This window comes from Pelobates fuscus, chromosome 1 (assembly GCF_036172605.1).
Source record: "Pelobates fuscus isolate aPelFus1 chromosome 1, aPelFus1.pri, whole genome shotgun sequence".
In the NCBI taxonomy this organism is placed as follows: Eukaryota; Metazoa; Chordata; class Amphibia; order Anura; family Pelobatidae; genus Pelobates; species Pelobates fuscus.
In genome coordinates, this window is record NC_086317.1 from 51,073,732 (window position 1) to 51,145,820 (window position 72,089).

Genomic DNA, 72,089 nt, shown 5'->3' on the forward strand with positions numbered 1-72,089 from the left:
TTTTTTCTATTTATTGTATTTTATACTCTTTTGCTACAAATGACTACACAAAAATATTTTTTTCTTATTTTTGTTTTCTTAAGTGCACAATGTACCCTTTCCGCTTCTTCCTTTTTTTTCTTTTATAGTCCCCCAGCTGTTTTTCTCCATTAATCCTCTTAGCATCATTGAACGAACATTGTACCAAAACAAATAGTGGCGATTCAATATGGCCAAATCCTGCTTACCCATGGACATGCAGTGGACAACTTAAATATTCACACTATTTGCTTTCAGCAAAATGGTGGACTTATGGAGTTGGGAATTTCTCTGTGTGTTGTCATAATGCTTGAAATTTTTTTAAAGGAAACAGCATATCTACTACAATAAACTGTGTGGTTATGGTATTCTGAGTGTCCCTCCAATTACTAAAGAGCCCATTTTATTGGAAAACCAAAGTAACTAATATCCACAGCATTAAATCAAAGACAATTTGTTAGAAATAACATTCAATTCATTTATTCAATTTGTGCTGTTTTCTAAAAGGTTGCTGTTTTATAGTTATTTTATATTTGCTACAAATTATATTGCATAAAGTTCAAGAAAGTATTTTCTATTTTAATATTCTGTGTGGTATCTGTTTTACATCTTGAATTTAAATTCAGACTTTGTTTAGGTCTGGGAATGATTGAACTTTTATGAGCTAATTTTAAATCGAGCTGCATAAAATAACTGTTAAGCACTTGACCAATTTTATTTCAAATGCAGTTCATATAATATTTTAAATTTAGCCGAGCACATGAACATTTTATACTCTTTGAAATTTTAAAGTAATCAAAGATCTGGTCATGTGTTATATAGAGTGATTTAAAATTATCTTGTGCCTTATAGGATAATACTGCAATTCCATGCACAAGTAAGTCAGATTAACACAATTTCTGGAATAGAAAAATTTATATTGTCTGCATAGAATTTTTTTGTGTTGTATTGTGTTGAAGCAGAATTACTTTCATTTTAGTTACAGTGGGAAATAATTGCAATAAAAGTGTTCAGTTTACACACTTTAAATCTTAGGTACCTAAAAGAATGAGTGACTCCACTACCAAAGGAAATGCACTTGATTCCTTTCTTAACTGATACCAAAAATAGAAAACATAGAATACATATAGAGTCTATGCCTCCATTCTTCTTTAGTGTCAGGTTGAACATCTGTGTGTGTGTGTGTGTATGTGTATGTTAGGGTGTGCATCTGTGTGTGCGTGTTTGTGTATGTCAGGGTGCTATATGTTGGTTTGTGTATCTGTGTGTCTCTGTGTGGCAGTGTGTATATGAATTTGTGTGTATGTATCTGTGTGTTTATATGTGTGTATATGTGTGTTAATGTGTATGTATCTTGTGTAAGTATGTATTTATTTATGTATGTAGTATGTGCATACATCCAAGCAAACACCAATACAACATGCATGTACACTCCTGCAACCTAACACAAATATTACACGCAAACAACCTGCATTTAAAAGCCAGCACTCCATACAAATATAATGCTGCATTTAAACCCAAACACTACACACAAGTACACCACTGGGTTCTAATGGCACCAATACAAATAAACCCCTACATGCACACATATACTCTATACCAGGGCTTCCCAAACTTTTTTGGGCCGAGACCCACTTTTGAATATGGTAATTTTTTTAAGATCTTGCTTTTAATGCATATTTTAAAAATGAATAAACTTGGTGTAGCGGCAATCCGCTTTAGATGCATAAAATTGGCACGTCATGGCAATCAGTTTTAGATGCCAAAAATTGGTATATCATGGCAGCCTTAGAGGCATAAAATTGGCACACCATGGCAATTAGCTTTAGTAGCATAAACTAGGCACACCATGACAATCATTTTTAGATGCGTAAACTTGCCACATCATGGAAACTTTAGATGCATACAATTGGCAAACCATGGCAATCAGTTTTAGAGGCATAAAATTGGCACACCATGGCAATCAGCTTTAGAGGCATAACATTGACACACCATGTCAATCAGCCCGACACACCACCAATAGATATGGTGATCTCCAAAATGAAAGATAATGATGGGGTTCTACCAAAACATTTGCTTATGTATGGGAACCCTGGGAGACATACTCTGAGGCTTAGCATTAAGAAAACTTTGACCACTGTCAATAGAGAGATCATCCCTAACTGACTCAACTACTCTAAACAACCAAAACAACCTGGCTTGTACTGACCAACACCCACATTCCTACTTTTTATTTTACTATCTTGCCCTATTCTCTCTCTTATTCTTCTTTTATAGACCTCTTCTTCTGGCATGTCTGTTAACACAATCTCTACTGATGTGTCCAAGGGAACCCCACTATTGCCCAAATAAATAGGCATGCTCCATGACACGTACACCTGGTTCAACCATTCTAATATCACCCTCTTACAAATGTAATGTGTATCATTATGTATGTTCACCTCTAACTGTCAGAAGCTACTACCAATGTGTTTTTTCTTGGTTTTTGTTATTGTGACAGCTGCTGTCTATGACTGAATAAATAATGAAAAAAAAAAAGGATGGGCAAATGGTAGATCCCCAGCTGGCATAGCATCATTGGAATTGTATGGCAGATGGAGATCTACCTTTTGGCCACTTTTGCACTAGTGGGGGCCCAAAACATTTCTTGCACCAGGTACCTCTCTACATTAGTTCTGCCACTGCATGGAGACTCATAATGTAAAAGCTGTAAAGTACAATAGAATAGACACATAACAAAAGTTCCAAAAAGTCCTCAGTCACAAATGTATGGTATCTAAAAGGTTAAAGCTTTTATTGGCTCAGTTATAGTCTATAGCTGTTTTGTCCTGTGCACATAGACATTGCAATGGTTAATACATACATGTATGTGACTGTAGTCAGGTATGTACGTGCCTGCTTGATAAAGACCCTGAGGTTGGGTTGAAACATTGCCAGTTCCACACAGGTGGAATAAATCTCTTTGCCATTTATTGTGTTGTTGCGACTCTATATTGTTTTTTTTTTTTTTTATAATGTTTATGAGTTAATTGGAAGGAGACCTTGCACCCATCCTATCTGATTGCACCCAAATTTTAAATGGAGTGCTGGCCCATCCTATCTGCTTTATGACCTTATTTATGACTTTATGATATAGAGATAGATTTTATATATATATATATATATATATATATATATATATATATATATATATATATATATATACAGAAAATTGGATATTCCTGCACTCCAACTATATATATATAAATATTGCCTGGTGCCCAGTCACAATGCAATATACAGAAATAGAAAAATAATACCGGCACTCTAGGTCTTCCAAAAGTCGTTGGTTTATTGTAAGTCAATCCAGAGTGTCAACGTTTCAGCTCCCGTTTGGAGCTTTCATCAGGACACAAACGGGAGCTGAAACTTTGACCCTCTGGATTGACTTACAATATATACACACACACACACACACACACACACTATATATTTATACAGTACAGTACGTACAGTACATGATGATGGATAGATGTTGTTACTAGCAGTCATGCTTGCAATAATTGATGTTCATTCATGTCTATGGTGAATAGAAGCTTGGAAAGCTCACGGTTTTGAGAAGATATCCCGTCTTGTCATTAGATACAAGATTACATTACTATTTATCTACTACAACAGCATACTGTGATTTTCTTGTTTTAAAGACGTGATATGCTTGGCTAAATGTACAATTTTCTATTTCTCTCAAACTTTTAGTTTCTGTTTCACTTCCATTTCACACTCAAAATGTAGAATGACAACGAATGCTGTTTGAACATTTCTACTTTTGAACAAATAAAAATAGGAATAAAATCCTGATCTATTAGCCTAGATGGGGTGATGTATTTTAGTTTATGTATATATAAAAACATGTGAAGATTGTATACAATTCTTTTTATTTGATTGTCAACACTTGAGAATTCAAAGCTAAAAAATGAAATTGTCAACGAGACTGACCAAAGGAATTTTGATAGTCTAACTTTTCTTTAAGCTGCAAAAATAGTTTGATTGTAATGCACCTTAGACTAAATCTATTCATCGTTATCGCATTAACATTTTTCCCCTAATTAATTTTACAAGAAGCATTTTAAATTAAATACTGCATAATGAATGCCTTACAGTCATCATATAAATAAACAAACCTGTGCATGATATGTCAATGAATTAATAATGATGAAGTGTTTTTTTTTTGAAGTGTTTTTTGAAGTGTTTTTTTTAGGCGATACAAAAGGGGCTAGAGCAAACTGTATGTATACTAAGTGGTGCTAGTAAGAAACAACGTTTGATGATACTGGAAGCAGTAAAGGGAACTCGTTCATGTTTTAATAAGCAAAAGCCTACCAAAAAAGCAATACTGCAAAATTAAGGTTATTAGCGAACATTCTACTATGTTTATTATTCTATCATTTGGATAGCCATTTGGCTAGCACATCATATAGATACAATTATCTGCAGTGTAATAAAAGTGTCCAGGTCTTCATGGAAGACTGCCACATGTTATATTATTTTGTATGTTGCATTTGTCTTTTTTTTATAAATTAATGGAATACAATCATATCTATGTATGCTAAAACAATCATCTAACAGCTAATAACTTTTTCTCATGACTGTGTTTGTGTACGTTTGAAAACAACCTGTGTCTATATCTGATTGGATACATGCATATTTTGGTCTTGTATGGATAATATTCATTTGCTATGTATAGAAACATAGAAACATAGAAACATAGAATGTGACGGCAGATAAGAACCATTCGGCCCATCTAGTCTGCCCAATTTTCTAAATACTTTCATTAGTCTCTGGCCTTATCTTGTAGTTAGGATAGCCTTATGCCTATCCCACGCATGCTTAAACTCCTTTACTGTGTTAACCTCTACCACTTCAACTGGAAGGCTATTCCATGCATCCACTACCCTCTCAGTAAAGTAATACTTCCTGATATTATTTTTAAACCTTTGTCCCTCTAATTTAAGTTTGTTAATAAACTTGGGACTTGCTCTTTAAAGGCACACTGCATTTTATCTTATTGAATTAGTTATAGTGCCTGATATGCTCTGGCACTGTCCCTTCATTTACGAACCATTTTCAAGCAGTTTAACACTCAAAAAAAGATCTCTAGACACCCACAGCCCGGCTCCTATTAGAAATATGCCGATGGCAGCAATTGCACATAGCAATGGGCACTGTGAGAGCATAAGATTGGTCAACTGACACTCTCAGCCAATTACCACTGCTCATTTCCTCTCAGGCTAATGCTTCCTCATTAGCTGAAACAGCACAGAGGGGATTGGCTGCTGGGGATTCTAATTTAGCATTAAAACATTACAATGATTTAACGCCATACGGAAGGACAGTGTCAGGGGACTCAAGACACTATAGCCATTTCAATGAGGTGACGCACTTACGCCGACTACAGTGTCCCTTTAATTCGGAATCAATAAAGTTTAGTATTGTTTTTTAATTCCAACAGAGCTGTTATCTTTCTTTTGCAGAAGCAGAATGGGAATTTCTGAGTATTACATGATATTTCTTTTAAACGAAATTGAAATACAAATGATAGCATTTATTCTTCTAGATTTTGTTGAGACTGTTTTGATTTGGTACTGAACATCCAGCATCCTGGACTAATGTAAAAGTATCCACATTTTAATGAAGTTACAAAAAAATAAAGTAAGGGAACATAGAACAATTCAGCAACTTGCAAAATTACATTAAACGTTATCACAAAACTGGATGATGTGTCACCTTATGCATATACCTTAAAAAGCCCCCTGTATAATTTTCAGATGAATTACTATATGATAACTGTTAATATTTTATTGACCGTGAATAATTCTTAGAATAACGCTCGCACCAAAATATTAGATTAGTTGGACAGCCAAAGCAATAAGCAATACTGGAGAGGAAAGAAAATTAAACATATAAATCGTTTTTAAAGGTCCGGTATTATATTTTAAAATGACAAAATATGCAGGCATCCGTTTTCTGTTATTTGGATTTTAATTGAAAGTGTCACTTCGTGCATAAAATGTTTCTAATATTTCAATGGACAAACTCTTTTTTTTTACCAGTACGTTGCCTAGCAGCTCGTACCGTCATAAAAGTATTTTATAATGTAAAATGTGCCTTAAGTAATTACTTAACATTTAATATTTTGTTGTATGAGACATGATTTATTATTAAAGGATGTGTAAGCAATTAATCTGCCTTCGAAATTTGACTTGTATGTTACAAGTAATAGTACATTGTGATGTTCCATGCAGCTCTATTCCTACACTCTATGGATATAGCCTCATAAAATGTATTTTCATTTGAGTGTTTATTGAGCAATTTGCAATATATCTATTAATAACAGTAATTAACCGATCCCTTTATTCTCTACCAGATTGAAAAAGGTTATCCTGCGGTATTTCCCTATATTTGTTTCAACCATTCTTAAATTATCACAAGAGAATTCCTGTCTTGGTCTCATTTGACCACAAAACCTTTTCCTCATATGTTTGTAGAGTCTGTCTCGTGCTTTTTAGTAAACTCCAGACCCCAGAAGTGCTTTCGTATGGCTAGTTGTGAGTAATGGCTCCATACCTTCCCATCCAGACCAGTTTGAACCAATGCTCATGAAATTGTTACTTGGAGCGCATTTACTCCAACATTAGCCTCTGACCTCTGTAGCTCATTTAAAGTGCCTCTTCTTGGCTTGCTAGCTGAGATTTTGAGGACGACCACATCTGGGTGATGTGCTCCAGCTTCTACTACTGAATAATAATCCAAAAGTGCTAAATGGAACTTTCAAACACTTAGATATTATTTTGTACCTTTTTTTCTAACTGATTTAGTGTGAGTTCTATATTTCCTACTGCTATAGAATGCTTTCGTTCATTGTAACAGCTTTCCTTCAGATCTTCAGGCTGGCTCACACTCCTTATCCAGAATAGGACGTTTTATTATTTAAACTTCTTAGTGGCGGAGGCATTACCTAGATGCACAAAGAAAAAAAAAAACACAACCAGGACCAAGTATTTTGGTTGTCACATACACTTTTTTTTCCTCACATACAATCCTTTCACATATACATTTTCCCATATGTACTCAGTTGTGCATATATGTATATGTGCACAACTGAGCCCCACCTATATTGTATATAGTGCCACATTACCATGACTTTGCCCATACCATAAGGCTCTCACATTGCAGCTGTGTTGCCTCTTTGGATGTGCACACACAAGTACACGGTGCACACATATACACACTCACTGACACACATATGCATATATAGACTCTGATACATATACACACAACAATACATGCACACACATACATACAGTCAGAGACACAGTGATATATAGACACACTCACATACACACTTACTGACATACAGTCACAGTGTATGTCTGATTGTGGGTATTTCTGACTGAGTGTGCTTGGCAGTATGTGTCGGTATCTGTGTGTGCATGCTTGGCATTGTGTAACTGTGTATGTGCCTTTGAGTGTGCATCTATAGTGAGGATCCTTGTGTGTTTGTGAGGATATAACTGTGTGTATGTGCATCACTTTGTGTGTCTGGAATGTATATCTGTGTCGATGTTCGTGTGTCTGTGTATCTCTATGTCGAGGAGCATGTGTAACTGTGTTTGGCAGTATATGGGTGAAGGGGTGCTGCTTACAGTGTGATGTGTGTATGGCTTGTAGTCTTCATATATGTGCTGTGTTTATGGCAGAGCTGTGTTGTGTGTAAGGGGTAACTGAGTATGTATGAGGGTTACTGTATGTTTAAAAGGGTGACAGCGTGAGTATGAGGGTGACTGTGTCAAGGTGAATGTGGAGAGTTGATCTGTCTATGAGCACAGACCATTGGCAAAGCTCCGTTCTGTTCTGTGACTGGGACAGAGCAGTGGCAGGACTCTACACTCTCTAAAAGTGCAGAACGACGCTTATTGTAAACAAAATTAGTTTGTAAAAAAGCAAATTTAATTTGCAATATTAAAAATTGTAATGACCTGAATCTTGATTATGAGTGCATACCGTGGGAATTGTGCGTACATGGTTCTCATAGTTAACGAGGTAAACAGGCAGTCTAGTGCCAGTCTGGGCACCAACACAACTTACATGTATAAAAACGTGCATTTCTAATCACTGAAAGAAATAGGTTACAGCAGCAGCAAAATGCCATGCTAAATGATGTTCCTGTAAGATAAAACTGGGAAGATTAGCTGTAAATGGCACAAAATTGCAAATATCAAATCTCTGTATGTTGGAAAATTCTGCCTGCCAATGGAAATATCAATTCTTTCCCTGTTAGGCAGGTGCCTGGGAATTACTTAGTTTGTTCCTTGACTACTGGAGGAAGTAGTCTTATCAATATTTCTATATTTTCACCTAGCGATGATTAATTGCTTTATGGTCTGGGTCACAGCAACATAAATTGCAATTTAATTCATGGATATGTTCTGTCTTGTCTTTATTTGGGAGTTTATTGGTCATCTTACAGCATTGAGTTCGCAAAAAAACCAAAACATTTACCTTAAAGGGTTTCTGTAATCCAAAACCAGAGGTTTAATAAAACACTCTTTTTGGTCAAATTAACCCTTACTTGCTCAGTCCCCCCGAAAAGTAATAATAACCTTACTTCACTGAGAACCAGTTTCGCAAACAACCGGATTCTCCGCCACTGACGTCAGGGCAGGGAGGCGTGAAGGAGGGTGGGCTGAGGAAAGATCTTTGGCAGTACAGTGGTGGGGGCTGTGCCGTCATTGGTTGTCTTTCACCAGCATGTTATCTGTTCTGATGACAGACACCAAATATGCACAGAATTAACATTAGCCAGAACATTCTTGTCCTGGCTAATGATGCTGGACTTACAGCTCTGGCAGCTTTAACTCTGTAAATGTAGAAAAACTGAAATGTTGTATGTAAAGACTCTAACCACCATGACTGAAGTCGTCATGGTGCTTTAAGTAACCCTTTCAGGAAGAGGTAGAATAAAGTCTAGTGTGATGCTAGAATGACTAATGCTGTGAAGTTAGTTTGGGCCAAAATCCCATTGAAATGTTTACAGTATAATACTGATTCCAGACTGCAAATTATTCATTCTGATTGGGGTTGCAAACTCACAGATCAGATTCAAATGATGCCTTTGGAAATGTTGTTAAACATACACACTTATCAACTTGTATTTTTTTTTAAGAAGCCCATGACAGGTTAAATTATATAAGCCTGCCACTACATCAATGCACTCAATTTGATTGTAACCCAATGTTCCTTTGATACCGTTTATTAGATTGATCCCAGACCTCCATCTCTTTAGACAATGTGCACAGGATCGAGAAACATGGTACATTCGACAGTGAGGGGACCTCCTGAATGAAGTTTGATCAAACTTTTCATTTAATAAACAAAATGCAGTCTGACAGTAGTATATACACAGACACAAATATTTATTTCAACACATTTACTAGTAAGTCTCCAGTCATTTAAAATCCCACCGTTTTAATGTGCTACGTATAAGATAGAAAACTCCCGCCCAATCCCTTAGCAGAGTGACCTTGTCAGACAGTGCTAGAAAGATTGAGCCATTATCAAGTTTTTACATGAATGTTCTGCATATGGACAGCCATCTTATCCAACAGGTCCACATCCTTACTCACCCTCTCTTGATCACAGATATCTAGCTATACATACCTATACTTCTCCAGGGCTGCACCGTTCCTGTGGAACTCACTTCCCTTCTCCATTAGACTTTACCCAAGCTCCATTGCTTCACAAAATCATTGAAAACTCACTTCTTCAGGAAAGCGTATCAATTCCACCCTGATTCCTCTACTGCAACCGGCAACACAAAAAAGCAACAACAAAAAAACATTCAGTGAATAGTTTTCTAGCAACCTAGTTTTCTACCCGTACCCTTACCTTTTATGTCACTGTTCCCCACTCCCTCTAGCATGTAAGGTCATTGAGCAGGGCCCCCAATCCCTCTGTTCCTGTGTGTCCAACTCATTTGGTTACAATTACGTTAGTCCAACCATTGTACAGCTCTACTGAATTTGTTGGTGCTTTGTAATTAATAATAATATACATATGACAGATACATATTTGTACATACACATGTTCACAAATACATCACGGTTCACAGCATCCATCCGTGTTAGCATCCTTGGAAATATTGTTGAAACAAAACCAATTTGAAAGAAAAATAGAACAGACAAATACAATTTTCTCTGGATAACAGTGCCGGCTCTGAAATAAATTCTACACTCGGTTATTTCCCTATGTTAAAGAAAAATATTTCCCAACTAGAGCAAATGTTGCAGAAAATCACAACTAAAATTGGAATTTCCCAAGCAACTGACAGTTCATAAGGAATTACTGCTAATGCAGGAGATTGGATTTCTGGCTGTAAAAATAAAGCATTGCAGAATGCTAAACGTACAAAGCCTGCGCCGAGCTTCACTTGAGAATATGACTTTTCAAACTGTCAGGGATATTTTTTCTTTCTAGCTAGTCCCATAGGACGCAGAGCATAGAATTGGTAACTTTACTGGCACTGCATCTCGAAACAAAACTGGCAGATGTTCTGCTATTTGACAAGGCTAGACGGGGTGAACTCTCTAGTAGTACATTGTGATTTCTAAAGAGGAATTTTCAACTTATTTAAATTAAAAATACCAAATCTTGTGTAATGCTGCTAAAAATAAAAAATAAAAAATAAAATAAAATCCATGATTTGAACAATACGCACATGCTATCCGTAAGATATACATTGAATTTCACAGATTTCCTACTTCATATCGGTGGAATTACATAAATAACTTATCATCCTGTATCATCATTCATGCAACTTCTACAATATTTAGTAATACATCAATTAATTTCAAAGTGTTTTTGCTTCCCAGGTTAACCACATGACTGTATTTAGCAGGTACAGTTATATATTTAAAATATATAGAATCACAGCTCTGACAAATTTTCGGCACCTGCCAGATGTATATGTAACTTCATGTATAATAGCAGGAAAACAATTACAATGGTTTGAGTTAAACAGCGTGCTAACAACAAACGACATTGATCACAGTTAACTCTTTAAAATGCTTAGATTTGTGCCTGAACCACATAGCAATCCCATCAAGCCCAACTTTCACAAACCCCCAAAGATGACACTGATACTAAATTAAGGGGAAGGGCTTGGCCACAGCTCTATTTAACCAACATTATACTTAGCAATCCCTTACCTTCTGGCTGTAAGACTCTGACCCAAAGCAGGTCTCATATAACACAGAGTTCGGTTCCTGTCAAATACCCATTGGTCTAGCTTTCCGATCGCCGTCCAGGGCAAACTCCACAGCTGTGACACAGAAACATAGAATGTGACGGCAGATAAGAACCATTTGACCCATCTAGTCTGCCTAATTTCTTAAATACTTTATTAGTCCCTTATCTTATATCTAGGATAGCCTTATGCTATCCCACGCATGCTTAACCCCTTAAGGACCAAACTTCTGGAATAAAAGGGAATCATGACATGTCACACATGTCATGTGTCCTTAAGGGGTTAAATGACCACTATAGGCACCCAGACCACTTCAGCTTAATGAAGTGGTCTGGGTGCCAGGTCCATCTAGGGTTAACCCTGCAGCTGTAAACATAGCAGTTTCAGAGCTGACGTCGGAAGAGGGAGGAGATTTCCCCAGTGCCGAGGGAGCCCGGCGCTGGAGAAAGGTAAGTGCTTAACCACTTAACCCCTCTTGAGCCCGGCGGGAGGGGGACCCTGAGGGTGGGGGGGACCCAAAGACCCTACAGTGCCAGGAAAATTAGTTTGTTTTCCTGGCACTATAGTGGTCCTTTAAACTCCCTCACTGTGTTAACCTCTACTACTTCAGGTGGAAGGCTATTCTATGCTTCCACTACCCTCTCAGTAAAGTAATAACAGTAACAATAACAGAAACATGAAACATAAAAACCAACAGGAAAAAGCAAATGAAGCAAGAAACCAAAAGGAGTTGAGAAAACAGAAGGAGCTAGCAAGCCAAGAAAATAAAATATGGGAAGGCAGGAAAAGTTGCTTGCAGCGTGCTGCCCAGGATCAAGAGGAAGTGGCAACAATTTATACATTTTATGAAAAACATTGTATCCCTCTTTCCTCCAATCCATAACTGCTTTGTAGGACGGTCCCAGACAGGCAAGCAAGCCAGTCATGCCCATCAAATGGTGCACTGGATTTTCTTGCTATCCTTGCCATGGGATGTCCTGCCTTAGGTGTGAGCAAGGTTAAATGTCTGTTGACACAGAGGAGATCTGAACATCAATCAAAACCTGGGGCCTCTACTGGTAGCGCAGCCATAGACTATGGTCCATCGCTAAAATCTGTGAGCGCTATACACTATATGTATATATGTACACTATATAGCGCTATACAGAAAACATGAAAAACATCCCGCTTACATTTTTTGCACCACTTTTTTTTTTTAAATAAACACTTTGATAAATCTATCCCAATGTTTGTGTTTCTTTTCCTAAAATGTAATGTGTGTCCTGGTTGTGGCAGGACTGAACTAAAAAATCAGTGCAATCTTTTTCATTATTACATGCATAAATATACATCTAGAGAGGAGAGCATGCAAGCAAACTGGCTGACAGGCAGACAGAGAGGCAGGAAGACAGATTGACAGATATTTCACACTAAATCATGCACATTTGTTTGATGCAGAGGGTAAATAATAAATGAACTGGAGAGGGTTAAATATTTGGATTTAGAAAGGAAGATGGTCTTGTTACGTGTTAATAGTTAAAATATTGTGTTAGTGCGATTCTTTAATCAAAAACACACATCCTAAGCTCTTATAATGCAGAGTTGGGTTTCAATATGCATTCAGTTTATTAATAGAAAAGGCCAGTTTGTACTGTGCTTTGTTTACATGCTATGTCATAGATTTCGAAGATGGTTTAAATAGCTATGGATTTATTTAATATGATTTTCTTTCCTGCGTGTATTTATCAAGACTATTGTCTACATTAATAATGCAAATTTTAATTACATGTTAGAGACTTGAAGTTAACCCTCTGACCCACATTATGTTCGAAGCTTCTCGTGAAGTAGATAATAGTGTTTAAATTATATTTCTATGAGGAAGCCAGATTTCGAATGGGTTGCTTACGGTTATTCGGATAAAGCTTTTTGCTGTATTGGTGATTCACTCAAGAAAATTAATGTTATATATGGAGAGAGAGAGAGAGAGAGAGAGAGAGAGAGAGAGAGAGAGTGTGTGTGTGTGTGTGTGTGTGTGTGTGTATGTGCAACCTGAATATTATGTTAATTTGATTTCAACAATTCAAAGAAGAGCAAGAAATATTTCTCCGAGATTCTGCTCCGTGTTGACATGATACAGTTTCTGCAGATTTGTTAGCTGTACCTCCCAGAGAGACACAGCAGAGACATTTAATGTCATTTTTTTCAAAGAAGTAACTTGTGTCTGCAAGTTTGAAAAAGAACATTTTTTAAAATAAAATGTGAAATATCTGAAGATATACCATCTATCATGGTTATGCTGACACAATGACAAACATCCCAACTGCCCTTATGTAGGCAGTGTTTTAGGCTTAAATCCATCTGTCCCTCTTTTTATCAAAATGTCTCTCTTTTCTAGGAGTTCCATAATGCTGGTGGGTCTGAGTGTATAACAGAGCTACACAGCAATAATACTCACAGTAATGTGCCTTTAAACTACAATAGATGTGTTTAGAAATAAGTCTGTTTAATAAGATACATTATTATTCACGTTCTAAATTACATTTTAGTAGCATACATTCTTATTAGTGAGTAACCAACATTTTCTCAGCACAGTCCTGCCCTTGGCCACACCTCCACTCACACCCTCCACTAAATTAAAGCACCCCTCATTGTCCATTTTAAATATTGGGAGGTAAGCAAGGAGAGCAGGTGTTGGCCTGACTAACTTCTGGGAAACAGGTGAAGGAATCTTGGGTCAAAAAATAGACACACTGGCGGGAACATCCACCCTAAAACCCACTTATCTCACAGGCTAAGCACTTGAGTAAGACAACTGTTCATCTATACCTCTGCTATAGACTGGATTACGGGCCTCTGGATCTGCAAAGGACAAGGTAAGGCACCCTGGATGTCACAAGGATCGAAGAGACAGGAATGGCAGGAACTCGAAAGATATAACTGGGTTATAGATATCAGAGAATGAATACCCAAGCCAGCTTAGCATGTGAATAAAATTACCAATGCAATGTAGAAGGAAAAGAGGTTGATTTATAAAGGGTATTAAATAGGCAACCGGGACCATGAAAATCCATCTCTCTACCCAGCAAGCAAAAGCTGAAACAGCACCAGAGTAGGTGAGTGGTCATTGATGGTATTGCGCCACACTGAAGCGGCAAGAGAGATAAACAATATTGTATGACTGATCACAGCAACAGGTTAATAAGCAATTAAAATACGTTTACCAAAACAAAAAGCATATTCGGTAAAGGCATAAAGTGTTTCAGTTGTTTGCTAATTGTTATTTTAAACGCATTTCTCAGTGTCTGGAAAAAAAAGTCAGGAAATGTATATTTAGGATATATGTTTCATTTTCCCTTTTCACTTAACTGCAATTACTCTTTATTTTTGTGTGATGTGTTATTTATTAAAATAGTTAGTATAATTTAAAAACGGAGAATGATAAATGTTAAAGTGTTATAACATAGTCTTGCAACATAAGATATAAATGAAAGCTAAGAGCAATATATATATATATATATATATATATATATATATATATATATATATATATAAACATTTTACAGCAAGCTGAATCTAAAATAAATAGCAGTGATTTCTGCAAATGTATACACATGGCTACGAAAAAAATGACACATCGGCTTCAACCAGATCTGATATTTTCACAGAAGGAAGCTGGTAATGCATGCTGTGGACGTGTTTTTGGAAAGAAACGCTGACCTTAAAAAAAAATAAGATGAGAAAGAAAAAAATCGACCAGTTTTATGTTGCTGCAAATATTCTTTTGTTTTAAAATTATTAAATTCATCTATAATCTAAAAAAATATATATATACACAAATCCTGAAAAAAATAATACATTACCTTCAAGGAAAACAAAAGAAAATTTATATCATCAGAGCCCTCTTGCAAATATCAAGTGGCTTAAAAAATGTATTACGGTTCTATAAATAAAATATAACCTCCCATGTATACATATATGCAAACCCATGAAATATGTAACACATAAAAAGTGTATTAGTATTCAGTACATTCTAAAGGTATTTTACTTACTGTAAAATTAAATTATGAGATTGGGGCTTCTGAATAGTATAGCAAGAATGCAAGGGATTTTAATTATATCATTCTAAATCAATTGGAAGGCTACTAAATGTTTACCCCCTAGAACTCCCTAACACTAGCCATATCCCCTACACTGTTATAACACTTACACTCATCCTAGTCTAAAAAATGTATATAATATTACAGACAAAAAAAAGTTGAAGTGTGTTTTTGTCAGGGTGGTAGTCCGGTGCCCGGAACCCAGACACAGTGTCCAGGCGGTGGAGCAGGACCGGGACCCAGTATGCCTGATGTTAAGTGGGAGTCTTCAGCGTGGAGGTGGATTAGCAGGGTCTGGTGCAGGGTAACCGCACGCCCCCCTGGTGTTGAGCACCAGCGTTTGTGCAGCCACATACCTAGACCCTGAATCAGCTTCAGCGGATACCAGGAACTAGGAGCTTGGAAATAAAGCAGACCTCCCAGGAGCTGAATGGGAAGATTTTAGAAGATTTTAGAAGAAAGAAAACATCGAATGGTAAGTTGTTTTTATCTCATTTTTTTTACAGGTTTTTAGTTAAAGGTCCCCCCCTCATTATTTTTAGGGTGAGGGGGGTAGGTAGGGAGATATTTTTTTTTGGGGGGGGGGAGGGGTGACTATGGTCCCCTCCCTTTGTATTTAGGCCCCCACCCACCGCTCAGGGGTGGGGGCCAGGGGGACAATAGGTCCCCCCCTTATTGTTATTTTTAGGGCCCCCACCCACTGCTCAGGGGTGGGGGCTGGGGGGGACAGTAGGTCCCCCCCTTATTGTTAATTTTAGGGCCCCCACCCTCCGCTCAGGGGTGGGGGCTGGGGGGGACAGTAGGTCCCCCCTTATTGTTAATTTGCTATTAATGACTGTGAGGTACAGAGTCAAAGTTTACTCAATGATGACGAATAGGTGGCGGACCGAACATCGCATATGTTCGCCATCCGTGGCGAACGCGAACAAGCTATTTTCGCCTGGAACTATTCGCCAGCGAACCGTTCGGGACATCACTACTCACAACAGCATAAATATGTAAAACAGGTGTTGTCTCAAGCACACTTGAAATACCTGAACTGGTTAGGCTAAGTAAAAAAAATGGTACACAACGTTAAGAGAAGAGATCATCACCCTTCACAAACAAGGAACAGGATAAAAAGATATTGAAGGCACTGAATGTTCCTGGAGACACCATTGGAAGCATAGTTTGCAAGTTCAAAGTTGAAGGAACAGTGGTTACACTGCCTGGACAGGGCAGAAAAAATAAACGACTGAAGGAGTGTCAGGATCGGGACAGGGATCCAACACGCAGAGTACAAAGAGTGGAAAGGTACGTATACCGGGCCTTAGAATGGCCGGACTAACGTACCGAGAGTAATAAAGAATAGTCAGAGACAAGCCGAGGTCGAGGGAACGAGAAGACAGATAAGCGAGAGACAAGCCGGGTCAAGGGATAACAGAGAAGCAGGATAGTACAACGAGCCGAGTCAAAACCAATAGAGCAAACTAGAATACCAGAGCACTGAGTGACTAGACAGGCTAGAACCACGACAGGGCAATGAGCTGAAGTAAGGAGTAAGCTTAAATACCCTGGCTCTGGATGGAAATCACGCCTCTGACAAGTGCCGATTGGATATCGGACACTTGAGTGACAGATTGCTCGTGATAGCGTCATGACGTCACGTATTGAGCGTCCTGCTAGAAAAGGACGTGGATTCCTCGCGGCCGGTGTTTAAGTGACTGGATGAACCGCGAGGAACGGAGGAAACAGCTCGCCTGGACGGATAAACCACCAAGTCTCTACCTCCCTTAGAGGTAGAGGCCTCAGGTACCCTGACAGTACCCCCCCTCTCAGATACGCCCACCGGGCGGAATGAACCAGGGCGAGATGGGAAGCGGAGGTGAAATGCTCTGCGAAGGCGAGAAGCATGAACGTCCTCCTGAGGTACCCAACTCCTCTCCTCAGGACCATATCCCCTCCAGTTGACCAGATATTGCAATTTTCCCCTTGAAATTCTGGAGTCAATGATGGAGCTGACCTCGTACTCCTCCCGACCCTCCACCTGAACAGGACGAGGCGAGGAGACCTTAGAGGAGAATTTGTTGCAAATGAGAGGTTTCAACAAGGAGACATGAAAAGAGTTAGGAATGCGTAAGGCAGGTGGCAGAGCAAGGCGATACGCAACCGGATTGATACGAGTGAGAACCCTGTAAGGACCTATGTAGCGAGGAGCAAATTTCATAGATGGAACTTTTAGGCGAATATTCTTAGTACTCAACCATACCCTATCCCCAGGAACAAAAACAGGAGCCGCTCTTCTATGTTTGTCAGCGTGTTTCTTGAACAGCGAGGAACTATGTAATAGAATTTGCCGAGTCTGATCCCATAATTTCTTCAGGTTGGCGACATGATCATCAACCGACGGTATCCCCTGAGAAGAGGAAACCGAAGGAAAAATCGAAGGATGAAAGCCATAGTTCATGAAGAAAGGGCTAGAGCGAGTTGAATCGCAAACAAGGTTATTGTGTGCGAACTCCGCCCAAGGAATCAGACCGACCCAATCGTCCTGGTGTTCGGAAACAAAGCAACGCAGATACTGTTCGATCTTTTGATTAGTACGTTCAGCAGCTCCGTTAGACTGAGGGTGATAGGCAGAGGAGAAGTTCAATTTGATGCCCATTTGAGAACAAAAGGATCTCCAGAAACGTGAGACAAATTGAGAACCTCTATCAGAAACAATCTCTGAAGGAATCCCATGTAGGCGAAAAACCTCTCTCGCAAAAATCTCCGCCAATTCAGGAGAAGTCGGAAGTTTAGGTAATGGCACGAAATGGGCCATCTTAGTAAATCTATCCACCACCGTGAGAATAACAGTCTGTCTCTTGGAAGCAGGCAAATCAACGATAAAGTCTATGGACAAACAGGACCAAGGTTTCTCAGGAATGTCCAAGGGGTGTAACAGGCCACATGGAGATGCATGAGGTAGTTTAGTCTTGGCACAAGTCTCACAAGCTGCGACGAACTCCTCAATATCTTTTCGAAGTGAAGGCCACCAGAAATCCTTGGATATCAGAGAGTGTGTCTTGCGAATACCAGGATGACCAGCTATTTTACTTTCATGAAAACATTGTAAGAGCTCCAGTTGTAGTTCAGGAGGAACAAAGTTTCTTCCCTCAGGAGTGTTTCCGGGAGCTAGATGTTGTGACTTCAAGATCTGGTCAAGTAGCGGAGAATGAATTTTGAGACTGGTATTAGCAATAATATTGCATTTGGGTACAATGGAGGACAAAAGTGGTTCAACTGTAGCAGAAGGTTCATATTGGCGAGATAGCGCATCGGCTTTAGAATTCTTTGACCCAGGTCTGTAAGTCAGAACGTAATTGAAATGGGTAAGAAACAACGACCAACGAGCCTGCCTGGAGGACAGACGCTTGGCCTCTCCGATAAAAGACAAGTTTTTGTGGTCTGTCAGAATGGTAACAGGATGTAATGTACCTTCCAATAAATGTCTCCATTCTTTCAAAGCCTTGATAACCGCTAGTAATTCTCTGTCACCAATGTCATACCTGCTTTCAGTACCGGTCAATTTTTTAGAGAAAAATCCACATGGATGTAATGGTTTATCAACACCCAACCTTTGAGATAGGACAGCACCTAAACCAGTCTCTGATGCGTCTACCTCAAGTAAAAAAGGCAGAGAAGTGTCGGGGTGAACTAAAATTGGAGCGGAAGCGAAAAGCTCCTTGAGAGTCTTGAACGCAAGGAGAGCTTCAGTAGTCCAATTCTTAGTATCAGCCCCCTGTTTGGTCATGTTAGTGATAGGTGCAATAATGGAAGAATAGCCCTTAATAAAGCGCCTATAATAATTAGAAAAACCAATAAATCTCTGTACGGCTTTAAGACCTTTGGGTAAAGGCCACTCTAGAATGGATTGGAGCTTATCCGGATCCATCTTGAATCCCTCCCCAGAGATCACATAACCGAGAAAGGTTACCTGGGTTTGATCAAAGCTACATTTCTCCAACTTGCAGTACAAGCCATGTTGGAGAAGCTTGTGCAAAACCCTCCTGACTTGTTTGTGATGAATCTCAATGTCACTAGAATGAATGAGTATATCATCTAGGTATACAATGACGCAATCTTGCTGAAATTCCCTAAGAACCTCATTTATCAGATCTTGGAATACAGCTGGTGCATTGCATAACCCAAAAGGCATAACAGTATATTCATAGTGACCATATCGAGTATTGAATGCCGTCATCCACTCATGTCCCTGCTGGATTCTCACCAAGTTATATGCCCCTCTGAGGTCTAACTTGGTGAAAATCGTAGAGCCCTTCAAACGATCGAAGAGTTCGGTAATCAAGGGAATCGGGTAGGCATTTTTAATGGTTATCTTATTTAGGCCTCGATAATCAATACAAGGTCTCAAAGAACCATCCTTCTTTTTAACAAAAAAAAATCCAGCCCCGGCAGGGGAGGAGGACCTTCTAATGAATCCCTTGTCTAAATTTTCGTGAATATACTCCTCTAGAACTGAGTTCTCTTTCGTAGATAACGGGTATACATGACCTCTGGGCGGCCTTTAAATCTAGATACTGAGACGGAATTTGTGTCTCTGTAGGGTTGTCAGAGTTAGCCGATGTGTTGGTTAAGCCGAGAGGTGAGACCTTCCGCAAGCATTTCTCTTGACAATTCTGTCCCCACGAAACTATCTCCCCTGACTCCCAATTAATAATAGGGTTATGTCTCCTCAACCAGGAGTACCCCAGAACTATGGGAATAGACGGAGAAGAAATGAGCAGTAAGGATATGTCTTCTCTATGTAGGATGCCAACAGTTAAGTTAATCGGTATGGTCTCATGGAAAATAACAGGCTCAAGTAACGGTCTACCATCGATGGCCTCAACAGCCAGTGGTGTCTCTTTTAACTGGGATGGAATAGCATGCTTGGCAGCAAAACCCTGATCTATAAAGCTCTCAGCAGCTCCAGAATCGATTAGTGCCATAGTCTTAACTACTCCCTTCTCCCACTTTAAAGAAACGGGTAACAAAAGCCTGAGCTCCTTGTAGTTGTGAATAGAGGACAAAGTAGAAACACCCAAGGCCTGTCCTCTAGAGGAACTTAGGTGCGAGCGTTTCCCGAACGATTGGGACAATTTAGGCGTAAATGACCCCTGACTCCACAATACATACATAAACCCTCCCTTCTCCTGTACTGTCTCTCCCTTTCAGTGAGATGAGTACTGCCTATCTGCATAGGTTCAGGAATACGTAAGTCCTCGAACTCAGAGATTTGAAAGGTAGGTGCTAGTTTAAAGGAGGGTCTACGGGTCCTATCTCGAGTGTTCTGCCTCTCTCTTAAGCGTTCATCAATACGAGATATAAAAGAAATTAAATCCTCCAAATTTTCAGGGAGTTCTCTAGTAGCGACCTCGTCAAGAATTACATCTGATAACCCATTCAGAAACACATCTATATAAGCCTGTTCGTTCCACTTAACTTCTGCCGCCAAGGACCTGAACTCTAGTGCATAATCCACAAGTGTTCGATTGTCCTGTCTAAGGCGCAACATTAATCTAGCTGCATTGACCTTTCTGCCAGGGGGGTCAAAAGTTCTTCTAAACGCAGCTACAAAGGCATTATAATTATAGACTAGTGGATTATCATTCTCCCATAAAGGATTGGCCCATCTCAAAGCTTTTTCAATGAGTAGAGTAATAATAAATCCAACCTTTGCTCTATCTGTAGGATAAGAGCGGGGTTGTAATTCGAAATGGATGCTAATCTGGTTTAGAAAGCCACGACACCTCTCCGGTGACCCGCCATAACGTACTGGTGGGGTAATACGGGAAGAAGCACCTACAGTGGCTACCTCTAGACCTGAGACTGCAGGAGAGATAGAAGGAGTACGTGTCTCCTCAGGTGGATTACTAGCACGAGACAAAAGTGCCTGTAGTGCCAAAGCCATCTGATCCATCCTATGTTCCATGGCGTCAAACCTGGGATCCGAAGAACCAAGCTGACTGTTTGTACCTGCAGGATCCATTGGCCCTGTCGTAATGTCAGGATCGGGACAGGGATCCAACACGCAGAGTACAAAGAGTGGAAAGGTACGTATACCGGGCCTTAGAATGGCCGGACTAACGTACCGAGAGTAATAAAGAATAGTCAGAGACAAGCCGAGGTCGAGGGAACGAGAAGACAGATAAGCGAGAGACAAGCCGGGTCAAGGGATAACAGAGAAGCAGGATAGTACAACGAGCCGAGTCAAAACCAATAGAGCAAACTAGAATACCAGAGCACTGAGTGACTAGACAGGCTAGAACCACGACAGGGCAATGAGCTGAAGTAAGGAGTAAGCTTAAATACCCTGGCTCTGGATGGAAATCACGCCTCTGACAAGTGCCGATTGGATATCGGACACTTGAGTGACAGATTGCTCGTGATAGCGTCATGACGTCACGTATTGAGCGTCCTGCTAGAAAAGGACGTGGATTCCTCGCGGCCGGTGTTTAAGTGACTGGATGAACCGCGAGGAACGGAGGAAACAGCTCGCCTGGACGGATAAACCACCAAGTCTCTACCTCCCTTAGAGGTAGAGGCCTCAGGTACCCTGACAAGGAGTAAGTGAAATAGACCTGCAGCAAGACTTGGTGGCAACAGGAACTGAGGTTTCAGTGAGCACAGTAAGGCACGTACTAAACGCAGAAGTTTTCCATGCCAATATCCCAAGATGTACACCACAACTGACCCAAAAGCACAAGAATAGTTGGCTCCAATATGCTCAAAATCATATAAATAAGTCACTAAAGTTTTTGGATCCTATTCTGTGAGTGATGAAGCAAAACTAGAATATATTGGCCCAATGGATCAGATGAATAATAAACTGGATACTGGAATATAGAATACTGGAATATTTTGGCCCAAGGTATGTATGGAGGAAGACGAATGAAATATAAGCTGAAAAGAACACTCTGCCTGCAGTTAAGCATGGTGGTAGCTCAGTAATTGTCTGGGGCCGCTTTTCATCCTCTGGCACTGGAAACCTGTAGCATGTGGAAAGCAAGATAGATTCACTGAAGTATGAAGAAATCCTAGGAGAACACTCCATGCCGTTTTTGGAAGCTGAAGCTTAGGCATCATTGGAACAATGATCCCAAGCATACCTCAAATTCTACAATGGCTTGGTTGCAGAAGAAGTCCTGTAAAATTCTACAGTGGCCATCACAGTCACCTGACTTAAACGCTATAGAAAAGCTCTGGTGGAATTTGAGAAGGCGGTTGCAGCACGCAAACCCAATAATTACTAAACTGGAGGCCATTACTCATGAGCAATGGGCAAAGATTCCTCAGGAACGCTGCCAGAAGCTGGTGTCTGGCTATGCATCTCATTTGCAGCAGATCATAACATAAAAGGTGCTCTACTGTCAAAGCCCCCTGCTCAGTGGCGAGTCGGGAACCGCTCCACCAGGTCCTCCTGGCCGCCTGTCCTTAACCAATATGGCGTCAACCACGCGGTCGTGGCCATATATAGCCCTGCACCCCAGGGTCGCGCGTCCATGCATGTGACGTCACGACGTCGACGCACACTCACGTTTTGGGGTCCGAGGTCACCCTCTGACCAATCATAGCCAAAGGAGGGATATTTAAATCCCTAAAGTTCCCTGGTTCATTGCCCTGTCATGGTTTCCGTTCCTGGTTCCCGAGAGTGCATTTTCTTGTCCTGTCTTTGATATTCCCAGTATTTTTTACCTTGGCTATTCCTGACTATTCTGATTTTTGGTTTCCCTGGCTTGGCTTGTTTAACGATATTGTGTATTTCTGGCTTCCTTAGCCTCGGCTATCCCTTGACTATTGTCTGTCTTTAATGCATTAGTCCGGCCATTTTAAGGACCGGTTTACGTTCTATCCTTTACTGTTCTGTCTATGTAGATGTTACATAGTTCTGCGTGCTGGACAACACCAGCTGTCGTGACATCTATTAAGTACTAAAGATGCTTGCCATGAATTGGGTTGAACAATTTTGAGACAGTAGAAATCATTCTATGTTGCATTTTCAGTTGAATTTGGGGAAACCACTTGAAGCATTTGTTGTGTTGAGATATTGTAATTGCTTTTGTTTGATTTGTTCATTGCAAACAGCTGAGTCTGTAAATTTTGACAATAAACCTGATTTTCAATGGGGCTCGAATAATTTATATTACAACTGTATACTCTAGTGAATATCAGGTCACTTCTACTAAACAGAATGTTGGATTTTTCATGATGTGGGATAATTCTTACTATTACAGTTATACTGTGGCTCCTGGCTGCTGAATTGAGCAAGTGGTTTTATCTTTTGGAATTGTTTTCCCTGTTTTGGTAGACTAGGGTTTGCAATAGCCAACTCCTAGTGCTTAACAACCAGAAGCTGTTTATTAACATTTCATTAATATTGTCTACAAAGCTTTTAATTTCTTTTTTTTCTTAATAGTAGAAAAAATATTATTCTACTTTTACAACGCACCCCTTAGTTCATTTATTTAGAAAGAACTAAACAGCTTAAAATTATTAATGAAAATATTTAATTATTCAATTGAAACAGCCCAGGTAATGACCTTATATAGGACTTTTCAGTAATAATATTAATAATACTAGCATTATTTACCATGCCATAACATTTAATATTTATTTTTATTTACTTACCATTTTTTTCGAGAATAAAATATAGTCACTGTATGGTTTTACTGACGTATTTGATAAAGAATTACATAACACGTTTTAATTTCAGAAATTATAGAATAGAAAATAGGTTTAATCAAAACTCCCTCTAACTTGGTTTGGCATTGTGTATATTTGTGGCACACTGATTATGAGTTGCATAATCTGCTTTGTTAGTCTTGGCAGCCTGGCACAGTTAGCGGGAGGTAGAAGCTCATTCCCATTTATCTTGCATTGCTTGCATACAAAGCTCTCATTAAAAAACAAAACAAGTGCATGACTGCTACAGTAATTATGTCTGAACACTCATTCAATATAAACTTTTCAGCAAAATAACTGAGTTTCAACCATATTTGCCATTCTCATGTTCACTAAAGTCAGGTTTGATTTAAATTCATTTATTCCAACCGGATTAGCTTCTCATTCAGTGTCATTCAGTGTCTAAGATCAATAGGGTTACTAAATGGGTAAATCCCCCAAAAACATTTTCACCTGCATTTTTCAGACAAACCTATTGACTCTATAGAAAGGTGTTCTACAAAAAGTTGTAAGAAAAACCCTTGGCAGAGCAATGATTAAGTGAGTGGCAATGTACCCGCTCTCGCTAGCCCCCATATGGGGGTCTGATGACTGCATATCATGATCAAAGGATTGTTTGGGAACATCTTCTAAATGGTGAGCTGTTCTACAAATAACACCCCATCATCAGAGCCTTTGAATGGGGTATTCATATACCGCTTGGAGGAACTGTCACTGTTCCCACCCCAGACCCAACCCCTAAGCAGCATAATTATCATAGATTGGGATTACATGCCATTACGTCTATTGGATGTCCATGCTTTTTATGCTTTTGTCTTTCATATATAAACGTACAGAGACAATGGATTTTAAAGTCATTGAGGATACTACATCCCATCAAGCACTTTATTGACTTGCACCTTATTGACTTTCATCTGTGTATTAAAGACATTGTTTTTTTATTGTACTTTATTGTAATTAGACTATTTTTATTGTACTACTAAATACTGTTGTATCTCTCTTTTCGTCTCTCTGTGGCACAGCTCTTATTCCTTTTTTTTTATTGTGTGGAACTGTATCAAACACTTTGGCAAAATCCAAATAGATCACATCCAATGCAACACCCTGATCTATAATCCTACTTACTTCTTTGTAGAATTATAAATGAGTCTGGAGACATGCCATTGTCAACTCCCAGGGTTGAAATACTACAAAGGAGGGATATGCCAGTTCTCCCACTTGCATGTTTTCACTTCTCCAATTACCTCCACTAGTGCATCTAGAAAGTCTTAAATCTGGATTATATTCACTCATATTTGGGAGCTGCTTTGCCAAATGCGGACATTGATACATCTTGTGAACAATGTCCAAATTTGCAGCGTTATGGCCTCCAGGCAATTCTGGGTAATTTGGGCTATCCTGGACAGGATGCATTTATAGAGATACACTATATATATATATATATATATTATGTGTGCTTGTTATTATCATATTATATTAAATTAAAATATGTGTGAATAATAACACACAAAGTCTTCCTGTATGTGTTCAGTGTGGTTACTAATTTGGTAACCTGTAATTTATTGCAAAGAGTAAAATCAAATGAGTAATTATTAGTCTGATAACAGTACATTTGATTTTGCGTGTCTAATGTAGCTGAAAAATACGTCTGACACATGCCAAGTGCAATATACTAAATTTAAGAAGTCGTGAGGCACATCACTTTTTTTTCCGTTTTACATAATCGATACAGTTTCTGGACTTATGAATAACAGCTAATCTACTCCCTAAAAAATGAGAACCGAATGACTGAGTAGGTAATGCTACAGATTATTTACATATAGGAATGTTAATGTGAATCATTAGTGGGGGAAAAATATAGTCCTAAATCAAGAGCATTAGCATTAATTAAAATGCATCACCCAGCCTGTTTTTATTAGCACAATATGTCATAAAATATATACACAGTTTTAAAACATGAAGTAACCTACCTGACTTCAAGTATACATTTATTATTGACAGATACTGTATTTTCTAAAATCTAATTCTTATATGTATTCTAAAATATGCACATTAATTACACACAATGCATCCTTTGGAGTAAATACATTGAATTACAGATGCCTTAGCATGTTAGAAAACACTGCCAGAGCTATTTACTAAAGTGAGAGTTCAAAGTGAATGTAAAGTGAATTTCACATTTAAGGCAAGAATATCCAAACCAGAAATATTCTCCCAGTCGGATACACATCAATTTCAGCTAGTTTCTCCCTTAAAGGAACACTATAGGGTCAGGAACACAAACATGTATTCCTAACCCTATAATATTAAAACCACCATAAAACCCCCCACCCTCCCCCTTTGCATCCCTAAATATAGTACAATCTTATTTGTATTCAAGTCTGCAGCTGCTCCATCTGACCCTGATCTGCCTGCTTCTGCTGACATCATCAGAAGTGATTCTATGAGCAAATCACAATGCTTTCCAATAGGATTGGCTGAGACTGTAAAGGAGGCAGATCAGGGGCAGAGCCAGCACAATCCAAACACAGTCCTGGCCAATCAGCATTTCCTGATAGAGATGGCTTGAATCTTGAAATTAATTTTGCATTCACATTTTTACTTTAGTGAGTGACACTGTGTAATTTTGCATTCACATTTTTACTTTAGTGAGTAACCCTTACAGTGTTTTCCAACAGGGTACAGAGTCTAATCTACCAAGATCAATACAGAAAAACAACCCAGACCAAGCAAGAGGACTTAGAATTGTCACTACCATATAGTGTTCTATAAAATTACTTTTAAGATAATGGTCATTACTTATATGTCATGTTAAATATTTGCCATGTTTTTGTAGATTGTTTATTGTATTTCTCCAGGAGAAAATTGGACACAATTCCAAGTCTTGATTTAACATGCAGACACACAGACTACTCCAAATTTTATCACATGACAGGAGGCTTCGTATTTTGCATAATCTTTCTTTACTAACTCCATAGCAGCAAAGAAAAAGAGTGACATAACTGAGAACCAATCACAATGCAGTATAGAGTATAAGAGGTGTAACGTATGACATCATTTCCTCTTTCTTTGCTGCTCCATCCCAAGATAAGTACAGATTTGGTTTATCCTCTCTGTCCTTTTATTATTACTGTATTTAATTTTCATTTTATAAACTACTGTTACTATTACTATATTGCTGATTATTTCCTATATCACTGTGGGAACTTTCCCTCTATTCTGGTTTCCTCCCCTGACTCTAGGAACTTCTATTATATCCCTTTCCCTTTATTAGACGTCTTACCGGCTTTTTCACCATCTTCACCTCTAATTCCCAGTGTCAGTTAGTCCTCGCGGTATTTCCCGCTCTTTAGTTACATTAGTTTGTTGTTTTTAGTTTTTCGAACGGCATTTGACCGTTCATTAGTTTAATTCGTTTCTTATGCCGAACGCCTAGCGTTCGGCAGATTTCCCGCGAACGCCTTCTATTGGGCGCTCGCATTCGTTTCAAGAACCGAACGCTCGCGCCATCTATTGACGCGCGTTCAGTTTCAATTTGTTTCTTTTGCCGAACGCCTAGTGGTCGGCAAATTTCCGGCCAACGCCTTGTATTAGGCGCTCGCGTTCGTTTCAAGAGCTGAACACCCGCACCATCTATTGATGCGCGTTCGACTAATTTGTGCGCACAAACGCACAGAATTCGTGTAAATCCCTTTTTGCCGCCTTTCACCTAGGGGAGGTACTAAAACCTCCCATTTCAACTGTCCTTAGCCCAGCGGTCATTTTAAAATGGCTGATACTGCTCTGCTGCAGACTCCTGCTCATTCTGCTCTGGAATATTATCCTGAAGCCAGGTTTTCTCTCCGCTCATTGTGGGACCAGTATAAGGTTAGTGCTTTGCACTTGGGGTCGGTTTAAGCCAGTTGGTGTATCCTTATTCTGGCAAGGGTGAGCCCCCATTTATGTGCTGCTGAACGGACCTGTTTATGCAGGATTCAGAATTCCTGGGTGAGCCCCAGTGACAGCCCTCATCATCTCATTTGACCTACCAGTCACTTAATACTCTCAGGTTAACCATACCTAAATTTATACCACCCCTGGTCCTCCAAGATTTTTGTGCCACAAGTGCCCTCACGCATAATTACCAGGTGAGCCCCAAGTGTAAGTGATCATGGAAGAGTCACAAAATCCCTCAAACCTCCAGGCCATGATTGCAGCAGCAGTAGCTGCGTCCATGGAAAGGCCTTTGCTAAGTCGTTCCAAATGGAACAAGAGACAGCTAAGCCCACTCCAAGATGGGCACACTATGGGGCAGATTCTGAGGACTCCGATTCCTCCAGGGAGCACTCCTGCCCCCCTAAGCGCCATTGGAAAGGCGAAGCCATGTTACCTCATAAGTCCAAAGGAAAAGCCCCTGCTAAACGCAGTAGAGACACGAGCAGGTCATCTCAAAAACCTGCTCAGGCCTCCTCGGAAGAAGAGGATGCAGGACCGTCACACACACTAGCGGTGGTGGACGAATGGCAGGTGGCTGCCTCCGACCAGGAGGAATCCAACTGGGACTCTGCTGCCAATTCTGACCCTTATCTGGTAAGGGAACAGACCCTGGGTGAGCCCCAGGATTCTGTGGCCACATCTGTAGATGCTCCACAAGAGGGTTCAGAAATATTTCTGGACAACTCTGGCCACCGAAAGTTCGACCCAAGGAACATTCGCCATCCCCGTTCGGAAGAATGGACACCACCCGAACACTTGACCAGATTCATGCACTTCTGGCTCCGGAAGTCTCTCAATAAGGAAGTGAGGAAACGCATGAGATCGGAATGTCCTCGCCCAAGCCTACCGGACAAGGTAGCACATACTCCCGAGTTCGATCCGCTTATGACCACGTTTATGTCCCGCGGGGGTCAGGACCCACGCAAGGGAGTGGAACGTGTCTTCAAGGGAGCCCAAGATAAACTATTGGATGCTATCGGTCCATTGGAAAGAATTATGGAGATGGCAGATGATGCCTATGAAAGGGCTGATGATTTCACCCCAGATATGGTGCGTGAGTGGGCACGAGATACCCGAGAGTGGGCACAGAGGTGCTTCTGCTTCCTCGGGAACACCAATGTGGCCCTCTCTTCGGAGAGGCGCCAAGCAGCACTATTCAGGATTGATGACAAGCTTGTCGAACTGGGGGATAAGGAATTAGGCCCTTTGGCACAGGGCAAACTGTTTGGAGAGGCCTTCCTTACTGAGCTCAATAAGAGGGTGAATATCTTTACATCCCTCAATAAGGCACAAACGTCCATGCGGAAAGTATTCCGTGGATCCAACACTCGAGGTGTTTTTGGGAGGGCTGGTCGGCAGAGGGGCCGTGCCGCCAGCCATTCTACATGGACTCATCTGTCCGCCATCGATTCCACCAATTTAGGGGATCGGACCGTGGCCGTGGCGGTCGAGGACGCTCCAGAGCGAGATTCTCCAACGGTAAGTCACCATTCTATCCTATCTCTAACCGGTAATGGCAAAGCTGAGAGCCCAAGGCATAAGATGCATCGTCTACCTCGACGACATCTTGATATCCGACGAGGATGCAAGGATCCTAACGAATCACACAACCTACACTATACAACTACTCGAATCTTTGGGCTTCGTTATCAACGGCCCCAAATCATCTTTGATTCCCGCTCAGGTGATCGAATTCCTAGGGTTCGAGATAGACTCAACATCGTGTACTCTACGCCTTCCGGCCGCAAAGATTGCCACCATCCGCAGAGAAATTTGGAAAGTACTTCGACTGACATCCATACCTTTACGACTATTGGCACGGATCGTGGGCCTTCTCTCCTCCTCCATCCAAGCCATATTTCCCGGACCCCTACATTACAGAGCCATGCAACGCCTCAAGACAAAGTTCCTTCGCAGAAATCGGACTTACGACCAACCGGTCCCTATGTTGGATGAGGTCTGCGAAGAATTGCAATGGTGGCTGAACTGCATGCAGGCTTGGAATGGCTGGGCCATATTCGGCAACCAACCAGACTTCATACTGGAGTCAGACGCCAGACGCTCATGCTGGGGAGCAACGGACGGCACCTCCTCCACGGGAGGAGTGTGGAATCCCCAAGAACTCTCCATACACATCAACTGCCTGGAGCTCTTGGCAGGATCGTTCGCCATTCGCAGCCTAGCGAAGGATCAATTCAACTGTTGCATCCTGCTCCAGATGGACAATGTTTCAGCGGTAAGATACCTCAACCGACTTGGAGGCACCCGCTCCCAGGCACTGGTAGAACTCACGAAGGAAATCTTCGATTACTGCCTTCCCCGCAACATCACATTGTTGGCGGAACATCTTCCAGGGGAATCCAACATGACAGCAGACTGGTACTCACGCCACTGGCGGGACGCCAGCAATTGGCAATTAGACCCTCAGGTTTTCAAGATACTGGATGCACAAAGGGGTCCTTTCTTCCTGGATTTATTCGCCTCCTGCAACAACCATCAAACGAAAGACTTCTTCAGCTGGCTCCCAGACCCAGAGAGTCTAGCAACGGACGCTTTCCTGCAACAATGGCCACAACACGGAGCCTACGCATTCCCGCCATTCTCGATGATAACGAGGGTTCTACACCGAATCCGGACACAGAGGGTAACATTGACCCTCATCACACCCCTGTGGCAGAGCCAGCCGTGGTTCCCGGAGCTCCTGGAACTGTCGAAGAAGGATCCCCTCCTCCTGCCAGATACTCCAACCATTCTCAGGAACCCGATGGGACATCCCCATCCACTGGTCCAGGAAGATCGCTTCCTTTAGTGGCCTGGACTCTTTCAGGGGTTCCTGGCGAACCGAAGATTTATTGCAGGAAACTAGGGATCTCCTATGGGATTCATGGGCACCAGGAAAAAGTAGGTGCTATCTATCGGCATGGCACTGTTGGACAACTTGGTGTCTGGGACGGAATCTCAATCCCTTTACGGCACCTATTCCCTGCATCATGAATTTCCTCACATCCCTATTCACAACGGGTAAATCGTACCGATCCATCAACGTGGTACGTTCGGCAATCTCGGCGGCCCATATGCTGACTCAAGGAAGACCAGTAGGCCAGAACCCGCTCATCTGTAGACTCCTACGTGGTATGCGCCTCTGGCGCCCCCCGGAACCCAAGTACTCTAGACTCTGGGATGTTGGCATAGTTCTGCAGTTTGTAAGGGACTGGCCTCCTAATGAAAATTTATCACTTCCCCAACTTACAGCGAAATTCACTTTTCTTCTCTGTTTAGTCTCCTTTCGTCGGGTCTCTGATGTACGTGCTTTCGACGCCGACGCATTTACCTTTTGTCCAGCGGGAGTAACCTTCCAGGTTTCTTGGCGCACGAAGTCGGACTCTTCCTCCATTTTCTATCCTTTTTTCCCCTCAGAACCCCAACTCTGTGTGGTCTCTACTCTCCGTCAATACGTGGAAGCTACCGCGACGTTGCGGAATACTTACAATCGTCAACTTCTTATCTCCTACGTCCGCCCCTACGCTCCAGTCTCGGTCACTACGTTGGCCAGATGGGTTAGATGGCTATTGGCCCTTGCCGGGATAGACCAGGATTTTGGAGCACACTCGGTTCGAGGAGCCGCAGCCTCTTCCGCCTATGCGGCGGGGGCCTCCCTTCCAGATATCTTGTGAGCGGCGGACTGGACTAGGGAATCCACCTTTCAGATGTTTTATTTCCGTCCTCCATCTAATCCGGCTTTTGCTCTACTTCCTCAGCTTTAAAATTGCAAATATGAAGCCTCCTGTCAGATAATCTTAATTTTAATAATGACAGGAGGCGAGTATTTTCCCTCCCTACTCTCTCTCTCTCTTCCCTCCCTCTGTTTCATGCATATTCTATCTCTTGCTTCATTTTATGATTATTATGTTATCTATGATGAGTTTGTTGCACATGCCATGTGTGTGGGATGTTAGTTAGCATCGATAGATGGGAGGAATGCATTCACTATATTTAATACTAGTTTATCTTATCTTAAGGGGTAAACAGTTCATTGTTTTTTACCCAACCACTATTGGAAGCTAATACCTATTTACATTCTCGTTTCAGCTTAAACAGATGATACAAGACATTGCAGACTTCATTCAAGGTGTCATCATCGCCTTGCTAAGGAAGATCGTCTCTCTACTGCAATCAATCTTCCTTTGGAGTCTATCTGCTTATGTTCGATTGTTCATGTTTTGAGTTATCATTGATGCTATTCTGCATTGTAACCTTGTGATGTCGCATGTTTTAAAGAGGAAATTATGTCATACGTTACACCTCTTATACTCTATACTGCATTGTGATTGGTTCTCAGTTATGTCACTCTTTTTCTTTGCTGCTATGGAGTTAGTAAAGAAAGATTATGCAAAATGTCATTATTAAAATTAAGATTATATGTACACTAAAGCTAGCATAATCTTCAATTATATGCAGTTTAAAAAAGATTTAAAAAGTATTGATTTTGTTTAATTTACTTTAATTGCTTCTTATTTTTCATTCTAAAATGAAAAAAAATACATTTAGACAACTGAAATACATGGAAAATTATACTTTCTGTGTAATATTTTTATTTTTCACAGCTTTTTGAGTACTAATTAATAAAAAGCACAATTTAATGTAACTATTATTTCTTGGATATAATAGTAGCAATAATTAATTAGAATGATGTATATGCACACACTCTCCCCCTATTTCATTTGTAATTTCTACAGAAACTAAAGTTTATCCAACGATGACCTCCTTTGGTAATAAAAAGCAAGTACCTTGTAGTTCACCAATGGTGACTGTTTCAATTTCATTTTCTCTTAAAGGGGCATCATCTTGGTCAAGTTTTAGCAACATTTATTAATAACTATTTATTGTATAAATAGTAAATTTAGATGAATTAATGCTTATACATTATGCAAAATCTCAGACCGATGGTATAGCAGAGGTTTTACATTCACTCATATTTCATATTTCCTCATTCTAGTCACCTGGTTTAGATGATTACAGTTCCTGATAGTTTGCATGAAATGATTTATTGATGACATCTGTTAACAGAACATAATCCAAGGGAGTGTGCAATATAAGAAATGTTATGTTTAGAAGGTTATAGAATAACAATGTAAATTTAATTATTAAATTACTACAACAAGTTATTTTTAAACAAAATAGGCCTATTACTTTTTAATATATATATATATATATATATATATATATATATATATATATATATATATATATATATATATAAAACAAAAATAGTAATGCACTCCACCTTCCTTGATGTACTTGCCCGGTGCTTATCAGCAAACAGATACAGCCAAAAGTACAAGATAGCACTCCAGGGACTTCCAAGTTGAATGAATAAAACTTAGCTTTTATTAGCTCAAAATAAAAATCAACGTTTCAGTCTGTATCACAGACTTTCATCAGGATCATGTATATATATATATACATATATATATTTTTTTGTGATTTATTAGCAAATAACTACCCTGTGGAGCCTAGATTCTGCAGTAACTCTAACTACAACTAACACCAATTCTACAGGAACATAAAAATTCACTATATTAGTTATTTTGCATGAACGCATTTACAATTTGTGAGCGAGTAGACAAGTAGACATTTAAAAGAAGGTCATGGAGAAACAAGAAAAAACAGCAGGAAAAAGTCAAACCAACATTTTTCCATTTGAAACATTTTCAGCGTGCCTTTAGAAATATTTAAAATATTTGTTCTGATGTATTTTTAGTACAGAGAATTTGCCGTAAAAAAATAAAACCAATTGTTCCAGTGACTATTGAGTATAGCCTTCCTGGCAATGCTATTATTTTATGTTATTTATATGTCTATATACTAGACATGTCTGCCACTCTCTGCTTTTTGAATGCTTTTAGAATGATTTGGGGGATGTGGAAGAAATAAGAAAATGGCAGGATTTTTTCCTTTATGGGAAACATAGTCTTTTAGATGTGTTAAACTGTCGGGAATTATTTATCCTTTTTAGATGTTGTCTACCGTCAAAAAGACAAAGCAACAATGAGATGTTAGACAATATATTGTTCTCCAAAAGGCTTTCAACTGAGATCTACTCAAATATCTTCACAATTCTGGTCAGCCACCAGGATTCACTACCTATAAAATAAAAAAATCAAACTAACGAAAACAAACGGCTTTGTATTCCTATAGTGTCTTCGAGAATATTTCTTGGTTCTTGTGCCGTGGGAACCATCTTACATTCTATATAGCTGTTATATACAATTGTAACACTTATTAGTTCATACTTTGTTTCAACAACTCATTATTTACTGAAGAAATTCTTAAAAATAATGGTGATGTCTTCATCCAAACTTGCCGAGTGTCACATCCTGCTCCTAGCTGCGGATCATTCTGGCAATGGCTTCTGGTATCCAGTACTCTTTTTACACTTCTTGTTTAGTTTTTCTTGTTTTTTTTTTTAGCTTCCTATCCTTCTCTGGTTCTGGCTTCTACTAGTTCTGTCTTGTTTTCATGTTTGGTGACTATCCTAGCCTTGCCTTGTTTCTGTACTGGATACATATCTGCTGCAGAGGCTCCCTATCCAGTTCCTCGGAGGTCTGCTTATTTCCTAGCTTCAAGTTCCTGGGATCTGCTGTAGCTTCATCAGGGTTCTGGTATGTGGCCACACAAATGCTGGTGCTCAACACCAGGGGGCGTGTGGTTACCCTGCACCAGGCCCTGATAATCCACTTCCACGCTGAAGACTCCCACTTATTATCAGGCGTACTGGGACCCGGTCCTCGCACCGCCGCCCGGACAGTGTCTGGGTCCCGGGCACCGGACCATCTCCCGTGACACCAAATTGTTTCCAGTTCTCTGGTTGTGTCCTACAATTTGCAAGAGGATTGTTCACCAAAAATTAATGTTTAGTTAAAGTCCCCAGATAACTAGTGAGATTAATAGTGTTTTATTTTTTGTTTGTGCTTGGTCTCATCATTTAACTAAAAAAAATAATTGGTTTATAATAGTTGATGGACATTCCAATCATACAGCCATAAAAATAAATAACCAAAAAAAAAGCAGATGATAGTAGTTTAGTAATGTTTATTTGCTTTCATTTGGGAGGGGAGAGGGATGCCTGGCACCATAGGGTCAGAGGAACACTCTAAGTGTTAAGATTATGTTTTCTGTGAGCATTCATAGAAGGAGAAGATTATAAATTGCCTTCTGTTTCTCTTTTTGGGACTCGTGTTCATACCTGTTCAATAATTTGAATAGTGTCTTTGGAGAGGCTGTATATACAGTCATCTATTACCCTCAAATCTCTTCTATTTCCAGACACATGGCACAGGAGAATAATATTTTTGACAACCAAGAGCTACTTGACTAATGCATTCCTGTATAAAGTGCACTGCAGCGTGGAACTCTGGAATTACTTAGAACTTCTTACTGGAGATGCTAGCTAGAGTGGGCACCACACGGGAAACTGTTTCACATTGCTGAAAGTATCCAGGTGTAAATGTGGCCATTATTACTTCACTTTGGCCTGCTATGCTATTATGACGGGCTGATATGGTGAAAACATAGCAGGACGTGCTTGAAAACTCCGAATTGCCAGCAATGCCAAGTATGGTATTATAGACCACTTACACATGCAGCCATATCATGACAAAGGCAACAAAGCAAAACAGCACTGGTGAGGGCGTGGCTACACAGGCAAGCCGTATGGACGCATCTTGATAGAGCTCCGGCGGTGTGAATTACGAGGAACACAATAAAAGTGACTTACCCGATGGTAAACCCGTTGACTTCTGGTAGCCTGCAAGCACCATGTCACAGAGGCATAAAACAAAGCCGGCAAAGGTGCTTCCTCGCGAAAGCACTAAATGCAAACTATGGCCACGGACATCTGCAAGGAGATCAAAGAGATCGGGCAAAGGACCTTCCATGTGGAACAAAAACTAGCTGACTTCGCCACTGCACACAATGGCTTAGCTGACAAGTTCCAGACAATGGAAGAAATTATTGAATCACAGAGGCTAAAGGTAGCAGACCTGGAGGATAGATTCCGGAGAAACAACCTGCACATTCGGAGTATACCCGAATCCGTGGTCGACGCAATCCTCCACACTTACTCTTAGATCTCTTTCAAGTACTGATCCCTGAAATCCAGATGGATAAGATAATCATCAACAGAGCCCCCAGGCTCCGCAGATCAAACCACTTTCTGCCATCTGCTACACGGGACGTCATTCTGAGGATCCACTACTTCCATGTGAAGGAGAGAATACTTAAAGTTAGCAAAAACACAGATCTACTGGAACCTTGTTCTACCCTAAAATTCTTCACCGATCTCTCACCAGTCATGCTCAACTTTAGAAGGTCTCTGGCGCCCATTACTTCAACTCTACGAGATATTAGCTACCAGTGGGGCTTTCCTGTAAAATTGATCCTCCAAAGACACAGGACTCTCCACTCCATTTTGTCCATTGAGAAACTGTGAGACTGGGGTATGCCCCTTCCAACCATGACGCAGGTTGTTCCATGAAAAATGCCATGACTATCCCCAGGCTGGAGTACCAAATGATTAACATCACGCTGTGAAGGCTGGGTGTCGTATAATTGCTAACCCTGTTATGTATATATATTTGCTACCTGTCATGTTAAGTTGTACTGTGGGGACACTGAGAGTGTAAAATGGGCTTACTGAATATCACACATTTAGAACCTGAGGCTAGATCCCGACTCTGCCCATAAGCTTCTGTTTTAGCTCTATGCCTGACTCTTTCTGCCATGGGTATGTTACATGTGGTCCCACAGCCAAACACACACACAAACAGCCAAAAAAAAAACCTATTTTGTTGTGGGTTTACTGTTACTGCACATAACTTATTGATACCACCCTTACATGGACACTTTTTGCCATGCTGCTCGGGAACAAAATGTTTGACACTTTGACATTGCCCCTTGTCCTTCCGCTAGGGAGGCTCTTTGTCTGAGAGAGTCTTGGCCACTAACCCCACCACCTGTTCCACCCTAGCAGGGCATAGGCCTGCTCATTTTATATGAGCCTTTTGTTATTTATTGTTTGTTCATTACCTTCATTTTCCCCTCCCCATACTTGCTACACACATTTTTCGTACAGCTCATCACACGTTTGGAATTTACCCCGAAACCCGTATCCGAACGCCTCGTTCAGAGATTTTGCTATCTTAGGACAGCTAGGACATGGCTTAAGGGCGTATTGCTACTGTATTATCGCAAACCACATCTCTAACACACCATGAAAATAGTCACTTTTAATGAGGAAAGGGCTAAACTCTCCTGGTAAACGGAGATTGTTATACCAAGACCTTAAGAAACAGAGGGTGGACATTGCATGTGTCCAGGAAACACATTTTAAAAAGCCTCAGCCACCAGGGTTGTACTCCAAATCCTACCCCACACAATTCCACGCACTATCCACAAACAAAACTAAAGGTGTCTTGATCCTTATATATAAAGATGTTGCCTTCATGTTACAAAAGCAATATATTGACCCACACGGCCGTTACATAAATTTACTAGGGCTGTTCAACGAGATCCAATATACTCTGGTCACAGCCTATTTTCCTAATGTTGACTCTAGAAATTTTCTTCAATCTCTCCTTAACAATCTGGAACACTACCAGTGGGGGGCTGATACTATGTGGAAACTTCCATTTCATTCAATCCCTTGCTTAGACACATCTGCAAAACCAGAAGGACGTAAATACAAACAACTACAAACCATTTGTAGGAACATTAACAAAGTGGCATCGCTATAAGGCCTTAATGATGTCTTGTCACACCCACCTGGAGAGTCGTGGAGCGGATCGAACCCAATTTGCAGCGGAACAGCACTCCCTTACTATCACAACCCTTAGTAGCACCTGGAAGTGGAGACAGGGTCCCAAAGGGTCTGTGGTGGCGTGGAGGCCTTTAATAAAAACTAATACATTTCCAGAAGGCAACAGCAGGAAAAGCAAACGGAAATGCACTCTTGCAGCAGACAGAAGTAAACGATTATAAAAGAAATATCTACAGGCAAATAGTAGGCGCTATATATTTAGTGATAGTGAATATAATTATTTATTTATTCCAAGTGAAACAATCTTAAAAAAGCTGCACCTTAACGTGTAAAATAGCTCAGAAAAACACCACTATACAATTGCAAAAAATAAGGTGCGCTATGACTTTAAATAACTTAATAGTGTACAATACAATAATAATTCTCAATATTATTGTTGAAAGTGCATGTGCAATGTGCAACACGTGAAGAAAAATGGGGTAGCAAATCCACACTCACAATTTTAACGCCACTGGCGTGGATCACCCCTCAGGGCTATGCAAATATGTAAAACAAACACAAAAAGACAGAGATCATAGGGTAATATGTCTTTAAAACTCAAAGTATATGTAAGGGGAAATATTCACACTTACAAAAGTAGAGCAGTAAAAGTCTGCTCTAACTATGATGGCAGAAGTCCTCTTATCTCAGGACTCAGAGACCTTTAGTATTCAGGACAGCAGACAAATCCTTCTGAAGCACTTTATTTGAAAAGAATTTTAAAAGGTAATTCACACAAAGTGATAAAATGTATAAAAATAGCTTCTAAGTCACCAGTCCAAATGATTCTCCTCATCCAGCGGTCACGATATGTGCTGTTTGTATCCGCCGGTTGATAGATATTACCACCTCGAGTCAATACTTCCGGGTTCCGGAGCGATCACGTGGTGACGTCGTGCGCGATGACGCGTTTCGCCAGATTGGCTTCCTCAGATCACATGTTGGATCCTGCTGTCCTGCTGGTTTTATGACGATCTTTCTGGGCGTGGATTTCTTAAGAGGAAAGTCTATTGGTTCTGGGTCACCTGATGACTCCATAATAAAAACGTCCAGTCTCTATTGTTTTGGGCATATCGCCTAAACGGCACTTTTAAGTTTAGAAGATGAAGAAATATAAAAGCTAGTAATACTAGCACTTTCACACTTTCCTATATAGGAAATTTAAAACATTTTAATATGCAAGAATATTATAAACACAAGCTTAATACAAGTAAATGTAAAATAACTACATATATTGTTATTTTATATATAATACCATTAAATAGAAAATGCCATACCAGATGTAGTAGCAGCTATATTGTAATGTCCCACATCCTACTAATAGAGTAAAATAGATTAAAAACATAGTAGACAGAAGAAGTACAGGTAATTGTAAAATTCAGAAACATCATAAAAAACTTTTATAATTTTTTTTTTTTTTTTTTTTTTTATATATTTTTTTTTTTTATATAAATTTTTTTTATAAAATTCAGAAACATCATAAAAAACTTTTAAAATAATTTTTTTATAAAGGATTAATTTTTTATAAAAAATTTTTTTATAAAAGTTTTTTATGATGTTTCTGAATTTTACAATTACCTGTACTTCTTCTGTCTACTATGTTTTTAATCTATTTTACTCTATTAGTAGGATGTGGGACATTACAATATAGCTGCTCCTACATCTGGTATGGCATTTTCTATTTAATGGTATTATATATAAAATAACAATATATGTAGTTATTTTACATTTACTTGTATTAAGCTTGTGTTTATAATATTCTTGCATATTAAAATGTTTTAAATTTCCTATATAGGAAAGTGTGAAAGTGCTAGTATTACTAGCTTTTATATTTCTTCATCTTCTAAACTTAAAAGTGCCGTTTAGGCGATATGCCCAAAACAATAGAGACTGGACGTTTTTATTATGGAGTCATCAGGTGACCCAGAACCAATAGACTTTCCTCTTAAGAAATCCACGCCCAGAAAGATCGTCATAAAACCAGCAGGACAGCAGGATCCAACATGTGATCTGAGGAAGCCAATCTGGCGAAATGCGTCATCACGCACGACGTCACCACGTGATCGCTCCGGAACCCGGAAGTATTGACTCGAGGTGGTAATATCTATCAACCGGCGGATACAAACAGCACATATCGTGACCGCTGGATGAGGAGAATCATTTGGACTGGTGACTTAGAAGCTATTTTTATACATTTTATCACTTTGTGTGAATTACCTTTTAAAATTCTTTTCAAATAAAGTGCTTCAGAAGGATTTGTCTGCTGTCCTGAATACTAAAGGTCTCTGAGTCCTGAGATAAGAGGACTTCTGCCATCATAGTTAGAGCAGACTTTTACTGCTCTACTTTTGTAAGTGTGAATATTTCCCCTTACATATACTTTGAATTTTAAAGACATATTACCCTATGATCTCTGTCTTTTTGTGTTTGTTTTACATATTTGCATAGCCCTGAGGGGTGATCCACGCCAGTGGCGTTAAAATTGTGAGTGTGAATTTGCTACCCCATTTTTCTTCACGTGTTGCACATTGCACATGCACTTTCAACAATAATATTGAGAATTATTATTGTATTGTACACTATTAAGTTATTTAAAGTCATAGCGCACCTTATTTTTTGCAGAAGTAAACGATTAATCTGGATCTAGGTTAGGAAGCAGGCTGTAGCAGTTGTCCAAGGAATCAGGAAGCAGGAACCGGGAACAGAAGCTGGAGCAGGAAAAGCAAATGCAAATGCAGTCTTGCAGCAGACAGAAGTAAACAATTAATCTGGATCTAGGTCAGGAAGCAGGCTCTAGCAGTTGTCCAAGGAATCAGGAAGCAGGAACCGGCAACAGAAGCTGGAGATTAGGACAAAAGGCAGGTATAAAGCAAAAAGCAGAATAACCAAGCACTGACTGGAAGGTGTGCTGGGTTTAAATAGGTAGCTGGGATCACATGACTGGCCACCTCCCACCAGTAGGTGGGGCACACAGATATTATATAAAGAGGTCAGGGACTCAGCCCATCTTGTTTTATTCCCTGGTCCCTGACCTGTTCCTCCCCAATGGATCTGCAACTCTCCTGCTCCCTGTGCAGAACGCCAGGTCCGCATGGCGGCTGCAACCTTGCCTTGACAGCATGCTTGCTGTGGACCTCGGCGGTGAGAGGGATAGAAGGAACTGCCGCAAAACCAGAAGAGGAGCTCTCAGGAGCAGTGAGAACTGTGATTCTGCTGTGAGGGCGGCGTGGGCGCCCAGGGGCAGGTGAGTACCTAGCTGTGCCATGACATGTCTGGAGAACACCACACCCTGAATGAGACTACACGTTCCATTCCAAAGTACACAATACCTACACGAGGATAGATACTTATTATGTAGATAGTCTGGCCCTGTCCCAGATCTCCACCTGTTCAATAGGTGACTTTACATGGTCAGATCACTGTCCTGTAACTTTACAACTTTTTGAGTCCTACCAGTTTTAAGGGAAGGGGAATTGGAGACTTAACAAGTCCCTTCTCACAGACAAAAGCTTTGTCACTGATATTAACGCACAAACTAACTGAATACTTTCGACAGAACTGTAACGGTGAAACAGACGATACAACTATTTGGTCTGCTCATAAAGCAGTGGTGAGAGGGCTTTTTATCCAACGCTCCACTTACCTTCAACGGAAATATCAAGCCAAATTACTTGACTGCCATAAACAATTAGCAACACTTAACCAGCAAAATAAGATCTGTCCTTCCCTGGCTTTAGCCGAACAAATACGACTCCTATACCAACGCCTTTACGCCTTAAATGCTCTCAAGATAACATGTTTCCGACAAAGGTTGAAAGCCACGTCATACCACTTGAGTGGGAAAGCAAACAAATATTTAGTGAGTGTCACGGTTCTCACCGTGACATCCAGACGACGCCGTTGCCACTCGCGGTCTCTTCACAGCCCACACAAACCAGTTTATATCTTTTAGGATGGTTTTGAAATAAGCAGGGGGAAGTGTAATCTGGAGCGTCTGAAAAACGTACATCAGTTTGGGCAGAATGACCATTTTAAATGCAGCCGTTACTTTCATGCAACTGTCAAGGCAACTAGCATCCCGCGCCTATTGTCAGGTCCTCACCCTCAATGGGTACAGATAGAGAACCGCCTGCTATTCCCATACACGCTCTCCAACATAATGTGGTTACCAAAACACCTGCGCTCCCATACCTCATCCCTACATTCAATGCTATACCGTGGTCCGAGAGAGGTGTTACCCACCTTTACCAACAATTTCATTCACACACCTTATTGAGTTTGAACCCTTAATGAAAAAATACACCCTCCCCAAAATTCTCCCACTACTCCTACATGTAATTACGGTTCTTTTTAAAAAGTGCTCCCACTCGAGATACCCTGACACAAATCTCCACAGCCAAGATCACGGAGTTGGAACAAATGTGCATAAATCAATCCTTGCTATCAACGTGTAAACCAATCTCCACGTGTTACAAGTTATTATTGCAATACCTACATTTTGCAAACTCCAACCCAGCAACGCACTGGGAAGATGATTTGCATTGCACATACACCCAAAAACATTGGGAATATATTATTAACCTACCTATGAATCTGACAAATTCAGCTGCTCACATAGAGCAACATTGTAAGACCCTTTACCGGTGGTATATGGTGCATACACAAATTATACCCCAATTCCTCCCAACTGTGCTGGAGATGCGAATCAGAAGTGGGATCTGCGCTACATGTGTGGTCACAGTGTAGAGTCCTCCTACCCTTTTGGTATGCCATACACACCAAAATCTTGTGAAGTTCTCACCTCAAGCATACCTCCTCCTGGATTTGCTGGCTACCATACCAAAGTGCAAGATGAAATTTGCCATGCATATAGCACTGACAGCTCAAAGAATAATAGCAACCTGGAAATCAAACTGTCCAAAATTGATACACAACACTTGTTTGCACTGAACCTTAGCCCCATATTCTCACCCAATAAAATTCCCCTTGACTCATGGCAACTATGGGACACATGGAGATTGAGTAAATGACCCCACTATGTATAAACCAAATGAAACTGAATTGCGACCCCCCTTATTCTTTCTTTCTGTACCCCCTCCCCCATTCTCTTATTTTGAAAAACTGAATAAACTTTCAAATGGAAAAAAAAAAACAGCACTGGCATGGTCATGACTAAACTACAAAATGCATTGGACAATAGTATGCCAGTCAACCAACTGTAATGCATACACAAAACAGGTGTTCACCCATATCTTTAAACCACAAATCCAAGACTCTGCAATGTCTCCCAACCAAATGTTACACATTCCTCAATTAACTTATCATACTACACCATGTATCACATCACTATGAACAACAATTTATATTGGAGTCTGAATTCAATGTCTCATTTAGACATCTTTGGTCTTTAACACCAGAACATATTTGGTTGATGGTTTTTAATAAGTCAAGAAAAGAACACTGATACACATCATTTTTGGCTTTGAAACTCCCTATCAAGAGGTATCACATCATTTGAGGACCAAAAGTAATTTTCAGAAGAAAATCTTTAACAGATGCCCCCACTCAGCAGCACTCTCTTTTTCACAGGTCCCCTTCTACAAGTCACATACTGTTCCTTCCATTCTCACTCATTGTTTTCCTTAACATTTTGCTGTCCTAACAGGTCCTGACTTTATGTTTGACTTCAAAATGATCAGTGTGACATGGAGATCCCCTGGAGTGTAATCATATAACCACTGAATGTGTCTGTAAAAAAAGTCTTACAAATTATAGTCTTGTATAAACTGCCAGCTTACTCTCATCTATCCGTGACATGGGGCCTAGCTGAAAATCTGAGATGGACTGATATCAGAAATGAAATAACTTTTAGTTCAGTTATTAATAACTAAGTGGTTATTCATAGTTAGGACGTAATCTATCTGATAAATACATATTTTTACCTTTTACCAGCCTTTGTGGAGATTGCACGCCTTTTGTGCTGGCAAAGTAAATAACAGATGTTTGTATTTATGTTTGTAACTTTGTCTGAGATTTTTGTTTAACAGTTATGTAATAACTAATTTTTCGTTGACTGGAGATTTTCCCTCACCCCTCCCTTTAATAACCATTTAAATGGACAAAGCCAAGAACTAACCAGGTAGTAAAAACTGGAACAGTTCAAACAATAATAAAAGTTAAGTTTTTACACTTTTGGAAATATGTGTGCACATTTTTGTTTTGTTTTTGCAAAAATTATTTATCTCCATAATAAATGTGCATATTAGGACACAGAGTTTCCCTTACTTAATTGTTATTAGAGGAAGTTATAAGAATAAAAGTATGGGTTACATGGAAAGGGTGTTGTGCCTTTATTTGGACAGACAAACAGATGTGATAAAGTGTTTTTATTAACCCTCGAATCTCCTGTATTAATTCATGAGCCTTCCAGAGGGAACTTATGGCTGTCACTATTTTATATGATCCACAAATCTTTTTGGATTCTTTCTTGGGACGCATAACAAATAAGTTGACAGCAGACTTATGTATTTGCTGAGAGCTTATTGTGGTTGCGTTTTGTGGTTACAAGGTGTTGTTATTGGGATTACATAATTTTGTATATTTGGTAGGGTCTACTTGATGGTGTAAACTTAAGTATACAGAAAAAATTACATTTATTCAGAACTTGCCCAATACAGAATCTGTTTTAATATTAAATAGGTATATATAGATATCCCACACCTTAATTCCAAGCGCCAGTGGAGTGAAGTGAAAATGAGTACATTATACACTTAAATCTGTAGAAAGCTCAAGATTACTTCAAATCTTCTAACAACTAACCAAAGGGAGAACTACAGACGTAAAAATATTAAAAGCAAATAGAGTGGTACTGTGTCAATACCAAATTAATCGAATCTACAGGTTTGGACTTACAGAGATAGATAATTATAGGTGTTTCTCCCCATATTTAGGTATTGTACATCACTTCCACGTTTTCTTTAAATGCAGAATAATTGAAAATTGAAGACATAGTGTGTAATGTATAAATACAAATAAGCTGTAACATAAATTGCACTTACAAAGATATTAATAAAATGAACGTGTCGCCATATATACATGATATATGTAGACAATCCCACAAACTCCTCAAATGGTGCTGATGGTCGGGATAACAAACATACACCAACCAATGAAAATCTATAAAAATCTATCCTTTCCAGTCAATGGGAATCAGAGCAAGGTTTGACACAGGGAATGGAGATAATGGATAAAACTGAAACTTCTGTATTGTTTGATTACGGAGGACATCATTGCGCTCGTTCTAAGTGGCCGAATTTAATCATAAGGTGCTTTATAAGGGCGCGAAGTTTGAAGAAGGAAATATGTCATTTTTCCCTGAAGAAGTCAGTACAGATGAAAAGTACAGCTGGGCGCAACAACAGTAGCTGTAAGATAATCTTCTCTGGAGTGTATACTTGAGTGGTCTCTGCAGATAATGGAGAAGAACCTGCCGCCTCCCTCTAACTCCTGGTTAATAGGCCAAAGACCTGTCACATTCATTGTGAAAGCCTCTTTAAAATTGCTTATGCTGTATCTCATGAGAGTACAGTGCATCTCCAATCAATGAAAGATCACTGTGCAGAAAATAAGTTGATTTAAGTGAGTATAATACATATTTTTCCCTGAGCTGTCTCAAAATGCTTCCGATCAACCCAGCTGTTAGGCCCCGCCCCTCACCAACTGAGTTTTCAATGTGCAAACAATGCATTTTTTATTCACAGTCTTTCATCTTGTAAGAAAATAACTCAATTTTAAGTATTAGCATATTCTATTTTTCACAATATAGACCAGACACTATTTAGTCATTAATATGGCATGGTTTAGCAAAGGAACGACAAAGCTGTAAAATAGATTAAAAACAAAAAAACTATCTACTGAAAATGTAAGAAAATCTAATATTTAAAAGCAATGAATAATTTACACAAATTAGTATTTAAAGAATACTCTGTACTTAGTAGTTTTTATTGTAATTGACCTACATGTCCTAATGCTAATAAATAAAGTAACTATTTTAAACATTATAAGTAATATAATTAACACTAGTGAATTAATAGTGTGTTGTTTCTTGACATTTAAAAGAACAGCTAAGCAGAGGCGCTATCTCTGGCTCTACACCATTTTATGATCTGGAACCCTATAGAAAAATTCCTTAGTGTTCTGTGTAGATCAGACCCTGCATGGAGTCAGTCAAGTACTCGGTCATCATTGCTTTCACATACACATTCATGTGTATGTACAATTAGTGAGCACACTGTGTGCGCCATTTTGTGAAGCAGAATTTCTCCAAGTCATTCGAGCCATTCACTGAAACTGTGATGTTTAATGAAGCTGTGTGTGGGGAGTGGTGAGTACTTTATCAGTGTTTCTGAGTGAAACACTCTATAGAATTAGCTGGGCAGAAAAGCAGGCATTAATTTGCTTCACTGATCCAATTTTTACTACATTTTCCATTACTGATTCTTTACACAGAGTAAATTTTCCAGAAACTCAGTGAGAAACACTTACCAAGCAGATGGGACCATCTCAATGTTATGAGTCCTCTGGAATGTTACAGGTGGAGAACATCTCCAACAAATGAATTCTATTGGTTGTTTTTAGAGCTTTTAGAGGTTTATAGAACTTCTTAGCCCGGAACACTATGTGAAACGTTTTTTTTCAAATAATACAAATTGAAGTGGAACCTTTTAGATCACTTTAAATTAAAATGATTAAAAATACATAATGAATACATGAATTTTTCATGTTTTGAGCACCAACAGTCTCAATTATTTAACAATGTAAAATCTATAGAGCTTAAATATAAACAGCATGCAGAAGTTGATCCATGGATTTGCTAAGTACCAACAAAATGACTGACTGCTTAGCTTTCATGTTAAAACAAAAGTAATTAACCATAAAAGCTTAATTACTACGAACAAAAACTTCCTAAGAGTCAGTTTTGCAGTTGAAGTAATAATTGTAGAATTTGAAAAAAAAAAAGCAAGACAAATTAATTTGCCATCAGATATGAAAATATTTAGTACTGAAAATGTATGAGAAAGCCTAGTCTCTCAGAAGGAAAACATTCCCTGATGCGCCATGTCTCTTTCAGCTAAAACATTGTGTTAATTGTTATTAATGACCCAAACTGACACAATATAACTAAAACATATATAATTCATTAGAGGGGTAGATGGAATACCGGCCCACTGCCATTGTAAAGGAGATATACCCTATTACCTCTGGAGGACATCCAAGGACCATCTACATATCCATAGCCGGGGATTATACCGTCCAGGCGCACATATCTGGAGCTGAGTATAAGCTCAAGAAAATTGTAAGTGCAATTCCTTTCCCCTCATTTACTATCGCTTAAGACCCTAACATACTACACTATATCTGTGTCTTTTTCCTTCCCTCCTCCATATCGCTCTGAGCGTGGGAATTCCATCACAGGCACTGCTCCCTGACCCTACTATTTACACCCATATATAATTAATTCATGGTATATAAGCACCAAGCTGGGGGACCAAGAGGTATCCCAATACCTGTTCTAATGAAATGTTTTATGGTTTAAAAATGGAAGAAAAGGGAGACACCTAGTAAATTAAATATTATTAATAAAAATGAACAAAACAATCATAACAACAAAACAAATCAACAAAAAAAACTAACAAAAAAAAATAACAACATAAAGAATCAAGAAAAATGTGATTCGTAAATTGAAAATGTATGCTTAAAATTTGGGATCTATAAAACTAGTATTCTGTAATTTTTTTATGTATGTATGTATTTGTTTATTTTAATCTTAATGTATTTTGTGTGAAGTTTTTATTATATAGTTTATCATAAAAGAGAGAAAGTATTTGCACTATTTGTGTAATATGTGCTTTTTAAATTTTATATACACCCAGTGTAAGTAGCTGCTATATCACCATAATATATTTTTAAATAGAAATGGTAAGAACAAGGAGATGTACCAGTGCAGCGCTTATATGGACAGAAAAAAAGATATGGAATAGAATCAAATGACAGAGTATATACCTTAAATGTCAATGCTCTCTTTTTGTATTGTTAACCCTTCTGTGTATACCTTTTAAAAAAAAATAAATTCCAGCTGAAGAAGCCCTTTGGCGAAACGCGTTCTGGAGGAAAGAAGTGAGCACAGAGACTTTTTATTTTGGACTTTAGCCGAATAAGTGTTATATTTTAAGATTTTTTTGTTACATAATAAATTTTTATAGAGTTAATAAAAGAATTCTTTATATACACTTACGGCATTTTTTCCTGCTTTCCTAAAGAAGGAGCGTGGTCCTTAACCACATACACGAAGTGAAGTGAGCCTAATTGCCGGCTCTGGGTTTGTGAGTAAAGATTCACTATTTTATACTATTCTTATAACAAAGACAATATTACACTATATGCCCCCTTCTATGCTTATTTAGGATTGGACCACTGGATAACAAAGAAAGGAAAGGGTCGCCTTAACGGACCCCAAAGCGCAAGAATCTGAGCTAAATTTGTTAGCTCAGAAAAGTGTGAGTTGTCATTTGGCATTTACTCTAAATCTTTTCCCTTGTGTTATACAGTTTGCACTATGTTGTGTATTTTTTATGTTTTGTTTAAAGGTATACACAGAAGGGTTAATAATACAAAAGGAGAGCATTGACATTTAAGGTATATACCCTGTCATTTAATTCTATTCCATATCTTTTTTTCTGTTCATATAGTTTATCATGTTTATGTATAAATTACATTTGGTGTGATACATTCTAAAAATACATAGGGAAGTTAATAAATAAGTATCTTGATAAAATGGAGAGAAACTTAAACTTGTTTGTGAGATGCTAACATATGTGTTCTGAAATGTTCATCGATTAGCCCATTTAATTTATTTAACCATTAGAAATCAAGCCAATGGAATTTTTTTGTGAAAATATCGTATTTGGTGTTTAGTTCTGCAACCAGCATGGTTTAAAACTTTTGCAGATATTTCTCAGAACTCTCATAAATGTGGGGATGCCTCTTAAGATACAATGAAATCCAATGCAAAGAACCAATGGACAAATTCATGCTAGTTAATGTATTTCTCAAGACACTAGTTTACCGTTCATGCAGTCTAATTGAAATGAGTCTTAAAGAGGAGCTGTCATCTGCTTCTGAGAAAGCTCTGTTGTAAAGTGCTGTGTTATCTGTTGTACCTGTAGAAACTGCAGACTTGATTCTTGGCAGGCTGGACCTAACTTTTTATCTGTTCAAGCTTGATAAAATGACTACCATTCAGTTTAGTAATAATTGTATTAATGCTCCAGGGGCTACTTGGACACAATTGAAAGCTGTGTCTACTCTGTCTAGTTAGCCCATTCAATATTATTATTATTATCTAAACAGTCATTTCTAGCCAGTGGGCAGTGAGCCATTGATGGTGCCAAGGGGGATTCCAAAAGGTTACAATTATTTATAGAGCGCCAATATTCCGCTCTGCTGTACAATAAAAAAGGCAAATATTGAATTCTAACAAAACACAGATAACATTCAGGAACAGTAGGTGAAGAGGGCCCTGCCCAGATGAGCTTACCAGTGTGTCAGGAGGTAACTATAACCACAGTGTGCACTACCACCTTTTTATGTGTTTTATTAAGTTGATTGTGAGTGTAAAGAAGTGACATTACATTTGGGTGATTTTATGCTACACTGGGTTTTGTTTTTATTAGCGCTAATTGTCCTTAATTTATTACTGTTTATGTTACAATCCTTACTAACAAGCTGATAATTAAGTCAACTCTTTAAATGCTTGCTCTGGCAAAACAGCCACGTTGAGTTTCAGGGTTCTGCCCACCACATGGACGTTGTTGCAAGGACATTGTTGATGTCAACTGAGTCGTTTTAGCAGGCAAGAAACAAACCATATAATTCTGGCTATTAGAGTCTGACAGTTTCCCTGAAGTGATCAAGTAGTAAGAGAATGGTTGATATAACTTACTGGGCATCATTACTATTGAGAGAGCATTGAACTGAAACAAAAACAGGTCATTTTTTCCAGGCTACACATGATGAGGTTTTCTATGTCTTACAATTAAACAAAATAGCAAAAATGTGCATAAATAAGAGACTTTGGAAAGAATGACCAAATGAGGAGGTAGATGTTAAATGAGGGTAAAATAAAAATTATATTAAGACATATGAATTTGGAGGAATGGCCCACAAAATGAAGGTGAGGGAATAAGTAGGAATTGTGATATATGGATTGAGACGAGCCATATTACAAAGCACTTTACAGACAATGCATTTTTATTAATTAAAATATTTGTACATGGTCCCAGGAAAATGTAATACATCTGACATTGCCGTACTTGGAAACCAGAGTAATCTGAATGTACCTTTCCTGGTTAAATACTTTGTTATTATTTGTTATTATTATTTAAATTAGCTGACAGTTTTAATCCTTTTGAGTCTTGGCTCTTTTTACCTTTACTCAGGTTCAAATGGACAATGAGAATTTTAAAATGAATTCTACCTGAGTAAAAACCAAATAAAAACTGGTTGTATGTGAGAAGAGGTGCGTGAGTGGGGACTATTTCTCTCGTACACTCTCTAGTGTATAGGGCAGGGGCACACAAAATATGTAAACAAGTATTTCGGAATTACATTCAGCCAAGGTTAACACAAGTGCACAAAATAGTGCACACAATTTAGAGTAAAGTGCATGAACTATGATTAAATTCACCATAATTAAAGGACCACTATAGTGCCAGGAAAACAAACTCGTTTTCCTGGCACTGTAGTGCCCTGAGGGTGCCCCCACCCTCAGTGTCCCACTCCCGCCGGGCTGAAGGGGGAGGAAGGGGGTTAAACACTCCCCTTTCTCCAGCACCGACCCTGGGGACTCTCTTCCTCCTTCGGTCGTCATCAGCTGAATGCGCATGCACGGCAAGAGCCGTGCGTGCATTCTGCCAGTCCATAGGAAAGCATTCTCAATGCTTTCCTATGGACGCTGGCGTCTTCTCACTGTGAAAATCACAGTGAAAAGCGCGGAAGCGCCTCTAGCGGCTGTCAATGAGACTGCCACTAGAGGCTGGATTAACCCATATGTAAACATAGCAGTTTCTCTGAAACCGCTATGTTTACAGCAGGCAGGGTTAATCCTAGATGGACCTGGCACCCAGACCACTTAATTGAGCTGACGTGGTCTGAGTGCCTATAGTGGTCCTTTAAGTTCAAGGTCGACACAAGTGCACAACATTTAGAGTAAAGAGCATGAACTATGCTTCACCAGATTAAGTTAATCAGGCATGTTTTAATGCCTAGCATAAAAAGGGATGCATCCACAATTAGCAAGAAAAAAATGAATACATAGAGTAAATCAAATCAATAGGCAAAACTTCAGCATAACTCATTTATTCTAATTAGGTTTAAAGCCAAGTAAACAATGTATACACCACATTCAGGTGACACTCACCACTTTTCATGGAAAGAAAGAAGATCTATACTGAAGTAATTGTAAGCACAAGGCAGAAAAAAAGAGTTACATGCTTGTAGGTAATAAACATACAAAACATACCGTATGATTTAAAAAATGGGGGGCATAAAAATCAAAAGGTAGCAGCTGGACGTTGATGATGTGTCGCACTTCAATCTTAAAGGTTAGCTGCTGAGGAAACATCACTGTAGATGCGCAATGCGTCCGGCTGTGTTTTTCTGGATTATCTGTTTCCGTTCGTTTATATGATATAATATATTAATTATTTTTCTGTGTTTGTTACCTATACTTTTGTGGCTATCCTTGCCTGTCTTGCACATACATTTTTTTCACTTTTTAATGGAGTTTTGGTGACAGTCAGCTGATTGCGGGATAATGCAGTGTTTACCTGACATGTTTCCATGACTGTTCCATCTAGAAAGCTATGCTTTAGCAATGCAGGCAAGTGTCAGGATTATCAAAATAAATAGATGGGTAATCAAAAGTTACTTAGGAATGCTATGTGTGGATTATATATTGACTCACTGGCACGAAGCCACATGGCACGTGATAAGGCATTAATCACAGAAATTGGTTTTGATTTAGATAAAAATGAGACAGGCGTAACAGTAACATAATATGGCCATGCATTTCTTAACTACAGCATGCTATCGAGGCAGACTTTACAGGACTATTGAAAAACTAATAGCCTAGATACATTCTCCTAGTCTGCTATCTTTCTAGTTTGGCTTATTTGGCCCTACATTTGAAATTCATTTAAATTCACCTTGAATTCTCACTTTAGTAAATAATCCTGTACAATTCCTTGTGAAATATGTTTTTTCTTTCCAATCCTAGAAGGGGGTGTTCTCTCAATCAAACATTTGGAGGACTCATGGTGTTCTGAGGAATGGAATGAGCAATTAAAATGATACTCTACGGCTTCAACAACTTCTCCCTTTTTTATTGCATGACGGAGATAATGCATTAAAAATATACAAAATAAAATTAAACAACAAAGAAAGGAATTATGGCAAACTGACACATGCCTTACAAACGTAAATCGAAATAAATAAGTTAGCGTTAGATAAGAAAATAAGGTCTTGTAAAAGTTGGGGATTTTTTTCAAAAGCAGTTATTTTCTCCTAGGTTTTGTCAGTTTCTTGTTAATTTAACAGAGATCACTTTGAATAGACTCCATCTATACAGACTTCAGAAAAATGCAACAGCAATCTCATTTTAATAGTATCAAAATACCTATTTTGTAATAGCATGTATGTAAGCCCCAATATTTTACACCTGCATGGACCAAAGACATGCAAAGCAAGAGATACTTTGTAAGGATATAAAGGCTGCTTCCTAACTAATATGCTACATTGTTCTTTGGTTTGATTGAGAAGACTCACCACCCTAATCGACCCACCACAGGTTCCCTTTCTTCTTTGGCTGATTCACAATAACAAACTTGTCAACTTAACACTGCTAAGGAACTGTGTTTCTTGATATGAGAATGTCATAACTTTCATGCTATAAGCTAGAAAATCCTCTTAGAGAGATTCACCTCTAAGCCGAGCTTAACTTCTTCTTGACTACAAATGGACCTTTACTGGGGTTTGAGTGACATGACTAACCCACCACAAGCCTCTGCGAAAGTCAATGTCCCTGCCATCGCTGACCATGCCACTCTTCTAATCTGTATATCAAAACACACAGACATGTTGTTTTATTTTATTCCCGTTTGTAGTATTACAAGATATTCTTTTTCTGTATACCAATAAAGTAGTTTTTTTTTGTTTTATTTTTTTTTTGTTTTTGTTTTACTGCTATAATCTACTTCTTGACAGCTGTGCTTGGAAATTGCTTCTTTGTGTCCTCCTTATTTTTTCAGTAAATAGATGCCATTTAGTGAAATGCGCTTCTTTCTTTAATTCCTCTATTCTTTGCTATTGATTTTGCTGTCTAAGCTCTTTGTACTGATTTCAGGTGAGCAGATAGTGCTGATTGTTATCTGTTTCCTGTGAAACACTCCAAAATTCCATTATTCCTTGCAATGTTCTACATATCTAGATAGAATGTATTTTATGGGGGAAATCGTAGCAATATACTGGTGGAGGCACTAACAATTCAATGGACCTGTGTTAGAAAGATGTTTCGATTAATAATGTATATGTCAGTTAACCATGGCTTGTAATGATCTGTAAATTAACCTAAACTCTATAATCTCAGTTTGGTACCCTGGATGTTTAGAGCTACTTCAGTAAGATAGCTAAGTGGATAGTGATCCAGCTTCAGTAAGATAGCTAAGTGGATAGGGATCCAGCTTCAGTAAGATAGCTAAGTGGAGAGGGATCCAGCTTCAGTAAGATAGCTAAGTGGATAGGGATCCAGCTTCAGTAAGATAGCTAAGTGGATAGGGATCCAGCTTCAGTAAGATAGCTAAGTGGAGAGGGATCCAGCTTCAGTAAGATAGCTAAGTGGATAGGGATCCAGCTTCAGTAAGATAGCTAAGTGGAGAGGGATCCAGCTTCAGTAAGATAGCTAAGTGGATAGGGATCCAGATGCAGTAAGATAGCTAAGTGGATAGGGATCCAGATGCAGTTCTTCAGAGTCACAGTTTGCCAGAAGAATAGGTCCCCTCCATCTTTTATCCTTTTGAGGTTGATATAATGAGTACCTTACCTTGGTAGTAATAACATGTAGACACTAAGATGTACTTGGGAAATAGTAACAAATGTACTTTTCCAGTTTAAATATTTTGATTGTGATCTACTTGGATTTTGCCAAGGTGTTTGATAAGGTTACACACAATAGGTTAGTGTTCAAACTCAAAGGAATTGGTCTAGATGAAAATTCTTGTTCCTAGGTAGAACATTTGATTAAAAATAGTACAGAGAGTACAGAGAGTTGTCACGTATGCGTATTTTAAATGGTCTGGTGGTCATATCTACATATTGTAGACTTCATGGGCACCAGAGGAGATACACCACATTGGATGAGTGACAGGTCAAGACAGAATTTAATTTATAGTTTTTGCTTAGTGGAATTAGATATAAAATAGTTTTGTTTATTCTTAGAAGATTTAGAAACAATGCCCAATTAGCCATTTTCCCTTCCCGGTGTCATGTGACTCGTTAGTGTTACAATGTCTCAGGTGTAAATGGGGAGCAGGTGTGTTAAATGTGGTGTTATCACTCTCACACTCTCTCATACTGGTCACTGTAAGTTCAACATGGCACCTCATGGCAAAGAAGTCTCTGAGGAACTAAAAAAAAAGAATTGTTACTCTACATAAAGATGGTCGAGGCTGTAAACAGATTGCCAAGAGCCTGAAACTGAGACCATACAGTGGTTTAGCAGGACAGGTTCCACTCAGAACAGGCTTTGCCATGGTCAACCAAAGAAGTTGAGTGCACGTGCTCAGCGTCATATCCAGAGGTTGACTTTGGGAAATAGACGTATGAAGGCTGCCAGCATTGCTGCAGAGGTTGAAGGGGTGGGGGGTCAGCCTGTCAGTGCTCAGACCATATGCCGCACTCTGCATTAAATTGGTCTGCTTGGCTGTCTCCCCAGAAGGAAGCCTCTTTTAAAGATGATGCACAAGAAAGCCTGCAAACAGTTTGCTGAGAACAAGCAGATTAAGGACATGGATTAGTGGAACCATGTCCAGTGGTCCGATGAGACTTATTTGGTTCAGATGGTGTCAAGCGTGGGCCCAATTTAGACATTTCCACTTAGGGGTGTACTCACTTTTGTTGCCAACGGTTTAGACATTAATGGCTGCGTGTTGAGTTATTTTGAGAAGACATCAAATTTATACTGTTACACAGGCTGTACACTCACTACTTTACATTGCAGCAGAGTGTCATTTCTTCAGTGCTGTCACATTAAAATATATAATAAAATATTTACTAAAATGTGAGGGATGTACTAACTTTTGTGAGATATTATATATACACACATTTACACAAAATAATGGACACAGGTATAGTCACACCAATACATTGCACACACACACTTTTAGAAAGTACTAAACACACTAAGCTGGTACTAAATTGACTCTACTTAAAAAAAGTTTTACAGTATTATAAGGTCCTCACACAGCTATTAGATGGAGAAAACACACAAAGGATGATAAGCCTATTACTAGAAGATAGCAGAGAAAGTAATGCACTTTTCTCAACAGCACATTGTAAATTAAATTACATTTACATCAGTAACAAAACGAAGATTTTAGATTAAAGATATAATAAGAATAACATTAAATTCTATGTTTTTACTTTATAGATTCTAAAGCTCCAATATATTTTGTTCCATTTTATAAGTAGCAGATATCTGAAGAATAATAAAAAATATATAAATACATTTTAAAAACTTAATTATTCTCTATCCATAAACCACTAAGCTCTAATCCAAGTGAAAAACAAAATCACTGAAGAAAACTTTTGTTGTCCAAAATGTTAAAGTTTTAGCTGGTGGAGGCAATGTTAGGCTCTGGACAATCGTCTGCTAGGAAACCTTTGAATTCATGTGGATATTACATTGACATGTACCACCAACGTAGAGATGCAGACCACATCCACCCTTCTATGGCAATGGTGTTCCTGGATTATCTATAATAAAGTATGCACTTTTCAGGATCTACCTTGTGGATAATTCTGAGGTTTTCTGAAAGTGCTGACTGTTTGGCTGGTTTTGATAATCCCCTGATGGCAGTGGCCTTTTTCAGCAGGATAATAAATGCTGACACTGCAAAAATGTACAGGAATGGCTTAAGGAACATGACAAAGAGTTTAAAGATCTCAATCCGTTTGAGCATCTGTGGAATGTGCTGGAAAAACAAATCAGATCCATAATGGTCCCACCTTGCAACTTGCAGGACTCAAAGTATCTGCTGCTTATGTATTGTGTGGTGCCAGATACCACATGACACATTCAGAGATCTTGTGGAGTCCATGCCTCAATGCATCAGGGCTGTTTTAACAGCACGATGAGTACTAGGATTATATTAGGCAGGTTTTAGTGTTGTGGCTGATAAATATATATGCATAGCATTTTACTTTAACTTGGAAAAAGTCCCATGACATGAATGTGTCATCTCCCCGCAAACTGTAAATATAATGCAAAGGAATACTCAGTCCCCTGATATAATAATGAATCTTCTCAACCTCAAATAATGCTAGAGATTTCAGGTTGCCCAAAATGAATATCCAACAGCATCTTTGGAGATGTAGTTTTACAACACCCAGGGCTCTACATTTGAGTAATTACTACTAGAATTAAATAATTTTACCTCTCCTATTCCAGCCTTAGCTACTATTGCTGATGGCCAGCATATGTCCCTGGGAAATGGTCATCTTTGGAACAGCCTGTCTTTTTTGGTGGCTGTCACCCTTGTTGCCCTATTGTTTTTTTGTACCCTGCCTCCTCAAGACTGTAATCTTGTTTGAGCAGGGTCCTCATATACTTCTTGTTCCTGTGTCATTGTGTAATTGTCCCATTTATTGTAAATCCCCCCTCCCAGTTCATAATATTGTAAAGCGGTGCGGAATTAGTTGGCGCTATATAAATACAAATAATAAAGATGCATACAGCATCTTTTTTTTGCTTAAAAAAAATGCTCTTCGGCTGTAAATATGGAAAAATGAACCATGAAGTAAAGGGTGCTAAAACTGGACCTTGGGCCAGCATTAGACCAGAGGAATAGATACCTGTAGCAAAAAGAAAATCCAGGCACTCCAATATCTTCAAGTACGATTATTAGAAAAAGTGGGACACCACAACATTTCCACCCCTAATCAGCTGGAAAAAGACCCTATTAGGGGTCAAAATGTTGCGGTGTCCCACTTGTTCCAATAAACGTACTTGAAGATATTGAATTGTCCGGATCCTCTTTCTACTACTGGCTTCTACTGTCAATAGGCATCCAATCATAGGGCTTTTCTACTGTGTCCTATAGCATAGAACTGCATATGGACGTGGATGCTGGAAAATGTATGCCAAGATATTGGGCATCATCTTGTATTGTATTAATGGGGTACTTTGTTGGCATCTCTCAGCATATTTTCAGGAAGGAGTTTGCAACTCTCCACAGTCCAGGTTAATGAAAAATCCTCTATATAACTCTGATCCAAGAACACAGTATATTATAAGGTCATCTATTGATTCAGCAAATTCAGCAACAAATTCAGCAACAAAAGCTGTCAAACTGTAATTCATTAGGCACATAGGCAGATGCAAATGTATGTACATACAAATGTAAAAGGTTTTTTTGTACTGACAAGCATAATGAATACTGAAACATCAATACAATATATAAATAAATATAACATTTCTCAAAGATTCATGTTGATGGTAAAGTAGACTAATTAATTTTCAATGAAAATGTGCTTATACTTTTTATGGTGTTTCTTGCTTTTTTAGAAAGAAGAGTAGAAAATTAGAAGAACAAACATAGTGCTTGACACTCTCTGCATGAATAGAGTCCTACATGAATTTAATCCAAAAGACATTGACAATGGGAAAAAGAAAGCACACAAGTTCTATAGTTTAACATATCAGGACATAATAACAATCACCTGTTCTTTAGCAGGTTTTAAAATTAAGTAAAAACAACCTCAGATTGTCAACACTACATGACATATTACACTGTATTATTTAGCACAAATACAGCCAAAATGGAGAACTTGAAACCATGTGTGACAAATTAACTACACCATATGATTTAAGAGCATGTAGAGCCACCGTTAGCAGCAATAGCATAACATAATATTTTCTGTATGACTTTGTCAGTCTCTCATATTATTGTGTTGGAATTTTGGCCCACTCTTCCTTACAACATTGCCTCAGTTAATCGAGGTTTGATGGCATTTGTTTATGCACAGCTCTCTCAAGGTCCCGCCACAGCATTTAAATCGGGTTGAGGTATGGACCATTGCTACACCTTGATTCTTTTCTTTTTAAGCCTTTCTGTTGTAGATTTCTGGTGTGCTTGGGATCATTGTCCTGTTGCAGGACCTAGTTTTGGCCAAGCTTTAGTTGTCTGACAGATGGCCTCACATTTGACTCTTTGGTACACAAAGTAGTTCATGGTAGACTTAATGACATGCAGTCAAGTTACCAGGTCCTGTAGCAGTGAAACAAGCCCATACCATCACCCATCCACCATTATGCTTGGCAGTTGGTATGATGTGTTTGTAGTGATTTGCTACGTTTGGATTTCACCAACTGTGGCACTGTTCATTATGGCCAAGCAACTCTGCTTTGGACTTGTCTTTCCAAAGGACATTGTTCCAGAAGTCTTGTGGTTTGTTCAGATGCAACTTTCAAACCTTAGCCATGCTGCCATGTTCTTTTAGAGAGAAGTGGCTTTCTCCTGGCAACCCTTCCAAACACGGACTGAAATCGGGGAGAAATTGCTGGAGCATCCACTCCTGCGAAGATTGACAACTGTATTGAATGTTTTCCACTTTTGAATAATCTTTTTCACTGTAGAATGATGCACTTTAAATTGTCTGGAAATGGCATTATAACTCTTCCCAGTTTGATGTAGCAATTGCTTCTCTAAGATCATTGCTGATGTCTTCCCTCCTTGGCATTATGTCCACACACATCTGAATATTCCAGACCAGCAAACTCCTAAAACATTGGCTTTAATAGAGGAAGTCAAATCAAGGGAATTTGATAAGCAGAACCTGTCTGCTAACTAGTCTCTTAATTATTATGGAAGCAGTAAGGGTATACTTAGCTTTTCTCCATTTTGGCTTTAATTTTGTTAAATAAATAATGACACTGTGTAGTATGTTATGTGTTGTTGTTCATCTGAGGTTAAATTTACCTGATTTTAAGACCTGCTAAGGAACAGATGATTGTTATTATTTCTTGATATGTAATACCATAGAATTCAAAGTGGGTGTACTTTCTTTGTCCCATGACTATATTTATCACAAGTATTTGTTTTACTTATGCAAAGACACACTATTAAGATAAATATTCTTTTTTTTTTTTTTTTTAAACAACAACAAAGGACCTTGAAAATTAGAAAATTAAGGTCACAGGTCGATAGTCAAGCAAAATAGCGCTGGGATACCGAATGATTTCTCATTATTAAGCCAATAAATCAGAGAGATGTTGATAGATGTTTGTGCTTGTGTACAGTGTCAGAGTTATAAGAAGAAATGCTTAGAACGTTCGAGTGATCAATGTTTTAGGAATTTTACATGTGGCAAAAAGTCAAAGCACAACAATATGTTTTAAAGAAATTAACTAAAACAAATGATGATGATGAAGATAATGATATGGATTCATATGCACTTTAATTTCATATTCACAAATGACAGCCACAGCACAGATCTGAATATCCATTTATATACATTTAAGCATTCTCAAAGTGGTAGATGACTGGGGCTAATGGAATTTCAATGCAGAAAGCACCTGGCTGTAATCTTGATTTACGGGCTGTAAAGAGTAAAGCAACACGTGAATTATTTATGGCCTGTTACAAAGCATCCTAATTTGCTCTAAATAGGTAATACCTTTACTTTTGTGATAACAGGAAAAAAATGGCAACATATGTTGCAAAAAATTGCCTCTGTTAAAAAAAAAAATCTTTTAGAAATTATAACGCTGAAAAACAACATTATAGCAAGACAACAGTATGGGATGTGTTAGTGATAAATGGAATAAAAATAAACATACAAAGTTACATGGTTTAATTTTTTTTTCAAAATGTACAGGTCTACTACACAGTTCCTGAACAAAAGATCATGTACAATTGATAACCCCTTAAGGACAGAGCTTCAGAAGTTTGTCTTTCACTTAATGACAACGGCATTTTTTGCATTTTTTGCTATTTGCGTTCAACTGCAATTTGCATTTTACTAATTTATTGCACCGACACATATTATATACCGTTTTTTAAAGGACAGAAAGGGCTTTAATTTGATGTAACACATATATATATAAATGCTTATTTATTATAAAAAAAATACAGAAATATGCAAAAAAAATGAATTTTTGTGTGTTTTTTTTACAGTTTTCGCAATAATAATGTGTACATAATTAGTGCAGGTTAAGGAAAGTAATTAAAAATAAATTAATTTAGTTGTTCTGAATTACAGAATATATAATGTGTCTGGGATTTTAAGTTTTTTTTGGTAGTTACAGGTCACAAAGCACAAGGAGTAAAATAAACTTTTTATGTGGAGCGATTTTAGAATTTGGTATGTTTGTCTTGTAAGCCTAATAGCCATAAAAGAAAACAAAATTGCCACACAAAAGTATATATTTATATAAAGTAGATACCACAGGCTATTTACCTAAGGTTGTTTTGACACTTTCTACGTAGCCATTTCACCGCCAACCTCTGCTAAATATTGGAGTAAAATTGTGTTTTTTGGGGGTTTTCGCACACAAACTTATAACAAAGAACTTCTCATGTGTATTTTGTAAAGTTGGTGTGTGCTATTCCTGTACAAAGTTTTATTATGTGTTCAGTTGCTTCTGCTGAGTACAACGGTACCCCCATTGTATGTCTTTGGCACTATTTCGTGAAGCTACAGTGCCATATAGGAGACCTGTCCTTTTCAGTATTCACAGTAGAATTTTGAGAGACGGATTTAATGAGCCTATGCTTCCATTTGGGGTATTATAGTAGTTTGACTGTTCAAAAAAACCCCACAAAGGCCTACCATTTGTAAAAGTAGACACTCCAGGGTATCTCATAAGGTGCATATTGTGCCTTAACATGCCCCCATTTTTTTACCATTACATGCCAAAGTATGTGGTAAAAAATAATTTTGTGCATATTTTACATACGGATTGCATTTTTGCTGGGCATTTTGTATATTTCATGTGTGCCACTAAGTTCAAACCCCCTAAATTATGCTCAGCTAAGTCTTCTGAGTAAAAGGACACCCCCATTGTATGTCTATGGCACTATTTCGTGAAGCTACAGTGCCATACAGGAGACCTGTCCTTTTCAGTATTCACAGTAGAATTTTGAGAGACGGATTTAATGAGCCTATGCTTCCATTTGGGGTATTATAACAGTTTGACTGTTCAAAAACACCCCACAAAGGCCTACCATTTGTAAAAGAAGACACTCCAGGGTATCTCATAAGGTGCATATTGTGCCTTAACATGCCCCCATTTTTTTACCATTACATGCCAAAGTATGTGGTAAAAAATAATTTTGTGCATATTTTACATACGGATTGCATTTTTGCTGGGCATTTTGTATATTTCATGTGTGCCACTAAGTTCAAACCCCCCAAATTATGCTCAGCTAAGTCTTCTGAGTAAAAGGACACCCCCATTGTATGTCTATGGCACTATTTTGTGAAGCTACAGTGCCATATAGGAGACCAAGCCATATCAGTTTTGACCGAACTTTGAATTTTGACGCCGGGCCTATGTGCAATTTCCAAGCATCTTTGCAGGTTTTAAATTCAAACTACCCCACAAAGGCCTACCATTTATTAAAGTAGACACCCCAGGGTATTTCAAAAGGCATATTTTGAACCTTAGCGTGGGATCATTTTTCCGCTAGCGTGTACCAGGTGTAGTGGTTATAAGCGTTTTTTTTCTGCCTTTTTGACACACAAAGTATATTTTGCAAACCATATGTGTACTACCACTGTATAATACTTCATATTTTGCTCAGCTATGTCTGCTGAGTAAAAAAATACCCCCGTATGTACCTTTGCCAGGTATATGTGGACATCGGAGGGGCACATTTGGGACACAGCCATTCCATTTTTTTCAAATTTTGAATTTTTACGCTGTGCCCATGTCCCATTTTAGAGTATTTTACCAGGCTATATAATCCAAATACCCCATAAAGCCATACCATTTCTTAAAGAAGACATCCCAGGGTATTTCAAAAGGCATATTTTGAACCTTAGCGTGGGATCATTTTTCCGCTAGCTTGTACCAGGTGTAGTGGTAATAAGCGTTTTTTCTGCCTTTTTGACACACAAAGTGAGTTTGCACAGTATATTTTGCAAACCTTATGTGTACTACCACTGTATAATACTTCATATGTTGCTCAGCTATGTCTGCTGAGTACAAAAATACCCCCGTATGTACCTTTGCTAGGTATATGTGGACATCGGAGGGGCACATTTGGGACACAGCCATTCCATTTTTTTTCAAACTTTAAATTTTTACGCTGTGCCCATGTCCCATTTTAGAGTATTTTACCAGGCTATATAAACCAAATACCCCATAAAGCCATACCATTTCTTAAAGAAGACATCCCAGGGTATTTCAAAAGGCATATTTTGAACCTTAGCGTGGGATCATTTTTCCGCTAGCTTGTACCAGGTGTAGTGGTAATGAGCGTTATTAAATGTATTTTTTTACTTTTTAAAACTTTTTTTACTTTTTAAAACTATTTTTTAAACTTTTGTTTTTATTATTCATTTTTTTAAAGTTTCCTAAACTTTCGTAAAACTTTTTTTTACAGATTTAACATTTTTCTAAGCTTTTTTTTTACGTTAACCCCTAACTAGCAGTAAGCAGCACTAACAGTAAATTCCCCATTTTCCCATAACTCCCACCCACCCCAGCTAGCAAAATATTTAATTATACAATATTTAAATTAGTTAATTAAATAAATTTAACCCCTGAGGGTTAAAAAATAAATAAAAGTTAATCGTCAGGGGTTAAAACAAAAAAATTAGAACAGTATAATACTGTGATCTGTATTTTGATCACTGTAGGCAGTGATCGACTGGCAGGAAAGGGGTTAATTTTTATTTGGACTGGGTAAAGGGTTTATTTTTTTAATTTTTTACTTAAATGTTATTAAAACTTTTTTTTAACTTAATTTTTTAACTTTTTAAAGCTTATTTTTAAACTTTTTTTAACGTTAACCCCTAGTTAGCGTAATACTAAATCCCCCAATTCCCCACTAACTTCCACCCTCCCCAGCTAGCTAAATTTATAATTTTAAAATATTTAAATTAATTAATAAAATAAATTGAACCCCTGAGGGTTAAAAAAAACAAAGAATTAACCCTCAGGGGTTAAAAAAAAATCAGATCTTAGTAAAATGTAATCCCTGCCAATTGATCACTGTAGTCAGTGATCAATTGGCAGGGAAGGGGTTAATTTTTTATTAAAATGGGTAAAGGGGGGTTAAAGGGGGGTGGGATTTTAATTTTACTATTTTTTTTTCCACCAGAGGGCAGGATCACTGAAGATCCGTCTCCCTGCACTTCACACAGAACCAGGAAGTGCAGGGAGGCGGAGGTGAGTATAGAGAGCACATGTGCCCGCTCAGACATGCTGTCAGAGCGGGCACATGTACTCTGACAGCCCGATCCGGTGCTCCCGGTCTGCCTCTAATGCAGAGGCAGACCGGAGCACCATTAACCCTACGATCGCCGCGATTGCGGCGATCTGGGGTTAATTTTAACGGGTGACGGACAAGGTCCGTCACTCTTCATTAACGCATTCCCCTGAGTGACGGACCTCGTCCGTCACTCGTCGTTAAGGGGTTAAATGTTGAGTGGTGAGAATAGATCAATTGTTTTCTATATATTTCACAATTTGCATTATTTCAAAAACACAATAATAAAAATAAATTTTATGTCAGGTGCCCGCTGACTCAGAATAACACTGGTTTTAGTCTTATATTTGTTACATTACAAGGAAACTATAGGCTAGTAATACACAATTATATTCCTAGTGTTTACATTGCTCCTATGGACACCTCCAAGTGGCCACTCCTCAGATTGCCACTGGAGGGGCTTCCTGGCTCAGGGCGGCACAGTAAGCAGCCTTTCCATTCAGCGTCTGCACGTTTTGCATGGGGACACTGAATTTTCCTCATAGAGATGCATTGATTCAATGCATCTCTATGAGAAGATGCTGATTGGCCCCGCCCCCTTCCCAATTTTAGCCATTTTTGCCAACAATCTGCAATTTTGATGATGTCACCAAGGGGGCTAGGCCAGCGCTGGTGGACCCATGGAGAGCTGAAAAAAAAGTGAGTTTTAACCAATTCTAAGGGGGCTAAAGGGGGGACAAGCCACCTAAATTGTAGGTTTTCACTATAGGGTCAGAAATACATGTTTGTGTTCCTGACCCTATAGTGATCCTTTAATTCACTTATCTGATTCCTGCACTGATGTCCCTCAGCGCTGGTTCAGGCTCTGCCTCTGTTCATCCTCTTCTGATGTGGGCCGAGCGCAGGAATCACATTAGGAGAACCCCATAGGAAAACATTGAATCAATACTTTCCTATGGTGTCCTATTGCATAGTGTGAGGACCTCCAGAGTCAATTAGACAACCAAAAGTTGCCTAACGACAAAAAAGTGCATCTAGTGGCTGTCTGGCCCATTCAAGCAGTGAGTTCATCTGGCCACTGTGACACAATGTTATCAATGGGCACATGTCTATACTTATCACACACATCTCCGGAGACACCAGTGTTTGTCAGTCATAAGTCAAGACACTATCATACTTCCAATGGATTTTACTTTATTTCAGTAACTGGGCTTAAATTCTTCAAATGCTGAATATCACCTTAAATTTTTTTATTTCAAAATTGAATTCAATATAGAATACCTTTATTAAAGAATCCAGGCACCATAACAAGGAGGTCCTAAGCACCATATTACCTATAGGGATTTAGCTAGTTGTGAACGGTTTTACTCCAAAGTTATCAAGATTTCTGCTCTGCCCCTGTCCTTCCTAAGATGGTCTGGGGCTTGAATCATGAAGTCTGAACACCGCTGATAGGCTGAGAACATCAGCTGAAGCTCTCAACCTATCAAAAATACCCTTTTCACAAACCTGTGTTAGAAAGGTGTGTGTGAAAAAAATTATACTTAACCCATAAGTCATCAGGATTTGTGTAGTAAATTTTCAAAATATTTCTGGTTTCCTAAGCATGTGTTTGTTTAAGTTTCTCAAAGAGTTTGTTATATTTCTTATTATGAATATATTCACACGCATATCAGAAAGTTATCCTATTCAAAATGATGTTAAATATAATTGTGCTAAATTACTTTTACATATATTTTGCCTTTCATTTCTTTACTTGTTTTTTTTTGTAACTTTTTTTGTAACACATTAAAGTATTACAAGAAATCATCCAGTAAAAGCAAAATAATAGTCGTAATTGTCCACAAAAGTAAGTAAAGCAGTTATTACCTATATTTTTGTTTAGATAAATTGCTTAAAATTAAAAAAAAGTTCTACCATACAAACAAATTACAAGAACAGTTTTAGAATAACAGAATAACATTTCCCTAGATAATGTTTTTTAAAGAAGATTTTTTTTTAATAAAAATCAAGCAAATGGGTGACAAAACAATCCCATGCAGTAATGAAAATAAATAATTTGATAGAAATGTACTCACATGAATTTAAGATAAGAAAAAAAATTAGCATTGATTAATTAACTATATTTGGTATCCTAATGAAATCAGGCAATATGGTACTTTGATTCCCTATGGAATTCGGTCAAAAAAACGTCTAAAATATACATTTGTTCATTATTTTTTACACGTGTGTTTGAAAAACTGAAAACTGTAATATGAAAAATAGAGGCATTTATTGAAGAAGATACATTAAACATGGAACATAGGACAATGACGCTTTAGTCCCATTGAAAGTAAGCACCTTGGGACCTCACACAGTTCTCCCAGCATCTCTTCCACTGTTCAAAAAACACTTAGCAAAATCATTTGTAGGAATCACAATCAGCTGTTGCGTCATATTTATCTGAATCTCATCGACGGTCTGGAATCTCTTCCCTTTCAAAGGTGATTTTAGTTTTGGGAAAAGCCAGAAGTCGTAGGGGGCCAAATCTTTCAAAAGATTCTCGAACCATCTTTGAAGCGTTTGTGCCACACTTTTATTTCACTAATTACATCGTCCCCGAAAGCCTTCTAAATCATCCAAATAATTTCCACGGAGGAATGTTTAAACTCAACTCAAAATTTAAATGCAGATTTGTTGCTCTACTCGCTCAATCCTTTTTAATGTGACTGCCACACAGTACACATGCTCACTCCACTGCATCTAGTGCCCCCACTGACTAGTACAGTGAAGTCGTCACTATTCACACGTGCACATTCCAGTCTTCTCCTTGGGTGACAGGTTAGATGAATGTTGCACACCACATTCTCATGATATTAATAATGGCTGGACTTTTTCTGGACAGAATTCATATATATATATATTGCATCATGCCTTTTTGATGTTATGATTTTATTACTTATTAATTGTTCATTGTTTTATTTAAAAAAAAAAATAGAATTCTTATCAACATAAGAATAAAATAATCTGAGCATGTCTGAAAGATAAAGATAAAGATATAAACAATTAATGAAATACATAAGAAGTTAGTTATAGAAATTTGCTGTGTAAGAAATTTCTAAAAATGTTCCTGTCTTTCCATGTGAAAAATAATTTTTTGGACTCCTTGATTGTCAAACATTAAAGCTCTGGAGTTCTTCAGTGGGATCATTTATACTGCATCCTCTTTTGAATACCATGAGATAGTTACTACAAAGACAAATGGAAATTCCATTCCGTCACAGTAGACAAGCAAACATGTTAAGCAGTCGCTATAATGAAATGCAGATGATATGCAAATTAAGGAAAATGCTATGTATGACAATGTGCTATCTTCTGAATAGAGAGAAACACAGTATTTCTATCATGTTCAGTTTGAAAGTGCAAGACATGCTGTCAACAGCTTTTCATAGTTTTTTTTGTTTATAACATGAAACGTTTATTTATGTATTTTACGATTTTTTAAAACGAAAGCATTTGTATGTGGTGGAAAATATGCATTTTATTGGATTCAACCTGACTGGTATCTAGTTGGGAAAAAATAAATACATGTCATTCTGTCCTCTTGTTTTTACGTTGATATTTATATGATTCTACTAAATTCATTCTTGCTCTTCTTGCCCGATGCCTTTTCTGCTTTTAACACATTGTACTTTCCTCTGTACATTGCCTTTTATTCCACTCTGTTTTGTATGCTGCTCATTATGTTTACATATTTTTACACCCATCCCTTTATATTTGTTCTCGTCTTTCATCCACCCTGAGATATAGTTCAATGTTTCTTTCTGTCTCTTCATAACAAAACATGTTTTTGCTCTCATTTAATCTTCTAAGGTCTCTTGTATGGTTTTTTCTTTAATCCATCCTTTCATTCTTTTTTTTTCTGTTTTGTTATATTTTGTTGTTTTCATCATAGTCCTGCAGCTTTTCGAGATACTTTTTTGTTTGTAATGTTCAAATGTATTCCACAGCACTATTATAAATGGGAAGGAGAAAGACATATTATTGGTTGAACTGGTATCAAAGTCAGTCCATTTACCAGTTGAACCACTGTATGTTACCAGAAACAAAAAGCAATTTAAGACCTCAGAAGTGCCCTTCATAGCCTTTGATTTTACTCTGTACTCCCCTTGTCCTCCAAGCTTTTATATTCCTTTGCCATGTATTCCTTACTGAAGTTCTTGTAACATAACATGAATAATATATGAGCATGATTATTTGAGAGTTTCTAGCCCTGCCTATGATCTCTTTCATAAGAAGACCTTTGTAAACAAGTAGATAATTCCCTCTAGAACATTTTGAAACACTCTAAGCACCAAGACTTTTTTTCGTCTTGGTACTGTGAACCTGTCATTCCACGCGGGTGATGTAAATCATTGCAATTTCTGTAATATTGCAATGTTTACATTGTGTGCTAACCACACCTCCGGTGGCCATCAGAGTGACAGTCTAAAAGGTGTTTCCATTGAAAACAAAACTTGGTTCTTCAGGTTCAATTGTGTGAGGATGCCAAACATTCACTTAGTACACTTTTGATGTGAATGTGCTTGCAATGTACTTCGGTAAATCCTTGGACTGTATTAGCCCTCGGAGCAAAAAGCATTGTAAAAAATATTTAAACTAAGCTATTCTTTTAAAGATTGTAGTTTACGTTGACATGATAGCATCAGTTGTTCAAGATTTGTGGATGCACATTCGTGTGGGATATCGAATGTTCCTATGCATCCCAAAGCTGATGCATTGGTTTGAGAGTTAGTGACTATGGAGTCCATTGAACTCATATTCCTTGATACAGCTTAAAATAATGTGTGCTTTGCGATGTGGCATGCTATCCTGTCACAAATAGCCATTAGAAGATGGAAGACTGTGTTTTAGTTGTGTCATTGAAACAGTGGTTAATTGGTATTTGCCATGGCATCACTTTACCAATAGTCTAAACCACTGACTCAAGACAAGATGGATTGATTGGTTTATGTTGTTTACACCAATTTCTGAACCAACTATATGTATTTGCAGGACAAAGTGAGATATTTAAGGCAATGATTTTCCCTTCCTTTACTGTCCAGTTTTGCAGTGCTGATTCAAGACGCAGTTTCCTGTTCTTAGACAATAGGAATGCAACATGATATTGCATTTGGTTGCTCTACCTCAGTCACTTCAATGTTCAATGTTTGTATCTTTCAGAGATATGTTACTGCACATCATTCATATAATGTGTGGTCATTTTGATTACTGGCACCTTCTTGTCGACTTTAACCAGTCTGTCTATTCTGCCTTGACCTCTCTAATTAGCAATCTACCATAGAAGATCCACTCACTGGTGTTTTTGTGTTTTTTCTGCACCAAAATCTAGAGACTGTAGTACATAAAAAACCCAAAAAAACAAAAAAATGTAAGGTGGTGTAATATAACTCAGATCTTTTAAAACATCATATTCTGACATACAACTGAGCCTAGGCAGCAGGGGTGGATACAGGGGGAATAACAGTGACAAGTGCTCCCCCAAAGCTACATGACCTTCTGGTTTGTTTTTTTAAATATATATATAAAAAAAGAAGCCCATATATATATATATATATAGAAAGTATGTATCTTGGCACTCACCCTTTCCAAAACAAACAATAGGTAAATGTAAATGCCTAAGTGCTATCCCACGTTGTATTATATGAATGAATGAAAAAGAGATGCACTCACAGGTCTTGATAGATAAAAAAATCGGTATTTTTATTCTCCAAACAGGATACACATTGTCCGATCGACGTTTCGACCCCTTAGGGTCTTCCTCAGGATCAGTGTACCCCCACAAATAAGACAAATATATACAAAACATAAATAATGTACTCACCAATCGTGATACAGTTCCTCCACCTCCATCGTGTGTACCCGGAAGTGTCCTCGCGATCATGTGACCTGACGTGATACGTGCGTACTGACGTGTCAATTTGTTGCTAAGCAACCAGTGTAACAGTTAGTGAAACAGCGAGAACGTTACTCGTAGGGTATGAAATAGAGATCTACATATGTGTATATAGTGTATGTGATAAAGGATCTAAGTGGCAATCCCAAAGCTATACAAAGCTATGTATAATCGTACATAAAGTGATCAGTGCATATTGTATATACATGTGAACGCAAAATGAGTTGATGAAAATTACACCCAGTGAATAAGTAAAAAAGTGATCATACTGATCTCCTCTACATATGTGAAAAAGTCTTGTGAATATACTATACATTATAAATAGTGAAAAAATATATATATATTACTTTCCAAACATACACATACAATATTTCTAAAAATATATATACTGGAAGACAAGAATGGTTCCGGCATATGCAAAGACAAGAAAAAAAGGCATATCTATATGGCAAAAAAATTTTTTAGAGACTTAAAACATAGGCAAATAGCTGATATCCGTACCACTTAAATCAAAGTCTAAAGTCACAGGTAATCAACCGATCGCCCCTACCGTCAGCAACTGTTAACCCTTATGGTTCTGCATGGACTGTCTCTATAACGTACACTAGGAATAAATATTCTTAAATAAAGGTTACGCTGTTGGGCTAGATCTAATGTCCCCTTTGTCCATACATATAGGAATATAAAAGACAGATCAGAATCTCCAGATAAATGGACCAAAGTACGTGAACAAATAACCAAAAAAAGGGACAGCGACAGCAGAACCCAAGCCGAAACCAAACGGAGACATCCAAAATAGCTGTCCATCCCCAACCAGACCTCTATAGTCTGGAGAGATAAATACCCATGACAATGTGAGGTAGGAGCTATCCAATAAAAAGGGGGGAAGTCTATAGTGGGAATGTCTCTGCTCTCGGAATACACTAACAGAGACAGACTTAGAGCCCTGAGCAGAAGGGATCGGCCCCTGATGGGTCCAAGGTTATCTCCATAGATAAATACTACAGAAAACAGCTACTAAGTTTTCAAGAAAAACCAATGAATATACAAATATACAAATTTACAGATTTACAAGAACATAGACAACACTATGTTCTCGTTGAGTCCCTTAGGGGCCACAGTGTCCAATCGGTGTATCCATTGGGCTTCCCGTTGTAACAACATCCTCGATCGGTCACCCCCTCTCGACATTGGGGGGATGTGGTCTATGGCCACAAATCTTAGAGTTGGTAGTCTGTGTTCCATACTTAAGAAATGTTTTGCAACAGGTTTGTCGCTATGTTGATCTCTGAATGCCGTCATAATCGTGGATCTATGTCCTCGTATACGATCCCGTAGTGTCAAATCCGTTTTGCCCACGTATGATAGACCACATGGACATGTGATCATATATATAACATGATCAGTGGTACATGTGATGTAATGAGGTATTTTGATTTTAAGGCCACTGTGTGGGTGGGCAAATGTTGTACCACTGATCATGTGACCGCAGGTGACACAGCCAGTGCATTTATAGCACCCCTTCTTAGAAATCTGTTTGGTTTTGCGATAGCTTGCTACCGGGTCATTCTTTACCAGCAAATCCTTCAAGTTTCTGTTTCTTTTGTAGCTTATAGTTGGGGTGTCTTGAAATGTTTTGGGTAGTGTTTTATCCGATCTGAGTATTCCCCAGTGTTTATGAATGGATTCTCTGATTTTAGCGGTCCCTGTATGAAAAGTGATGGGTAGATAGATCTTGGGTGTTTTCGCCGTTTTAGTGGTTCTGGTTATCGATTTTTCCCTTTCCCAGATGTCAAGTGCTCTGGTGTGGGCCAGCCTCAATATGTGTGGTGAGTATCCCCGCTCTCTAAATCTTTCCCACATCTCTTTAATCTGATGGTCACACTTTTCCATTTCTGTGTTGTATCTCAAGACTCTGAGAAACTGTGATATAGGTAAGGACCGTTTAAACTGTTTGGGATGGAAACTGGACGCCATCAGTAAGGTGTTGCGGTCGGTCTTTTTCCGATGTAAGGTGAATTGTAGTTTGTCATTTTTCTTATATATTGTGACATCCAAAAATTGGATTGCCAAGCTGTCATGTTCAACACTTAACCTGACAGGCGTAGGTAGTGAATTGATCTCTGCGATCATAGTTTCCAAATCCATCAGAGTTCCAGTCCAGACAAAAAACAGGTCGTCCACAAAACGATAATAGTGCTTGATGTGTTGGCCATATTTATGCAAGATATATGTCTGTTCAAACATAAACATATATGCGTTGGCATATGACGGTGCCATGGCCGCCCCCATCGCAGTTCCCGCTAGCTGAAGGAAAAATTGGTTCTCAAATTTAAAGTAATTACATGTGAGTGCTATAGACAAAAATTCCATGAGGTATTCAATGGGCGGTCCCTCATATACTGTAGATGTAATCAAAATTTCTCTGAGCGCCTGTATACCTTCCCCGTGGGGGATAATGGTGTATAGACTT